The 72089-nt window shown below is 49.5% G+C and overlaps 1 protein-coding gene across 1 annotated transcript; it reads right to left on the reverse strand.

The window, feature by feature from the left end:
* Nucleotides 1-2169: 2169 nt before the first annotated feature.
* LOC119402134 (neuropeptide Y receptor type 2) lies at nucleotides 2170-13961 on the reverse strand. Its single transcript, XM_037669258.2, has 3 exons — nucleotides 13903-13961; nucleotides 2968-3893; nucleotides 2170-2283 (listed from the first exon to the last, which is right to left on the reverse strand). Exons 1-3 carry the CDS (start codon nucleotides 13915-13917, stop codon nucleotides 2190-2192), a joined length of 1035 nt encoding a protein of 344 aa, XP_037525186.2. The 5' UTR covers nucleotides 13918-13961; the 3' UTR covers nucleotides 2170-2189.
* Between the last annotated feature and the right edge of the window lie 58128 nt (nucleotides 13962-72089).

A 72089-nucleotide genomic window follows, 5' to 3' on the forward strand; every position in this document is an offset into this window, starting at 1 on the left:
GGGAAGGAACCACATTAGCATATGCAATATAGCGTGGTAGAAGAGTAGAATAAGCACCAAGCGTCGCACAACGCGAATTCTGTAACCAGGCATCACACAATGCGAATTGCGCTACGAGAACGTTGTTGAATGCTTCCAACCCATTACAAAGGGCTCTGCCATAATTCTTCATCGTCATCAGGCACAGCATCAACAAAGTGCGCATAATGCCTTACATGCGTTTAGCAGGTACCAGCGCTCTCTGTAGAATGACGAAAAATGGCACAGTGCCTACTGCCCTACTTCTAAAAAATTACAATGATTTATAGCGTACTGGGTTCCTCGCAAGTGCACTTGTATTGGTTGCCAAGGAAGCCCATAAGCGCATCATCCATTTCCTCGGGGTCTCAGTAAAGTTCTTCGCCTCCCCCCGTCTCTCTCCCACGTCAACGTATGTTATACAGCATCACGGGAGAGGGAAATAGCGACCGGGCGTCACCCAATGCAAATTACATAACTGGTGGGTCGTTTAATGATTCCAACCCGTTACAAAGGGCTGACCCATAATTCTTCATCGTCATCAGTCGTCGCGTCAACAAAGTGCACATAATGCCTTACAGACGTGTAGCTGGTGCCTCGCTTCTCCGCAGAATGACGAATAATGGCTTAGTAGGTGCTTCTCAACTTCACAAAAATTGTGATTTATGGCGTAGTGGGTACCTTTCTAGTGTACTTGTATTGTAGCCCCAAGAGAGCTTAACGGGCTCTAGAAACGCCGCTCTTCCAGCTTTCGCTGTGACTGTGCTGCGGTTTCAGCGCAGGCCTGGCGTTTTTTTTAGGTTCTCACCGGATTACGACGTTTATCGATGTGAAGGCAAGCGGTATGCGTGCCTTTTTTGCTGTTCACTTCTGTGATATGTGCTAATCTTTACGGTGGACCTGCACGCTTCATAAAGCAACACGAAGAGTAGCCATGCAGCACGGAATTGGCATTTGACCTTGTATATCACATGTCTCAACCATAACCTGGCTAACGCTTTCTCTTACACTTTTTGAGTAGCCCTTCCAGTCGTAGAACATCTCAGAAGCTCCACATACGATATAATTGAGAAGTCGTCGGTGCTGTTGATGCTAAGCATCGCGTAGTCGCCGAGACTCTTAGTAACGTCATGAGTATAGACTGCCAGTAATGCCTTTTTGGACAAGCTCTTAAGCTCTTCTAGACTTTTCAGTGCCGCTTCCAGAATGCCACCTAACCGCCCCGCGCGTTGGCGGCCTCGTATTATCTTACCTTTCACTTTGGCAAACATTTTCTTACAATTGGATGGTGGTTCGCTAGGGATATTCGGTATTGGACGTGCGGCAAAGTTATTTTGCGTGGCAGTGTGTGGATATTGGAACGCGGCATGCGCCTGCCCTGCGAACGAACGAATTGTTTTCACTGCGACTGGTGGAGGTTACAGACCAGAACTTATCCGAACCCGGCCATCTCCCACCTCGTTCTCCTAGGCATATGCAAGTCGTATAAATGCAAGAACTGTGGTTCTAGAGCCACTCTGGAACATATGCTATGGGAATGTCGAGGGATAACGAACAGTACTGGGGATGCAGCCTCTAGCGACCGCCTCCGAGCGCTCTATGGGACGGTGTTGCCCCGCTCTGCCCTTGAAGATCAACCTTGGGCTGTCCAGCGGGCCAGGGAAGTCACCAGGACTCAAGAACTCCTGGCCGTCACCCTAAGCGGAGCCTTTTGCCCATCCCACAAACTCACCTGACCTTTCAATAAAGTTCTTTGACTGATTGACGGGCAGTCTGTGCAGGGCAATCAAGTTGCAGAGTCTGGGAAGAGGCTGATATCCTCTTTTATTGGAATTCGTTAGCTCTTTCCTGGATTTGTATTGGGCGCACAAAGAGAAAGAAGGCGAGACAGAGAGATTAGAAGGACACGCGAGAACAATGCCATGATGCTATCTGTGGAGTAACGTGTTCCAGTCCATGCCTGCACTGCACTAGCTTCCCAAGATGGTCCACTAACAAGTCTCAATCGCAAAACCAATCGCAAAGCGCTCGTCTGTATCATCTTTCCATGTGTCCTGTCCTGCTGCGCAGTTTGCTAGAAGGTGATACTTTTGACGTCACTTTGAACTCTCGAACACACTCTCTCTCTTTTTTTTCCCACGGGACAGCAGGTGACTATGGACAATGTTTATTCACACGAATGTGGCAGCGATGCCTCTCGATCCTTCCATCTCCGGGTGGAGCTCCTGAGAAGATGGGCAACGGTGGTGCTCGCTCACCTTGCACCTGGGTGAGAGATATAGATATATATAGATAGACAGATAAACGCAGGCAAACAAACAAACAAACAAACAAACAAACAAACAAACAAACAAACAAACAAACAAACAAACAAACAAACAAACAGACAGACAGACAGACAGACAGACAGTTTTGCAATGATCGGCTAAGTGTGAGTACTAACTTATGTCCAATGACTGCAAAAACTGCCAATACCATCCTGTATGGTCTGACACTGAGATTTTGTTTAATGTGCCACCCCCTGGCTACGCCACTGTGCTAATCCCCAATAAAATAGCGGCTAAGGAGTTCATTTCGGGGGGGGGGGGAGGGGGAGGGGCGCATGTCTTACAATCACGTTGTGACACAATACCACAATCACATCGCAGTGTTTTCACGTACTACCTCGGAACAATAAATACAATAAATACCTTGTACCATAGGGCACAGTAACTGGGAAAGTTCGCTATGAAGGTCCCTATATATTACAACAAAACAGTTGAAGTGTGAAGGCAGTGAGGGGCAAACTTGGCACTGGAGAGAACAAGACGTACTTGGTGCGTGATGTGCAACTCATTGTAATTTCGACGACATAGCGAAGGCAGCACATTAATTATCGTAAACGAGCTGCAGAGAACATTAGCTGAACCGACTTTGTCGACCTTAGCGGTCGAGGCCGTCGTCGCTCACCGGGGGTCGTCGCTGCGTAGCGTCTCGAGTACTGTGTTCTGCTGCTGGTCGGGGTGGAGCATCCTCACGAACTGCCGCCGGAAGTTGTCGTTGAACCAGGCGTACAGCAGCGGGTCGTAGCACGTCGAGCTCATGGCGGCCGCGTGAGCGGCCAAGAAAAGGACGTCACCCATGGGCCAGCCCAGTGACGCGGAGTGGAAGTCGGCCAGCAGGTTGCACGCGTTAAGCGGCAGCCAGGCCAGCGCGAACGCCAGCACCATCGCGAGCAACATCAGCTGCGTGCGGTGCGCGCTGCGGCGGCGGCGTCCGCGCAGGCGCCGCCCGACGCGCACGTAGCAGCCTCCCACCACGCCCAGCGGCAGCACGAACTGGGCGGCGGTGGTGAGCGCGCCGAAGAGCTGGCGTCCTCGCGCCGAGGGCCACACTTCCTCGCAGTAGGCGGCGCGCCCGTGGCGCACCAGGCGGACGAAAGCGGCGTAAGGCAGCGTGAGCAGAGCGCTGGCTACCCACAGGGCGACGCACAGGATGCCGCAGGACCCCGGCCGCAGCAGCCGTGGTCGCAGAGGGTGGACGACGGCGCGGAACCGGTGCACCGCGATGGCCGTCAGCGTAAGCGAGGAGACGTAGACGCTGACGCCCTGCGCGTACGGTACCAGGTGGCACAGCGCGGTGCCGAAGGGCCATTGGCCCAGGAAGAGGTAGAGCGGCGTGAAGGGCACCGCCAGCGCGCACAGCAAGATGTCCGAGAGAGCCAGGTTGGCCACCAGCAGGTTGGTGACGGTGCGCATGGTGTGTCGGCGCAGTACCGCGACGCACACCAGGACGTTACCCGAGACGCCCAGCGCGAACACGACCGCGTACAGGAGGCCGAAGAGAGCGGCTGCTGCGCCACTGCGACCACCGCCATAGCTCGCCGTGTCGTTGATCTGTAAGACAAATAAGTGTGACACGGGGACTTTCGACGAGTCTAAGAATGTCTTCCGGCGCATCCTACGGGCTCGTCATGCTCAAAAAATTACACCATCTCCCGCTAAAGGGGACCATGAGGCGATGAGAAGCCGGAGCACTTGCACGATCGCGTTCCGTTGGCGATCGTTGGGCATGCTATCGACCTCGGGCATGCTACCAACCTCGCGTCGTGAAACGCGAAGAGGAATACTACGCGCGTCGTGTCTTCCCTCTAGCCTGGCCGTTAATTATTACAGGGCGAGCGGGGAACGCGGTCGACAGGCGCGCGAGAGGGAGGCAGCGGAGGAGAGGAGAGAGAGGGGGAGGGATTGCGCATGCGATGGCGCTCATCGCGGCGCTGCGCAGGAGAGAATTTCGAACGCGGTCGACAGGCGTGCGAGAGGGAGGCAGCGTAGGAGAGGAGAGAGAGGGGGAGGGGATGCACATGCGCTGGCGCTCATCGCGGCGCTGCGCAGGAGAGAATTTCGAACGCGGTCGACAGGCGCGCGAGAGGGAGGCAGCGTAGGAGAGGAGAGAGAGGGGGAGGGGACGCGCATGCGCTGGCGCTCATCGCGGCGTTGCGCAGGAGAGAATTTCGGCATGTCGAGCCCGCATTTCAGAGGAGTCAACCGAAGCAAGCGCTGGACTGAACGCGCGCAGCGCTCTACCACCTGAAGGAGAGGAGACTAGAGGAGGAGAGTAGCGTATGCGCCGTGAGAGCAGAAGCGAGAACGCAGGAGAAGCGCAGGCAGGTGCTGGTAGAGAAGTGGAGAGAGTAACGCGCAGCTGTTGGAGAGAGGGAAAGAGGTGAGTTGCGCATGCGTAGAGTGAGTGCGAACTACCAGGCTGCGGGACATACCCCCCGAGCAAGAGATGCTTCGCATCTAAAAGTGTTGAATCAGGCAAACAGGACAACGGCTAAAGGAAGCGACAACGACACACAGAGCGCTCTGCGTGTCGTCCTCTCTTCCATTAGTCTTTGTCCTGTTTGCGCAATTCAACACCTTTCGAGCATGAACAAACATACCCAATTGTCAGCCATTCTCATCACGCATCGCGAGTGACTTTGGTGCATTACAATTGAGGCACCTTTACTTGTAGCGCAACAATATGGCGCAAACAGTTTGCTGTTTTAATGGATACCTCTTGGCGGCATAGGCGTGCGCAAGGGGGGGGGGGTGGCAAGGGGTCGGCCGCCCCCCCCCCCTATTCACCATAGAGTGTGGGGGGGGGGGCGCAATGTCAGCTCCACACAATGATATAATTGGGAGGGGGGCGCTACGACTCCGGCGGGGGGCCCAATGTCAGCGCCATACATTGGTATAATTGGGAAGGGGGGGGGGCGCTGCGACGAACCTTCGCCCCTCTGAAGGGGAACCCTGCGCACGCCTATGCTTGGCGGTTGGCGTCCGTGGCGGTTAAGATCACGGCAACGACTTTCGCTAACGCTGACGTCCATAAGTATGTAACGCATGCGCAGTATAAGGAAACTTGTTGATGAGGCTTCAATTTATTTCAGTCAATGCATTAACGCCTATTTTTTACTTGTTTTGTCGCAAGCAAATGATGCCCAACAGAAAATGGTTAGGCCTAGTATTGCGTACTCTGAATTGCTAACAGAATGATGTAATCTTTCCACATGATTCTGGGATTGCACATTTAATCGCACATGTCATCACATACAATTACATACTTTAATTTACTCATGTTTGTACTGTGTACAAGCATTATAGCCCCCTTCATTTGCTTCACATGTGTATGCTCATCATCCTCGCTGGACTTGTCGACTTCGATATTTTCTTTAAGAGTTGTACTGCTATTTTTGCCTGACCACCTCCGCCAGTAAATGAATGAATAAATGAACATAGGAAAAACTCAAGGAAGAAACCGAGCTCACATGAAAGTGTCAAACTGAAAAAGACAGCCTTACAACGTTTGTGAAGTGTAATCAATTCAAGAACTGCAAAAACGACCATCTTAGGCCAAAAAGAAAGAATGAATAGAAGCTTCGAACTCTTTTCTTATAGTTGATATCCGGCTCCGGCAATCACCGCTAATTCCAACTTGCGAGCTCTGATTCATCTTCCGGTGCATGTGCCAGAGCAAAACTTGTTTATCGAGTCTTTTTTTTTTCATTGACTCCATGTCTTTGTTCCACGAGTCATTTTAAAGCTCTCGCTGCCATACATCTTCAATATCCCACTGCCAAGGTGCATCATCGACGCCGCACTAGCCATCGATTGATGGCTAGTGCGGTAGTGATTGATGTGACGCCCGCGTTCCCACGCGTTTCGATGATTCAGACCGTTCCTTTCCCTAGCGCTGCATCACAACGAAACGGCCTTTCCCACTAAATTGGTGTTATGTCACTTGTAAGTTGTCACTGTCCCTCAAGTTTCGTGAATTATGAAACTTAAAGAAAATTTCGATTGACTGACATCAATAGTCAATAAATTTTAAGCCATCCCTTATGTAGTAACCCTTATACAGGTGATCTTTGAGGCGATAGAAATATGTGATGACCCTTGTCGTTCCCCTAATAAAACTTGGCTAGTGGGAATCTCTCCCGAGTCTTAGGGCTATAACGACCCTTACTTCTGTAACATGGGCTGGTGGCCTAGCGCTCGACCTAACCTAGCCTAACCGGCAACCATAACGTGCCCCAGACTTCATGTGCCCCCGCGGCTGTAGCGAAGTATTGCACCTGCTACGTCTTTGTGTCCAGGGAGGAAGATCACAAAGAAGGTGCTTAGAGGCACCAGGAAACGCTGTAGAGTTCACACAGACAGGACGATAGCTATATGGACGGCAAATTGTACGGAATACATGCAGGTTCTTCACACACACACACACACACACACACACACACACACACACACACACACACACACACACACACACACACACACACACACACACACACACACACACACACACACACACACACACACACGCACGCACGCACGCACGCACGCACGCACACACACACACACACACACACACACACACGCACGCACGCACACACACACACACACACACACACACACACACACACACACACACACTGTATTCTCTTATTCAATCACATTGTGCCGCACCGTAAACCACGCGATAGAAAAAGTGTCAAAAGCGAGTGCGCAGATGTCCGGGCATGCGAAAGACTCATCTGTGAGCCGCTGCTCAGACAGTCTGGCTTTGTGATGGCCCGCGTGATGACTCCAGAAAGTGGAGCCAAGAGATATATGACTACAGGTCACTGCTGGACCTTTACAGAGAGACGCTGGATATGGCTATTTCTGGCGGGTCACGTCCGCGGACACAAGACGCGTGGAACAACAATTTTCGGCGAACCGATTAACTCGACTAATCCACCATTTTTGTGTCGAAAAAATAATGGACATGGCGTAAAAGCAGACATAAAGGTGTATGATTTCGCCGACATGGCAGAATGACGTGAACAATTTTGCCTCAAAGACAAAACCACTTGCATATGAAACGAACGTCGTGCCATTTTTGTGCTCTCGAAACAACGGGGTTTCTTATGTACTACAGGATTTCATTTTGAGACCGCCGTTGATGAGATAACGTGCGCCATGCGCAAGAGAAACACCGGGATCTCTCAGACTCTCTCTCTCTCTCTCTCGCTATTCGTTCAATATAGTCAATGATGATAACATGTAACATTACTGCACAGCAATATTCTGTGACCAGACCAGGCCCGTAGCCAGAAATTTTTTTCGGGGGGGGGGGGCACTTGTTGAAAACCGTGACTATTTGAGAAAAACACCTATTTTCATTATTTATTTTTGGTAAAAACACCTACTTCACCAAAATTTAGGGGGGGGGGGTGGCCCTAGGGCTCCCCCCCCCTGGCTACGGGCCTGGACCAGACCCACCATAGTCACAGTTTCGCTGGCTTCCACCTTCGCGGTAATGGAAGGGCTCTCAGTTTTTTTGCTCGCCACTGTAGGGTTCAATCCATGTTGATAGCCTTTGCTTTAAATTACCTACTGTATGTAAGGCGGCCTTGTCGAAAAATAAGATAAAGCAACGAAACGTGGCGGCTGGCGGTACTCACCAAAAAGCAGAAGTGGTCGCGTTTACCGGCAGCGAGTAGTAGGCGGCCAGAAAGGCGGCCAGCATGACCATCGCGAAATAGAGGATGATGCAGAGAAACAAGTCGCAGTAGCCTGGCTCCAGACAGCCGTTGGGCATGCTCGAGCCGGCCATATTGCCGGTCGGCTACGGCTGACCCGCTACTTTGACGGGATAGAGCATCGTGTCTTCCAGCGAACTTGTTTGTTCGTGACGGTGGTGTTGTTGATGTTGATGACGATGCCCCTGGGATGATTGGCACCTACCCACTCAGGGGGATCGGTGTTGTCTATCGATTACGTGGGCTGATACCCACCACGAGAAATTGGCCATGAAATATGCGTATTAGTCGAAGTTATAGCCAGAACGATAATTCCAGGTTAAAATGAGAGCCATATTAACAGGGAGAATAAATTATTGATAGGGAACACATTTTAAGAGGGCATGTTGTTGGACTCCATAACAAATGCATTGCCCGTGTTTCGGGTGGATTAATCCAAGTTACAATCCCATGTAAAATTTAAAAACTACAATAGGATAAATCACATTGAGATGTTCATACGACCTCAATAAAACGGAAATAATTTATAACGATTACTCGGTGGTCGATACACTCAATCAAAGAGATTCATTTGGGATCCCTAGCATTGAGACACGGGAACAGAAAAGAAGCAGTGGTAGCTGACATCCTTATATTAAGAGAAGAAAAGTTAACATAGGCGGGTCACGTGATGCGTAGGGCAGTTAACCGACGATCACTGAGAACGAAAAAATGGATACTGATGGGTGGGAAACGTAGTCGAGGTAGGCAGAGAGGTGGGTGGGGTGATGAAGTTAAGAAGTTCGTAGCAACACAAAAAGGAATTAGCTAGCGCAAGACAATGAATTGGAAATCACGGGGAGAGGCCTTCGTCCGGCAGTGGACATATAAGTGATCATAACGACGATGAAGAAATGGACTGGCCACAATATGGTTGGAACATTTCAAGTTATAATCAGATATGAGTTTTCAGTAATATATACTACAAAGTAGGAGTCACTGAGGTGCGAAATGAGGTTTTAATGTAAGAGCAGTAATAAGAGGAGGAATCGATATTCAATTAGTATGAGGAGATGTAAATTAGCAGAGCATATTTCCTAGAGATTTGGATAAAAACCAGCGGGAAACACGAACCAGCGAGAAAGAACACGACGGGACAGTCTGGCTGACGGTACTAGCCCCAGTCCGTCGCCTTGATTTCATCGAGATTCAGAAGATTCTCGACAGCTGGGCAAACATCCATCTGGCTGAATTCCAGAGCACCACTTTGTTGCTGTCGTTGTTGTTGTGCGTCGAACACATGGGTCTCATACCCAGTCGACGTGACCAGCCATACTCGCCTCAGCTCATCCGACCCTCCAGCGCAGGTAGAGACCCGGACATGAAGCAACACGGCTATTTTGCCTAGTTGGAATTTGTTCATGTTTAAGAAGCGCGAAGAAAACGGGTACGAAGCAGAAACTGTCCTGTGCGTAGTCTGCTTCGTCCCCGTTCTCTTCGCGCTTCTTAAACATGAACCGTCTTAAGGCACATTTGTTCATCCGGCAAGTTTTCAGCGATTACCGATGCTGCGCATATCACTAGTGTAGCCAGTCTGTCAAATGCACTGCTCACTTGCGGCTTGTTCACACCTGCGACTACCACCGGTCGCGCACTCATTAGCGACTGGCGACCAAAACGCGACACTCCGCCACAGACGTTCACACATGCGTGCGACTTATACACGTCACCACACAGAATTCACGTCCGCTCGCATTGCTATTTCCACGCGGAATAAGCTGAAGTCCCGTTCCTGCGCATCTGATTGGTTCGCAGGTTTGCGACTGCAGTCGCGCGACTGAAAAATCGAGCAGCGAGCGACTGAGCCAGAGCTGTCGCTTTGCGACCAATGCGGCCACTTGCCACCATTTGCGACTAACTTGGTCGCGCGACCGGTGCTAGTCGCAGGTGGGAACGAGCCCTTGCGGAGACAACGCTTTGCGAGTCCGCGGCACCCGCGCCATTGTAAAGAGATTGCTGCTGCGCTCGGAAGCTATTCCGCTTGAAGCTCTCCTGCATCTTGTATTCGCGTCTCGCGTTGCTGCACAGCGACAGCGTCTTCGTGCGTCACGGGGATGTACGCTGGCTTCGCTCTGCCGCCTCCGTTGCCGTTAACGACGCGCGGATCGTCAGCATCTGGCATTCGAGAATCTTCGGCACGACCTCCCTCGGCATTCGGGTTTTCAGGTCGGATGGTCGCAAGAATTTCAACCCTGCGACTGAACTGTAACCACTAGTGCAGTCTTGAAGGCCATAGGCGTGCACGGAGAGGAGAGGGGACAGAGGCGCGGGGCGCCCCTCCTAATCATCTAAAGGGGGGCGCCAATTTCGCCCTATGCCTTCACTCAGTCGGACGTTTCACGTCATTTTTTTATGCAGAGGGCTATGGCTACCATGTTTTTTTGACGATAATGGCCACCATGGACCGCTGATGTCGCATTCAAAGATCTGTTTACTTCCCGCCTTTATCCCTGAAAGCCGGGGACTAAATGCAGGCCTTTGCGAGAAGCATGTCAATGTTTCATCTTCATTTTTGCATACATTGCGGAGCTCGTTTTCTTTCGGACTCGACCAAGGAAGGAGGAGGGGGGGGGTTCCGGCGAAATCAGAGCCAGTTGAGCAGAGCCTTCTTTGCTACGCTAAAGTGCCAGCAGGACCTGACGAACTCTTCGCGTCGCCAATTTCTTCACACCCCAGTGCTGAAGAGTACCTCTTCAGTTTTTGAATGCACTGTTATTCGACACGTTGTAGCTGCGCTTTCGATAAGCTGAGACTTTTAGCGGCAAATATACACGGACGCATTAGTCTGAGCTGCCGAAGGCGCCTGCGCTGCGGCGTCTTGTAGAACCGGTTGAGACTGCGCATTTTGTTTTGCAGGCTTTCTAATATAATTATTTCAACCAACTGTTGTGAATAGCGCTTTGTTGTCTGTTTATTCGTCCCTGTTGTTCCACGCTAGCTTCTTTATATCATGGTTAAATTTGCAGCGCGCACAGTTCACAGGAACACAAAGAAGAGAGACAAACGAGCGCTAAGTCACCGCTGTTTATTTTTTGAAAACGACTGAACATGTAAGCTTCATGAATCCGCACAGAGCATGAGCAAAGCGAGTCATGTGGCATGCATGCAGATCACAAATGATCAAGAAAAATTGAAAAAGGCCAATGCTTTATCGGTGAATGCCAAGGGTAAAGAATTGCGTATTCATGAAGCTTATATGTTCAATCGTTTTCAAAAATGAACACTTGTGAGTTAGCGCTATTTTGTCTCTCTTGTTTGTGACCTTGTCAACTGTGCACACTACGAATTTAACCATGAATACCTACCAACTCGCCCACCTATCAGTTTTTGCTGCAATTCTTTATACCACAGCGAGGCGGTGTGGCAGGTGCATCGACACTTCGAAAGACGATGAGAATTATGAAGTGTTGAATAATGAAGAGCCAGATTAAGGAAACTGATGTTGAAAGAACGCATTTCGATGTAGTGCGAAATATCCACAGAACTAACACGCGAAAAAAGATAAACAAAAGGACGGTCATGCTGACGCTAGCAAGGTCACCATGACCATATTTGGGAGGGCGGTATGCGTAAGTCCTAACCACGGCAGGTAATGTTACTTGAGAACTATTACAAAATACGCTGATGAAAAAAGAGCAGCAGCAATAAACGAACATCGTTGTCCACTGCATGAATTATGACAAGCAGTTAAACAAGCAGATGAAGAAACCGCCCGGCAGTTAAGGGTTTTACTTTTCCTTCGTGACGTCATCTACACACACCGGCGTAGCAGTCAAATCAAAGTTCAGAAAGAGATATGCGGCCTTTTTGTTTTCATTAATGAATGTATATTTTTTTCTTGTCGTTATTATTATTTGTCCTAAAGTGTCGATACTTCTCTATGTGGCCTCTACATTTCCTTGCCAATATTTTCACCTGCAGTACCGTGCGTGTTCTGCTGGATTTCATTGTTTCCTGTGTTTTGACATGCTGTAAAGATTGTTCAGCACAAACTTAATATTTCTTTCGCAGACTTGTTTCGAATTCTTTTCACAGATTGTTCAGTATTTTCTTTTGTACGATCCACCCCTGCCTATAGCTTGTAAAGCAAGCTGGCAGTAAGAAATAAATGGATAGAAAAATAATACCAAACTGCACTAACATGCGAATGAAAACGGAGTTTCAAAGGAATCGGCAACTTCGCCAGTCACAGTAGTTCCGCCATTGTTTTGCGTCTCAGTCGTACTTCGACGTACGTTGCCTCGGGCTCTAAAAGAATGTCTGTCAAAGGCCCTAGCGCCCATAATTACACATTGACACTCAAGTGAATGACACCAGTATACAATACAACCTGATACCGTATAAACGGGAAAATACCAAGAAAACAATCTTAACAACACTTGTGCCTCTGAGCGCAGATCTGAAACACGTGACAACGTGCCAAATGACAGACACAGGTGCTATATCTTCAAGTTCGCATTCACTGCCAGAGGCGTCGTTCTGTGTTTTAGTCACCCGCGCTGCGCTGGAAAATGTCGTGTGCTGTGCGAATTGACATTAAAAGAATGCTGCCGCTATGAAGATGGTCGTGCGAACAGCGCGAAGTCGACTTAGAGGGGAAACAAAAAAAGTCAAACCGCACCAGCATGCATTGCAATGCGTGTCGCGGTGGTCTGTGGTTACGGTTTTTGACACTTACCCGAAGGTCGCGGGATCGAATCCCGGCCGCTGCGGTCGCATTTCGATGGAGGCAAAATGCTAGAGGCCCGTGTGCTTAGATTTAGGTGCACGTTCAACAACCCCAGGGGGGTCGAAAATTTCAGGAGCACCCCATTGATCATATCTGGTGTTGGGACGTAAACCCCGTCCCTCCTTCCCCAAGCAAAAAAAAAAAAGCATGCACTGCGATGAGCTCTCTTAAAATTTCTCCAATTGTACGCTGCATTCTTTGACGGATCGGTAATCGATAGCTTATATGCTTATGCGCAATTAAGAACGCTCCAAAACGCGCCCATTATCCGTCGTCGCGCGTGAAATTTCGTCGTAATCACATGCTGACAACGGGCTTGAGTTTTAGTTTTTTGAGTTTAATTAAAATAAGGTAGAAGGTGTGGTGAGGAGGACGGCATAAAAGCTGCGTCAACGGCAGCTCCACTAGCCCTGTAGCCTCCACACAACATGGCAGCAAACATGACAGCTAGGAAGTACGTATACACTATGAAACGAGAATAATGACAGAACAAATATTTACATTGGAAAGCATCTGCATGATAAGACGAGCAACACGTAGTAAACGACATTTCTGTACAAATACGTTGAGAACATATACGGTATGTTAGTGAACAATTTCAAATCGGCCTTTCCTCGTTACAACCCGCAACTGCTCTTCGGTCAGTTCGTATTTGGTTGGTTAATCAAGCCAAGGGGTCGTTATTCGCAGTTTTTAATCGAAGTGCAGTAATTTCGAGATCAAGGGCGACGACAGCTGACGAAAACAACAATGCTGACCGCCCAAGGAACCGAACGCACAACCTCCGAATGACTTCGCTATCCTGACCCCTGACCTTCTTATTTTTCTAGCTCCTTCGTCGATGACGTAGCCCTCGATTAATATTCCTTCAGACCGTTCACCACTCCATTTGTCACGAAAGCGCGCACACATCAAGCGCAGACTGTCGATCGAATGTATTAGCCCTAAGGAAAAACGTTCATGCCCCGTAACACGAATTACAGCCATCCAAAAGGAGCAGGGGGCTCCCCGCAGTCATTTTCCTCGCGCAGTTAGTAATTGCAAGCGAAAAGTGAGTGCTTACGCTCTGTGCGTCCATGCAGGAGCGGTGCCGGGGGAGTCTAACGAGCGTCGCAGCGGTCATGGCACGCGCCGCCGAGCGCAGCCTCCTCGGGCGGCGCCGCTTGGCTGCGGCGCGCGCTCCACGACGACGTTCGACCGCGTTCCGATGCCGTACTTGCGACGTACCTTCGGCAGAATCGCTCGTGCTCGCAGCGTTGCACTTCCCGAGGTGGCCGCAGCAAGAAGTAGATGTAGTTTAGAAGCTTAGTGAAGCTTGAGGTACGTACATGATAAGTTAATTAATTAATTAATTATTTAATTAATTAATTAATTAATATGTCGGGTTTAACGTCCCAAAACCACGATATGATTATGAGGGACGCCGTAGTGGAGGGCTCCGGAAATTTCGACCACCTGGGGTTCTTTAACGTGCACCTACATCTAAGTATGGGCCCAAACATTTTCGCCTCTATCCAAAATGCAGCCGCCGCGGCCGGGATTCGATCCCGCGACCTTCGGGTCAGCAGTCGAGCGCCATAACCACTAGACCACAATGGCGGGGCTACGTATATGATCAGGCGCAGGCTCAAATTCTTTGCTAAAGAACGTTGGACATTAAGGGTTTGCGACACGCATTGTGATCGACTTTCTATAACCATGCCAAATTTACATAATTTGACGCCAAGGCCCTGAAGACCAAATTTAAAGCAAGTGGAAGTTTTGGAATAAGTTATAGCGTATTTTACGGCTACTCATTGTAATTACAGCGTAAATAATTATATAATTATTCTACAGTCAGTCGTGCTATATTTCTTCACAAACCGAACTCAGCGACTCACTCAAGTTACACGCGATAGTATTCTGGTGGCGACGAGCATTCCTAAAACGGTAAACAAGGTATTTTGAAATACCTGCCGAAACGCCCGACGTCCAACGTCTCGTTAGACAGGGTAGTGCCTACACCAAAGCGATCGTGTGTAGCAAACTATTTCAGGCAGAAGTTATATAAAGGAACTTCAGGCGACAAGAATGCGTAATTTACCACGAGCTCAGTGTTCGTGGTCTCTTCCTTGCCAAGAGTTCTCAGAAATGCAAAAGTAAGTCGCGCCTCCGATTTGGGGACACCGTGTGCCGCAAAGGGTTGAGATGGTGATGTCAATAATTGCATGGATGCGTAATTACGGTAAATATTTATGCAATAGATTTATTTTGCGTCTCTGCGAGCGTTTTAATGGCACACAACCAGCTGGGAAGAACAACTTCGCGAGTTTGTGACGTACCCTTAGCCTTTAGCGCAGAGACTTCTGGAAACGGGAGAAGAAGAAGGGGGACATCCACAGGCGCTAACTTTCAGCGATGATTAATTTGAAGCCTGATCATACGCATTATTACAACGGAAAAAACAAACAAACAAGCAAACAAACAAACAAACAAACAAACAAACAAACAAACAAACAAACAAACAAACAAACAAACAAACAAACCCTTCGGCATGCGCAGGCACAGCTGCATCGAGGAAAACTAGTTATTTGTTTCTTAAAGACAGTGACGGAATACTAATGCAATCTCCGTCAAGCTCATTAACACTTGCTGATTGAATGATCAGCAAGGCCGGAAGTTAACACTTGCTAAGTTAATTTCTGAAGTGCCGTGAGTTGTTAAAGGAGGAGTTGGTCAGGACATTCCATCTCTCTCTGGAATCGAATCGCGCACGCACTACATGATACACCAATTGCTGTATTTATTTATTTATTCCACCAGTTTGTAAGGGCGTTTATTGACGGCTGGATTGACGGCGACGATGCACAACAGTCACGACGGAGCGCAGACTCTCACGAGCACGAGCACAAAGGGCGTGCTCTACGAGAAGAGGCGAAGAGAGCGACCCACTAGAAGGCGCTGGAGAGGACGGCCCATTACAAAGTTCCAATGCTTCTCTATAATTTATTTATTTATTTATTTATTTGTTTATTTATTTATTTATTTATTTATCTATTTATTAGAAAGAGATCATAGCAGGGGGGCATATACAGAATTAAATTGGCAACGACAAATAATTTTAAAGAAAGCGCAAGGAAGAGCTAGTAGCACCGTGGTTAATCTAAATATGAACAGGCTGACAGAGTGAGAGGAAACCATACGTTATAGTGGAAAGACTTGACATAAATAAGAAAGAAAAAAAAAGGAAATACGGAACCAAGGTGTAAACACTGGAGCTGTAGTGCGAGAAGACGAATACGCACTGTGGCACTTCAATTATGGTAAAAGAAAAATGAAGAACAATAGAACAAAAAATGAATTAAAAGCAAGCAGGCAGGCAGGCGTAGTTCCATACGTAAATGGGGCAAACCTAAACGAGAACGATCTTACTAGGTTAAAATTTCACTTTCAATTGCAGATAAGAACTCTGTTAACGATGTAGTTTCAATGATGTGTAGAGGAAGGTGATTCCATTATCGTATAGTCGATGGGAAAAATGAATGTTTGAAACAAACCGTATGGAAGGTGTATTCAGTGAGCATTTGTGTGTGGTTATGTCTGGTTGGGCGTATTTGTAAGATGGTCGTGCAAGTTAGTGTGACGTGGTCCTGGCGCAACGTTAAACACACACACACACACACACACACACACACACACACACACACACACACACACACACACACACACACACACACACACACACACACACACACACACACACACACACACACACACACACACACACACACGCACGCACGCGCACACGCACGCTAATCTGCGCGCAGTGCATCGACGCACTGCCTGTAATGGAGAACAGCGGGGCATTCCCTGTGTGTGTACGTGAGTGTTTAGAGTTACGCGCGAGGTCGTTCCCGGACAGCAGGGTGCTTTCGCGACGCTGACGGCTCTGAGAACTTAAGGGGCGACCCCAAACACGAAGCGACGCCGCGCGCGAAGCCACGAACCTCTCCTACGGGGGCACAGAGAAAGGACCCGGATTCCGCACTTCAGCCTGCCTTGACTTGAAGTATGGTAGATATACTCGGGGACAGTTGGGCTTGGCAGTGCTGTGGACGCTACAGAACCGAAATGCACGCCTGCTAGCCCGTCAAGAAATAGTGCCTAAGTTTATTGATAATTTTCTCATGTGCCTTGCTGAAAAAATTCGGCAGATCCCACGTACCGTGGCAGTCGATGTTATGCGAAGCATGCGGCGGGCAAGAGACTCTGGCGTAATTTTTTTTTACCGAGCGAAACGTTACAAAATGGCATTAAAGATTTGTATAAATTTTATACGCACACATATACGTTGAAAAGGCGCATATGTGTGATATAACCAGTTGCTTACAGCTGGGTAACGCTGCCAACGGCAACGTGGGTATTAGCAGCACCAGAAGCGGTAAGTTGATATGTAGTGCTTATACTTGTCCCTTAGGATGGAGAACGCACGCATGTTTCACGAACCCCTGTGCATGTGTGCAAGAAGTTCTTGGCAGTTCTTGAAGAAGGTCATCATCACCGTGGTCAGTGAGCACCAGCAGCTGGTCATGACTTGTTATTGGATTCGGTCGTGATCGCGGTGACGGGGGGTCCATGTGTAGTGAAGTATGAGGCATAGTACAGCTGTAGGAAATCGTTGATGCCTCGGTCATTTCGTCGACAAAGTGTCTGAAGTGACCTCAAGTCACCGTTCGCGTTGGTGAGGTACAGGCCGTCGAGGCTGGTAGGCCTTGATAGTTCTAGGTAGACCAACATCAGTGGATGGCGCTTGTCGTATTCGTAGACTACCTGGGCTTATGTGGCCTACGTAGCCTAGTCTACAAAGCGGCTGTCAGTCAATCTGGCATCATCCTCGGTCAGCTTGAGGCCGTCGCCCAGCCTCGTAAGAAATGAAGATGACACTGCGTCGTTCTGGCGGACTAAGTGCACTTCATGGTGCGATGATGTGATTATCTTGCGTAACTTTCGTTGATGTATTCCTCTGGGGTCGAGCAATGCTTCAATATAGCTTGCTGAATCATAAGAATACAAATGTAATATCTGTCAGACTGCTATAAAAGCGGAGCCAACACTGGAACCACAGACGTTAATCTGATATGACGCCTGTATCGTAGGAGCACACATTGTAGGAGTATCATGTGGTGTTTATTGCTTTCTTGCAAAATTAGATAGCCAGCACCACAACCACAATTGACTTCGCACCAATATTACGCCTGCGGTGGCTGTTTTTCCAAACCAGTTTATAGACCTGCGTGGCTCTGTGGTAGAATACCTGATTGCCACGCAGAATGCTTGGGTTCGATTCCTGCTGGGATCCTAATTTTCATTCCTTACATTCGTCGGGTCAACGCTGTCAATCTCGGTTTTTCTTAACACTCTCGCATTTAAGTTATCAATGTCTATTATCGCCGTTCCTGGGTAGATATAAACTGTCAATCACCTGTGGCGCATACCCATACACCGCGGCCCGTGGGAAACGGGTATGTGCCACACGCGTCTGGAGGAAATCGTTTGACGACGTACGTGACAGGATTTTCACGTTATTCATGCTATGACCCGACAGTCATATTCGTCAAATCCGCTTACCCTCCCATGCCAATTTTGGTCTACACCAAGTTAAGGGCGCGATCGTGAGAGCACCCAGACGTAGGCGGCTAGATAGATAGATAGATAGATAGATACGTAGATAGAAACGCTCAAAGTGCCAAAGGTTCGCTAAGAAATGCGTCGCATTTAAAAATGCTGCTTTATTTTCTTCGGCTTACTGGGAGCGCGGTACACACAACAGACGAAGGAAGAACCACAGAACACGAGCGCTCTTCCTTCGTCTGTTGTGTGTACCACGCTCCCAGTAAGCCGAAGAAGTATAGTTACCAACTAGCCCGCCTTTCGATACTTTTGCTGCTTTATTTATTACGAAACTCAAATAGCCACGGGAATTCGTAGGTAACATACCACTATTGTTCACTTTATAACAATGCTTTCCTTTTCTTTCCATTTCTTAGACAGCACCACGATTTCTGCACGCTTGTTTTCCAAAGTAAACAAGGCGTCCGTGACGTGTCTAGGTCTGTGTGCGGCCGCAATCTCGCCATTTGGTTCTCCATTAAAAATATGCTCGAAATATGACACTGAAATGTACACTGAACAATCGAAATGTCTCTCTCTCTCCCACTCGCATTTTTTCATGTGTATGTTTTTCTAAACGCGTTAACGGTGCGAGCGAGCAAAACCGACATCAGTCGCGATGTGCCGTGCTACGTGCGGAGCAACACGAAGGTGCGTAAGTCCCGCCTCCGTAGCCTTCGCTCCACTGCCAAAATGAGCTGTCCCCGAGTATAACTGAGCGAGTCGGTGCATTTGCATCTTTACACACAGCGCAGTGGGAATAACGAGACAAGGGAGAAACGACGAAACAACAAGCGTTTGCTCCAGGGTAAAGGCTTATTCACACAAACCACACACATATGAAAAGAACATTGCACATGCGTACTCCAGCACACCTAGGCCTACATTCACCATGCATCGAACCACAAGAAACATGGCAAAAGATACAGGTGATTACCGCTTACACACGTCAAGGAATAGTTTTTCCTTTCTGTGCAAAGCAAGCGACACTATGTTGATGCACCTATACCGCCAATCTCCGAGATCTGACAGGCTGCAGAAATCAGGCGGGCTTTTTTCATTTCTACTTATGCAGATAACTCTTGTGTGTCGTCGTGTTGTTGTCTTTGTCTTGTTATTTCATTGGCGCTGTCTGTAAAGATGTAGCCTTGATCTGCCCAAGAATTCGCGCCGATTTTTCTTTTGCGGTGTCGACTGCGCTTGTGACTTGTTTATCCCATTAACTTACCCATTATATCATTACAAAAAGACAATAAAGAAAGCGAGCTAAAGAAACAAACAGGCATACAAACGGGCATACAAACAAACAAACAAACAAACAATCAAACAATCAAACAAACAACAAACAAACAAACAAACAAACAAACAAACAAACAAACAAACAAATGAACAAACGAACAAATAAACAAACAGGCATACAAACAAGCAAACAAAAAGAACAAACAAATGAACAAACAAAAAACAGACAGACAGGCATACAAACAAATGAACAAACAAACATGCATACGAACAAACAAAGAAACAAAAGAACAAAAACAAAGAAATGAACAAACGAACAACCAAACAAATAGACAAACAAAGAAACGAACAAACAAACAAATGAACAAACAAAGGAACAAACTAACAAAAACTAATGAATAAACAAACAGGCATACAAACAAACATACATACAAACGAAGAGGCACACCAAGAAACAAAGCAATAAACAAGCGAACAAACAATAAACAAACAAACAAACTAACGAAAAACAAATCAATAAATGAACAGGCATACAACCAACAAGGTGACAAAGAAACAAACAAACAAAGAGGCACACAAACAAACAAACAAACAAACAACAAACAAACAAACAAACTAACTAACTAACTAACTAACAGACAAACAAACAAATGAACAAGAAAGGAAGTAGGCAAGAAAACCAACAAACAAACATGAAAGCAAGAAAACGAGCATGCAAGCAAGCCAGCAAGCAAACAAGCAGACAAACAAATACTGACGGGACCCCTCATGCATTCGCCTATGGCAACTAGAAGGCGAAAGCTATCTTCTTTCTTTTCTTTTCAGTCAATGCGTGATCGACCCACGTCTGACCAAGCGAGTGATGACGTCACAAATTTAGGCAATCCGCGACATCGCGATGACGGCATATCTTGACGTCATCACGTGGCGATATATATGGTACTTTTTGTGTTGGTGCCGCCGGCGCCTACAGTCAGCTTTCGCGTTTGATAGGCATCGAAGCCTTTCGCCTTAAAACAAAACACCGGTGTAGCTTACTTCTTAACGCGCGCGTGCAAGCAGCAGTTCAACCCGATATCGGCAGCAACCATCGTGGCCACTTAGCGCGACGTTACCGCTAAACGAACGGCAGTACACAAGATTCACCGCACCGCTGGGATGCGCCAAGGGCGCCAACGGAACATGCGTGGAGCCGTTTACCGCCGCTCTAGAGAATCACAAATGCTCTCGCCCACTTGGTTTCACGCATCGCATGAAAAGGCACTTCCTTTCTCAACTATGCTTGTGGGCTCCGAGACTCGAATCCACGTAACGCATCGTGACCTCAGAGATCGGGTTGCAGACGACGACCGGTGTAGACCGTCGACTATGCACAACGCATCGGTTGATTCAGGACGGCGCCGTTATTCTAGTGCACCATAGCGCCGTCGACATGCGGTGCCGGGTCTTTGTATGAGATGTAAATGATAACACAAAGAGCAGCGCTGCAAAATAAATGGTCACGGCATAGGATGAAACACAGCTGTATTTACGCTATTAGGGTGACGAGTTCGAATGCAGTCCGTGGCGGCCGCTTTCTCCTTTTGTTTCTCTGTTAGCGCTCATGCAAGCTGTCTTATGGCTTCTTCTCTACCTCTGCCAAAAGAAAATATTCAACAGCGCGTTGCTATTTAAAGGTCGAGGTAGCTTTATTTTTATTAAGGCGGAAGCCTTTCATGTCTCATCAAACGTGAACAGTGACCGTCGACGTCCACACGACGTGATGCGAAAAATCATGTGCCGACGTCATCATGACGTCACAAGTGGCCAAAGTTAGTGGTCATCATGACGTCACAGGACGCGACGTCGCGTGATGTCATCTTATAAGATCGTCGCTTGGTCAAAGGTGTGCGGATCCTGAAGGCACTGCATGGACCACGTGAGGTGCAGAAAAGCTTCCAGTCTCCGATCACGGAGGCAGAGCAAAGCCGCGTTGGGTACGGAAGAGAAGAAATAGTAGAAAAGAAAAGGCAGGGAGGTTAACCAGTTTAGGTAAACCGGTTTGCTACCCTACACATTGGAACAGGGTGGGGGAAATTTAAAGATGGAGAGGAAAGAGGGAGAAAGACAGTAGATAACACCGCACACACACAGTCAGTCACAGTCTGTCACTCTTGCGTGGTACGCGACATTACGGTCACACCCGCTTGTCCAAGTCCGTTTCTCTTAAAAAAAACCTCAGCAGTGCTTTCGTCGCCTTCAGCTGCGATGTCTTCTGTCGACGACATGCAAGAATAGCTTCAACAGACATTTGTCTATTGTCAAGGGGTAGGTGGGTGGGAGGGGGGGATCAATACAATCAACAGAGAAGAAAAAAGGTTGCAGTGGCTTAGCTCGGCTATGCCAGGATAACGTAGCGTTAGCAAAGGTTCAGCTGATTATTCTTAGCTTTCCTGATTGTCTAGAATTAGCTTGATTATCATGCTTACTGCTGCTCCAATGACACACACATGGTGGTATACGTATTATGTGGCACATGTATATTTATTTTGCCAGGCAACTACTTCGAAATCCGATGAGTTAAGATTCTCCGCTATTCTGCGCCGTTGAGCAGCATTTGCGCTCTCCTTCTACATGACTATACCACACTGGCAAACGCCAGTCAGAGGCGCTATCAAGCGGCTTCAGCGCAGTGTGAGACGGCGACTGCACAGCGAAGGCGAATAGCTGCGCGCGCGCCGGCGCCAATACATCTGCCACGGCTACGACGTCACTCCTATTGGCCTCGAGGCCCACCACTGGAAACGCCGGCGCCACCGTCGGCGTGACGTGCTTGGCAGGATCACGTGGTCTCAGCGGCCGCGTCGGCTGCTTGTGGCGCACTGCCGCGTGCTTTGAAAACGAGTTTCAAGTCCCACATGCGCTGCGGTCTGTTCAAATTCGGAAGTTTCCTCTCATTTTCTACTCAAATGAAACCATTGTAATAGAGTGGCTGCCTCCGAAGGCGACGAACATGGGGCTCTACCGCTCGGTGCCGCAGTGCCGCGTTTACGCAACGGAGCCCAGTGTCAGCCTGCACCGGTAACCGCGGGACAAGAAAGAGCGTGAAGCATGGGTTGTAAAGCTAAGAACCGGCAAGTAGCCATCCGCTACGAGTCTTGTGTGCAACAAGCACTTCCGCGACGAAGACTTTTGTTACTGCGTCGGGCCTGCGATGTTCGGTGAGTATTAGACAGCGCGCACTGAGACGATGGCTCGCGCGCGCGTCCTGCCTGCAAATGATACTTATCTGCCACAGGATGGTAAAGCGCTACCTTTTACCACGTGCGATGGCATCTCAGAGCACTCCAATGCGACCTCTTGATCGTCGGCCCCGTGCTCAGCGTCCACAAAATCGGCTGCAGATGCGCAAGTCATTGTTTGGATACGTTGAATTAAAAAACGCACAGGGTCCCTTATGCATTCGTTAAAGATGACTAGACGGCGAAAGCCATCTTCTTCTTGTCAGCCGATGTACTGATTCTCCCGCGCCCCCCTCCAAAAGCGTTCTGCACCTAACGCGGTTTTGCACGGCCTCCGTGACCGATCACGGAGGCAATGCAAAGCGACCATGACGTATGAATACGTCATCATGTGACGTCACATTATGTGACGTCATAATGACGCTACATATTTTGGCGATCTGTGACGTCATGATGACGTCATATGGTGACACCATCACGTGACGATTATTTTTTGTATCACTCGTGTTGACGCCGCCAGCACGGGACGCCGACGGGCAACCTTCCCATTTGATGAGGCATGCATTGCTTCATAAGCTACATAAATTTTGCATTGCCTCCGTGATCGGCCCACCGATGATCGGCCCACCGGCCAACCCCATGTATTTATTTTAGGGGTGTGCGAATATCAAATTTTTCGAATACGAATCGAATACGAATATCCACCTTCGAATATCGAATCGAATATCGAATATCAAAGGAAAAATGCCTCCACAGTAACATTATTCTATTTAACATGTAGCTATTTAAAAAAAAACATTAACAGTCTGACTGGCAACATAACATACACTGCCATCTCCAGAACACAATGTCCAGGCTAGCACAATGCACATCACAACACAAGCAAATATCACGGCACGATGAAAGTAATGACTAGATGTTATCATGAAGAAATATGAGTTGCTCCACATCATCAGGCAGCAGGCGCTTCCTTCTAACAGAGACAACCCCCCCCCCCCCCCTCTGCCACTGAAAAGGCGCTCGCTTGGAACAGAAGTGGCTGGTATAGGGAGGTACATGGGGCAAAGCTTTGCCAGACTGGGGTATCTGAAGGTGCCTACAGTCCGCCACCAGTCACATGGGTCACTGTCTTTCTCCAGAAGTGGTCCCGCATAGTGAACGAGTGGTAGTGCGGCACGTTACGGCCGCATAATATTGAAAATGTACGGTTACATGATCGCCAACAGCGCTGCACGTCGGAGATACACCAGCAATAAATCATACGTATTGGGGCGCTCGTCGCAGGCAGATATCGTGCCTCCGCGTACTTACGATGTTTATCGCTCCTCTCGGCAACGTTTTTAGCTATACAAACGCATCAGAAATGTGGAAGACGAGTTATTTTATGCATGATAATCGAATCGCATATTCGAATTTTTCGAATATTCAAAGTTATCGAATATTCGAAACTTTTCGAATACACGATTTTTCGAATCGAATACGAATATTTCGAATGTAATATTCGACGAATATTCGAAACTTTCGAATATTCGCACACCCCTAATTTATTTACGTGGGAAACCTCATTTATTTACGTGGGAAAGATGCCACCCTGCTGGCGTTAGACACGACACTGCTGCCAAAATTGCTGGGGTACACGCCAAATAATTACTATCCTGTTTTGCGGCTGCTGGTTGCTGCAATACCTTCTATTTTTATTCACCGCTATTTCAAGTTCATGTGGGTCCTAGTTCACAGCCGACGTTTGCAGAATAAGTCCGGCAAACGTTACTGTATTTTCTTTCTTTTCCTAGGCGTCGCATGCTACTACATACTCGCGGTCTCGTAGACTGGTTCTCCTTCCACCAGCAATCTCGAAGCGGTGAAGCTTTGGTCTATGAATTTTTTGATGACAGAGAGCGGCAAGTTCACTGGAATGCAAACGGAACGATAATTAAGGAGCATTAAGAAAAGGCGTCGCATTTGCTCACGTTTTGTGTGAGCACCAAACGAAACGAATGCGCTGAATAAAGAAACAGAAGCAGCGGCATTTGCCCGCTGAGAAGACCGATCAATACGCAGTGCGAGACACCTTGTCAAATGACATTGAAACGTACCCGAATTTAGACCGAAAAAGAAAAAAAAAAAACACTGAATCGTCGGGACGGCAGATCACAAAGTTGCCATGCGCACCGAAGCCGCAGTTGTACGGAATTGTTTTGAACTGCTCTGATAGCGTCCGCGCAATAGCAGTTGTTTGTTTACTCACAAATTCTCATATTTTGCGGCCTAAAGTTCACAGCGCGGTGCCAAAGCGCGCTCGTAGCAAAAGCGAAACCATCAGTACGAACATACATGCAGACGCTCATACATGCAGAGGCACCGTCAGTCATCGCGAACCCGTGCGATCGCTGGCGTGAAGCTTCTTTCTGTTATGCTCCGTTTGGTTATACAGGCAGTCTACTCTAACGAGATATTTCACATAGTTTGCACTCAGCGAGTGACTATCTTTCACGCAAGAAGCCGGTTCAGGGGTCTTCAACGCGGTGACCGCGTGAAGCGGGTGCTCGGTTTTCTGCAAAGAGACAGCGACTGTAGACTATCTTGTGCTTTCAGTTCGTCAAAAATGATTATTTTGACAGTAAAGAACATAGTTCATTTCGAAAGTACTTACAGAAATGCCATGGAGGGCTTCCGCGAGGTGTTTTTGTAGAGCGCCGACAACAAAACCTATGGGGAGCGCGCCGGCGGTATCCTGCCTAGCACGCAATCGAGGCGCGTCCGATAGAGGGCGACTCCGTAACTCCGCTCGGCGTCCCTAGCGGCAAGAAGCGCAGATTTGGCGGGATGCTCTGACGCGCTGGCAATGGGGTGAAGTCGAGGAACTATGCCTTTTACGATGACTACACTTTTCGTGTTTCTCGCGCTTGGCTGGTGACCAGAGCGACGGTACGTCCGCGTTATCAACGCGATCAGTCAGCCGCAGGTGGTGGACGATAAGAATAATATAGCATACAACATCGCTCCGCGATTGCACCCCTGCTCGCTCCACGCTCCCGCTGTGAGGGCGCGAGGTATTTTCGCGGGCAGTTCGTTTTGTGCCGGTTCCGCTGTTCGTAGGAATGCCGAACTCCAGGAATAATTGCTGCGTTGTTGGGTGCAATAACCCCTACAGGAATTCTCTGGGCACGCGTTTTGACCGGCTTCCATTTAGAGAATATGAACGGAATCGGCGTGAACGGTGGATCGCACTCGTTCGACGACAAAAGTGAGTTTTGTAAATAGATGTTTTTTTTTTTCTGGGGTTGCATTTGCCCGTGATTGTTGATCTGCCGAGCAACACCTCTTCCACGACGCCGTGAACGTGCCCCACTTCGAGGAGGTCCCTGCCCTTCTTCAGATTAGCTCCTCGGAGGAAACTATATCACGTAGCTCTCTGAATCCAAACGTGATAATAATTGGCACGCTTTGTAGTGCCATGGCAGCAAAACACGAGCCACGACGACGAACTCCGCTGCACTGAGAAAGTCGGCGCAGTGAATGCAGCGCCATGGCCGTTCGATGGAAAGCATTTTTTCATTCAGTGGCCGTGACAGTGCAATTGCTGGTATCGCCAGTTTCAAGCTGCCGCTGAGTTCGCTGCCGCGTTATCCCGAGGGTGATAAGCTGTGATTGTTTAGTGAGCGAGGCGGCCCGCGTTATACGTGCGCAGTTTCGCTCAACGGGCTCGTCACCTCCGTTGTCTTCCGCCAGCTCATGCATTTAATATTGCCGCCTTCGCCTGAGGATACACGAGGTCTGGCGAAAAGAAGCACCCGCGCTAACGCTACGTTCTCGGACAGCTGCTAACAATTTGACGTCTTTTGGAAGCAAACGGGAAAGGAAACGCCTCAAGCGAAGCACCAAAGCACGGCGCAGTGGCTTGCCACGGCCTGCGTTGTCTGCTCCCTTATCCCGCCAGATCTGCTGCCGTGGCCGCTTTGGCGCTGGAGGCAGCGCGCGACTGTGGCGGCTCCTAACGTATGCACGGTGCCCATATGGAAAGCGCAGACCGGCGGCGGAGTGCGCGGGAGGTGCCGGCTCCGGTGCGTGACATCACTGATCCTCGCGCATGCGCAGCACGACTCTTGAGGAGGCACGCGAAACTGGCTCGGCTAGGCCAGTGTAGTAGAGCACCAAGTCGGGCTGGTTGGTTTAAAACCAATTCATAATGACGACTAAAACTGCGCTAAAAACACAAAGACGAGTGCGCGAGTCCTGGTTTCCTCGTCTTTGTCTTTTTAGAGCAGTTTTAGTAGTCAATAGGCCAGTGTAGCTAACGCTACAAAGGATGGCTGTCCAGTTTTTATGCACGCATCCTTCTTAATTTTCCTTCGATGCTACAGAAAGCGCGCGCCTTCTGCAGACAAAAAAAAAAAAAACAAAAAAAAAACAGCGCTGGACAGTAGCGCATCTTTGTGCATTCTACGTGTCGAGATCAAGATCTGATAACCACGCTTCGCCGAGTCATGCCCGGTGCATCTTTCGCCGCCGGCTTGACCTTTATTCTCCCATGTTTTGCCGCTCGCCCGGGCCGCTGCTTCGTCGATGGTCACGGGTTCGCGCAGGCGCGATGCAGGCCAACCATGCTACGAAGCTGCGCGAACGCGACGCCGTTGCGCAGTTCCGAGCTTGCGAGCCACGGAGGGAGCTGGAAAGCATCACGCCGAACGAAAAGAACTGCTAAGCCTCGAGGTTGCGATGTATCGCTGGGAGACTTACTACGCAGCAGACCCTCTTCGTTCGTTTCAAACGGGAAATGGTCCGTGAGTACGGCTCTACGCTTTTCAAGCCGTCTGCTCGCCTTGCGCGAATTGTCCGGCACTGTAGAGATTACGTCGAATTAAGATTTAGCAGCTACGTGTATACCAACATGCCCTACACCGGCGCTGTTTTTTTTTTCTTGCGCCTTTCGGTTGGTTTCGGCGGCCGCTTGAGTCGTAGTCAAGCGCTCATTTAATGTGCCGTTCTTCATGTTTTCGAGATACATTGTGTGTTTGCCATACGCGAAGAATTCCTGGGTCAGTAGGCAGTTTTAGAATAGCGTACGTAAGTTAGCGTTTGCGGCCCGCTATTTCAGTCACTTAACGGGAGCCCGCAAGCGGTTAGCGTACGAAGCATGCGCAGTTGCGCGAAAAGCCAACGCAAAGCCTTGCGTACGATATTCTAAAACTGCCTAATTGCGCCGTACGCGTTTAAAGACGGAAAAAGCAAAAAAAAAAAGCAGTTGCGAGCCAAAATACGTTACCGGGAATAGTGTTGCTTTTATTTCTTGATAATTACGATACCCGGTTGGTTTGGTCGTGCTGCTTTTCATGAAGTACCCCAGTGACGGATATAACTTACGACGCGCTCGACTACGCGCTTGCGCGGTTATGAGCAGAACTAAATGAAGCCCGCAGCTTGCTCATAACGCGCTTTCCGGGCTGTCCTATGTCACAGGCGTTCATTCTCGCCTACCGCCGGCCGGGAATAGGCAGTGGTCCCGCTTTTAGTTGCATGGGCGCTCGCGTTTGTTTTTTCCGATTTTTTGCGCTCCTCTTTTTGACGCGTTTGCGAGTTGGTTCCCCTGCCTTTTGCACCTCACCCGGTGTTATACTCGCGGACAACTTTTCTTGGCAATGAAGCGAAGGCTACAGAGCCACAATGCACGTATCCTACCGCTAATGAATGTAGTCCCATAATTGCGTCCGTATTTTCTGCGTGAGATATATAAAATACTCCTTCATGTTCAACATACATGTAGCTTTTTGAGACGGAACGCAGCGCACACAAGCGAGATATTAGATGCGAAGCAGCTCTTTGACTCACGTGTGTAACGCCGTACGTTACGTGCGTCCGTACGAATGCGCCGCAACGCGTTCCCCTCGCCGTAGGTGTTGGAGCGTTGCCTAGCGTTGCCAAGTAGGTCACGCCACAGCTTTGCGTGACGTCACGCTCCCCTCGCAGGTGCGCGCTGACGTCACTCTCTCCCTCGCCCGCAGCATGCTCGCCGTAGCGCCCGCAGCTGCCGGCTGCTCCGCCCGCTCGCAACACCTCTGAACGTGTCACTTCTCTCTCGCTTCACCCGTGGTAGTCAAGGCGAAACGCGTTCCTGCTCCGGTCCAGCGCTCGTGCCTCGACTCTGAAGAAACGACTACGAAGTCTTGCCAAACGCTTTAATGAAACTTACACGAAACCCAACCCGCCTACCGTGTCTTTGCGTTTCAAACAAGCGTTTACTCGAGTAAACGCTACACCGAGTTTCGCTTCAAACCGTTCTTCCAGCACCCGCGTTGACTCCCGTTTCAACCGGGTCAACGCCGTGCGCACCGCTGCTGCTTCGCATCCAATCAGGGTTCCCTTCGGGGAGATGGTCCAAGTTTTTTTGTATTTCTTTTACTTTATACGTTGTCACTTTGCGTTTTTGCGTGCTTGAAAAAGTGGCGCCTTTTACCCGTACCTTAGACGCTAAGCAGCGTTTGCGTCGAAATGCAACGCTAGCCATCACTTTCCACGGCGTTATGAGGCGCGCGCCAAACCGGACTACTTCGCGTAGCAGTACATGTGCAGACGCTCCGCCCTCGTAGCTTTCCCGTCATTGCCAAGAAAAGTTGTCCGCGAGTGTAGGTACCTCCGGGATCGGCCCTCCTTACTTGTATCATTCACGTTCACGTTGTCGGACACCGTATTTTTTAACAGCGAAGCTATTAAAGCTGGCAGTAAGACGTCCGTTAACTACCGTTAACAAAAAACCCCTGCTCGCCGTGCCTGTGCTAAAAATAGCCAAGCTACGTCGAGGAGCAGCCGTCGCCATAGCAACCGCCACAGTTCCTTACACCGTGACTCAGAGACAGCGATTTCAACATATTCAGAGTGGCAGGCTTTGCGCGTATTCCGGATCCGCCCGTCTCCGTTTCTTGGCTGCTACTTCTTCGGCCAAGCGCGCTGGATCCAATCGCCGCCGGCGTTGGGATTCCCGCGCTGCAGCCCGACGAGCTGAGGGCAGTGGCGTAGCCAGGGGGGGGGGGGGGGAGGGGGTGCGCACACCGGGCCCGTGCAACCCCCCCTCCGAAATTTTTTTTGCTCTGCGTTACAGAACACGAAATGCCACTCGAGCACACTTACCTGCCTGGACCCTACGTCAGATCAAGGCCTTGCTCCCCCCCCCCCCCTCCGAAAAAAATTTCTGCGTACGCCATTGGCTGAGGGTCAACCAGCTTCGCAATGCGAAGCTTTGCGCAACTTAGTGCAAACCTCCCGCATTTTTTTTACTCATGATTCATATATGCCACATAAGGCTTTTACCTTAAACTTTTCGAATTGGAACACAACGGCGCGTTGGAGCTGCGAAGGCAGTGTTTCAGCTGAGCGACACATTGAAGAGGAGCCGTAGTGGTGGCGTTTTCACTCAGGTAAGTCTTCGTTTTATTTTTTTCTTATTTGCCAGTGAAAAGAAAATGGGGTGGAGTAAGGCATGAACAGGGTTCGCGTTAAATATTTGCCTGTCTTTCTACCTATTCTCACTTTTTTGATCGCTCGCCGTGGTAGCTTTGCAAGTAAGATGTCGCGCTCCCGAGATCGAGGTTGCCGGTTCGACTGCCGTCCATGGCGGCCCCATTTCGTTGAGGGCAAATTGTAAGAACAGCCGTGTACTTGGATTTAGGTGCATGTTGAAGAACCCCGCGGGGTAAATCTTAATCTGGCGACCCCCGCTAAGGCGCTCCCTCTTACCGCATCGCGGCCTCTGCATGTAAATAACCAGAATTGAAATTTTAATGGTCGTGCGACGCGTCACGACAGTCGTGTAGTTTATTGAAATACTTCAGCCGAACAGACTGTTGGGCTAGTTGGTTATCCATGAACACTGAAAGAATAAGCGCTAAAAATTGACGAGCACCAAAAGGACGAGCACGAAAAGGTCCTTCGTCTGTTCTCTTTTTTGTGCTCGTCAATTTTTAGCGCTTATTCTTTCAGTGTTATTGAGATACGCCTAAAGCTACCAGTGTGTGACTTCAAAACGCGACTCAATCATCGACGCGGAGACAAGGCTGTGGACTGCAGAGTTTTGCTCACGTTAGTGCGAATGATGTCGTGAGGAATTGTTGCTGCTTGCACTCATAGGAACACTCACTACATTGCCTTGGAGGCGTCGCCACAGTACACGGGCGCTATAGTATGTGTCTTACAGCATACATTTACGTTTCTTTTGGTTTCCCTCGCGATACATTTATTCACTAATTTGAATGCTGTTTTAAAGTGCCTTTTGTTCCATTGTGCCCATTTTCTTTGCTTTGCAGGCGTTCGACGCCCAGCTTTGGATGGTACACGTTTATCCACATCGTTTGGGGCCCTCATCGTTGTTAAGTAGCGATTGGTTAGTGTAGGTACCATAATGGCGTCCTAAAGCATAGGGAGGTTTCGGGGGCTAGGCAGACGGGTAGGGAGCGGATCAGGCCAGAAGACCAAAACCCCGCAGACATGTGGGTCAAAGAGCTTGGGCACAGCGCAAGGGCAACAACCAAGTGGAATCGTAATGCTCGAAGGCTACGGCCACGCAAAAGGGCGCCCCCTCCAAGACTAAAAAAAAAAACACAGGTCTACCGCAGGGGTCCTCAAGACGTGCCCACTTGCGTGATGCGTGCTCACTGCCATGTAAAACTGAAATTGAGGAAGACGACGCAGTTACTATAGGCTCTCCCCTATATTATGTCGACTCAGCTGGGAATACGTTTATTTGGCCCGAGGACTCGGCAGCGAACAGGCGTAGTGCACTCACGATAATGATGATGCACGGTGGAGATGAGAATGCACAGCCAAACGTATGATAATGGCGATTATGATATACAGATGAAGAAGATGGGTACAGCAAACGCCCTCAATAAGTTGAGAAATATACGGGGGACAAAGAGCTGACCACTGGGGACGCTCAGAGGTGTGCCCAACTAACGCGTTTTCGAAGTGACGCTTTTGGTGCCACCATCAATGTATATCCAAAGTTGTCACGTGGCAATGATGAAAGCGCTGGGTTGGATGTACCCTCAGCTTGACTCTACTTGACGCTATTGAGTGCCACAGCCCTATCACATCAAATCCGTTAACAGGGGTACTGGAAGTCTTCCTATTTGGTGGACAACAATAAACGGTAATGTCATAAAATCCATTGCTTATCCACCAGACGACACCGCTTCTCGACGTTTCTATGTCCTTACTCGGAAAGACTTCTGGAGTAAGCGGTGTCTGTGTGGGTGTCAGCCGCATATCTGCAGAAGCAGCTTGAACTGCCTCACATAGTCTTGGCGGGCAAGCGGTGCTGAATAAAGTAGAGGGGGAGGGGGAGAATTCATCGGGTAGTCTCAGGTTCGTACTGCAAAGCATGTCAGCTGCCATGCGCTCCATGGTTTCCTTTATTGCAGAGGAGATGGCGTGGGTCACGAAGAGAAGTTCTTCAAACGAGCTCGCAATGACATCACTGGCTCAAAAAGGAGCCCTTAGCATACGATGCAGACGCTCCTGCATACAGTTGGAGGATGTTTCATATAGGCCGTCTTGGTGGTGTACACCATGGTTCGCCAGCTCGCGTAGTAGTTGACATGCGAAGTGACGTACACTGCCGGTGTTGGTGATGCTTCGATAACCAAGCTGAATCCAGTCGCTGAAAACGTGGAAGGAAGGGAGAAAGAAGGCAGTTCGCCAGCTCTTAGACCGGCTGGCTACCCTGCGTGGATGTCACGTAACGCTAGCCTTGTCCTTTAGCTGGAACGCTTCGGGTGAGCTGGTGTAATGTTGCAAGCAACTGAGAATGCATCGAGCACTGCGGCCGGGGGAGAGGACGGATGAAGTTAATGTGAATAAGGTCAAAACTCGCGTCCGGAAACAACGGATGTTGTACCAGACATAATGGGCCGGGCAGTCTTCTCGCGCTGGCCCACCGGGAGACATAATATTAATGCTGGTGAACATTGAGTGCAGTTTACAAGAGGCTTGGTTGCACAAGCACAAGGGTGGCTGTCCTCACGCAACTTTTCCCTGAAGAGGTGACGGCATATATTGGCACGAATAAGCGTGAGTGGTTAGGCGAAAGATTGACGATGGTGCCTGATGAGAAGAATAACGACATCAGAGTGAGCTAGGTACTCGCGCCGTGCACACTGCTGCGGCGCCGCACGTTCTCATCATGGAGTACAATATGCTTGTGCATATGACGACTGTGCTGGAAAGGGTGTATATGGCAGTAATAGGTGTACCTTCCATATTACTCGTCAACCTTGTCATTGTCATCATCAGCCTGCTTTCGCCCACTGCAGGGCAAAGGCCTTTCCGATGTTCTGCCAATCAACCCGGTCCTGTGCTTGCTGAGGCCACGTTAACCCCGCAGCGGTAGCGTAGCCAGAAACTTTTTACGTGGGGGGGAGGGTTTGAAACCACCAAACTTCCCCCAGGCTACGCCAGTGCCCCGCACACTTCTTAATCTCATCTTCCTACCTAACTTCCTGCCTCTCCCTCGCGCGCTTGCCTTCTCTTGGAATCCAGTCTGCTACTCTGAATTACCAGCGGTCATCTTGCCTTCGTGCTACATGCCGTCATCATGCCCATTTCTTCTTGATTTCGACTAAGATGTCCTCAACACCAGTTTGTTCTCTGACCCACACTGCTTTCATCTTGTGCCTTAAGCTTACACCTTTCATTTCCATTTCCATGACTCGCTGCGTCGTCCTGAATTTAAGTTGAACCCTCTTCGTAAACTTTCAGGTTTTCTCTCCTTAGGTAAGTACCGGTAAGATGCAGCTGTTATGTAATACCTTCCTCTTGGTGATAGTGGTAAACTACGATTCATGACTTGAGACCATGTCAACCGAGTATTTGAGAATATTTCGTGACGAATCTTCTCCAGTGTTGTGGTTCCCACAAAAAATGAATGGCCTACGGTCTGTTACGACGTGAAAAAGTTGTGCTTTGTTGGACGTGCCTGAGGCGTACCACGTCTAGATGCAAAGCCAGAATCTAGTGACCGAATGTGCTGTGAAGCACCTTTCCCGGCGGAACAGGCTCTATGAAGACAAGAGGAGTGGGCCCCCTAGATCCGCGATAGTACTGCTTGATAGGCGCCCACCTCAGGGGAGGAAGCGTAAAGGACGAGACGCGTTGGTGCTTGGGGTAGATGGTGCACGGTGAGTGCTGCATCAGCCAGAGCTTCCTTAGGAGCAGTGCCACGCGTAGTCGGCAGCAGGCGTCTGCTACAGCGAAGGAGAAATACAGCGCACGTTTCAGAAGCCTAGTAAGGGAAAGATGAAGTGTCCAATGTTGAACAAGACACTGAGAGATAAATAAACTTTATTGTGCGACTAGGCTTGAGCCGAAAGGTGGGTGGCTTCCTTAGTCGAGGAAGCCATGTCTCGCTGCTGCCGCCAGAGCCCTGTCCACCAACCATGTTGAGTAAGGAAAAAAAAGACAACGATGGAAGTTGAAAGGCCGCAAAGCTCCCGGAGCTGTCGTGCAGACTTCAGCATGAGAACTCTCCCAAGAGATTGCACTTCCTTTGACGTACGGACTCGGTTATTTTCCAGTGGCTGAGGAACTTGATGGCATCAAAACCGAAAACGTATCTGGCTATGTTGACAAGCCGTGCAAATACCGTGAGACAGCAGCACGCAAGTATCATAGCACGCCGTTCAGGAAACAAAACTGCAACCGGCCGGTCATGTATAATGCCATACACGAAATGGAATCTGCGAGAAACATGCTGAAAAAGATCTGAAACATTTGTGCTGCGTTTTTCAGCCGTAAGGGCATGAGCATGTGCCTGAAGAGACCAAATGGTGTGACAGTCACGGCCTTTAGGATATCAGTACGCTCTTACAGGGCCTGACGGAAAGCATTGTAAAAATCACTTTTGCTCTTAGTACCAGCGAGGGAGAACAAACGCTCGGGTTTGTTTAGGCCGATGGATAACTACGGTTGACAGTATGGGCCATGGAGTGCGGTAGTCAACGCACGGACGTTAGTCCCCAGGATCGCTCTTGGTAGCCGCGCTCAGAAACGATGCTGAGACATAATTGTGAACAGTAGCGCAAAAAATTCACACAGACGACGACAGAGCAAGACGGGAGCAATTCGTCCATTGTCTCACGTCTGAGACAATGGACGAATTATTTTCAAGTGAAGCGTGTGGTGAATTTTCCTACAAGCGAAGGCGAAGTTGGTCACCAGCAAGGGGGCTGCGGTCGGCAGAAAACTAAGTGCCGTGGTAGTCACGATGTTATGCGCAGAGGCGTGTGCAGAGTTCACTTGCCCAAAAATAAACATTGATGAAGAGTTCTCCATTAGGGGGACGGGGGGTGAGTTTCACCGCAGCGCTCACGCCCTACACCCCCCCCCCCTCCTCCGGTCGTGTCCCACAGAAAGCAAGCTTCGCAATTGTTGCAACAATGAAAATGGAGTGGTGACGAGTGGCTCACAGGAAGGATGGAAGCAACAGGCGGAAAGAGGGGGAGGTTAGCCGTTTCTTCCGGCTGGCTACCCTCCGCTGACGAAAGGGGGAATGAAAGAGAATAGAAAAGAGACGCTACTACAGGAAGAGAAACAAAAGGAAATAGATTACGAAGATGTTTAAAGTCACGTCTGCCTGCAATTGGTTCCCGGCTTATACAAGAGGGGTTTTCGGCCGCCATTGTCGAAACTTGCATGGCCATAACCCTTTATACAATGGAGGAACAGGTGGGACTGAGCAAAGCTTAGGCCTGCCCCTCCCCCTCTCTAGCACGCATGTGGTTATGCGTCACGTTGCGGACAACTGAGACGAGATTAGGGCTCTAGGTTGTCAATGAAATGAAATTTGGCCGCATGATCGCTCGGACCTCGACGGTAACTGAGGCAATAATCTTCGTGAAGTATTACGAGGAAAACCATCCAGCAATGACAGTGTCGGCAATAAGAGCACGCGAAGAGCGCTGTCGCCTCGCTTGTGAGGTTGTTTGGTAGGCTCCTTAGTGTGGTAGCGAACCTCGCCCTTCGGGATCTGCCCTGAATCGGGCGGTACATTGGTTTAGGTAGTGTCCAAGTTCCACCTGCTTCTCCTTTTCGCTGCATTAAGTTTAGCTCGTTACTCTGTGGCGTCGTCTGCTGAAGTCCTTGCACGGCAAAAGCTGAACCTGCCGAGTACCTGCTTTGAGGAAACTTAATCAGGCAAGTTCCTATGGCAGACAAAATCGGCAATAGCAAATTTACGGAATTCAAATGTAGAAACAGTGCGCTGCGTGACAGTTTTTGATGATGCTAGATTTGTGGCTTATGTATTGCAGGTCGATCCTCAACGTGACAAGGATGAAAGCGAGATAAGCGAAGCACGACTGAGCAGTGGCCATAATCGAATGACCAATAATTCGGTAATTTTTGCAATAAAGTGCATATGTAGAATAAAAAATGTGCTTTGAGTAAGGCACAAAAGGGTTTGTTTTCTTTTCTTTTCCGTCGCAGCTGCTTTTTAGGATTTTTTCATTCTTACACTTCGCCCGAATGGATATTCGAACACGTCTCCACTGAATCATATCACACAAGAAAAATACTACTAGCTTTTTTTTTCTGTTTACAAGGAACTTCAACAGAACACCAATAAGTAGTGGGGAAAAAAAAAACTTTCTGCGCATCAGAAACACGAAACTGTCATCATAAGCGTTAACTCCGGTGAGAGAAAACATACACATCTGATATAACCATAGCAAATACGACAAAAGATACCGCTTAAAGGTAACACACACATTTACGCCTTTTTGAGGCATTTGTGGTTCCTGCAATTTCCGCACTCGTCTCTATTCGCGTCCCCCAGTAGCAAATGTCACGAGGATGCGACACTATAAACACCGCGTATGGTCTGAATCACGCATGCCTTTTAGACTCAAGCAGCCAGTTGGACTGCGCCTCGCCTTGCTTGCAACGTTCCATTCATCGATGTGCGATAGTGCATGCATCCCTCATGCAACATGACCATGCGTGGTGTCACTGAGGCGTTGTTCTTTGCGTATTTTTCGGTAAACATGGGAGACCAATTCGCCAAACTAGAGAAGCTTTTCACACTGTACACACCGTTGTTCGTTACGGGTACTCGCGTTTCCCTTTCGAGTTTGTGTACATGGTCGCGTTGGAGCTGCGAAGACCGTGTTACAGCCCCGCGATACTTTGAAGAGGAGCTGCAAACATGGCGTTTTCATCGAGGTAAGAGCGTTTCTTTATCGCGTGTCAGGAAGTACTTGGGGTAGAGTAACTAATGAATAGTGTTAGCATTGTTTAGATGTCTGCATTTCTGCCGATTGTATTGCCCATCTTCACCCGCTTTAGAACCTTAGCAGTTACGTCGTCGCGCTGCTAATCACGAGGCCAGAGGCCCGATTCCATGGAGGCACTGAGGCACCAGGCAACTGAGGCACCGAAGGGGGCCAGTACAGGAACGCTCGCCTACTCCGATCAAGGTGCATGTTAAAGAACAGCAGGTGGTGAATGTTAGTTATACCGGATTCACCAGTACGGCATGCCTTATGATATTGTCACGAACAATTCAGGTAGTCTCGGGAAAACTACTTATTGAGGGCTAACTTGTCAAAAACAAGCGTTCTCCCTCTTGCTCGAGCGGCTCTCCACTTCTTCCTCTCTTTTCTGGCCACAGTCTTATGCGATCCGATCGCGTGCAGCGTAAAAAATGTCAGCGTTTTGAGCAGGCCAAGAGTCTTCGCAACAGCCTCCAGTTCGTACGCCTACCTAATACTGCAGCGACATCGACCTCCGAAGAACCCCCACTCCCCACCCCTTGTTCACGTAAGCTACGACGTCAGAAAATGTCGCCCGCCTCGTCCGCCGTGAACTGGTAGCAATGTTTCCTGCAGACGTTCCACAGGCTAACACGCCCACTGCATCGCTGATACAAGCAGTCGTACGCCAGGAGATTGCGAATCTCGGCATAGCATCTCTTTGCTCTATGCGCACTGGCGAGAGTACTCCCGCCGTCGTAAACCAGATGCCAGTGTACCTCTGATGCTACTGAAACCCTGCTGACTGGAGGACGACTGATGATCGGCCGATCAGCTTTCACTGCTGTCGCGTAGGACACATTGCGCGTCACTGTCGCAATCGGTGGTCATCGAGTTCCTCCGGGAACGCCGGGACATGGAGTCGATTTGAAGGCAACTCCCGAAGCTTTTCTCCTCGTTCCGATCTTCAGGCTACCGATGCCAACGTTCCAAGCAGAAGGTTCAGCCGATCACCGTCACCCCAAGGCCGTCGATCTCTATCGCCGCTTGTTCGTGGATCAACTTCCCCTACACGGTCTGGTCCGTCGACCTCGGGAAACTGGCCCGTGCAACTCCTGGAGGCGACGCTGCATCAACGACCCGGTCTTCAAATCCTTCGTCGACGATTTGTGCGCGCCGAAACATTTTAGAAATCTTGGTAGACGACGTTACCCTTACAGCACTAATACACACTGGTGCACAAATTTGAGTCACGAGTACTGCTCTCGAAAAAAAAAAAAAACTGCGTAGAGTGCTCACGCCTCCTGTTCGGTGTGCAGTAATAGTTGCCAATGGGAGCACACCTACAGTTCTTGGTATGTGCACCTCTCGTGTGTGTATAGCTGACCGTGAGACCGTCGTATTGTTCGCCGTACTTGCGCAGTGCCCACATGACGTGATCCTCGGTCTCGACTTTATTTCGACGCACTCCACTCTTGTCAGCTGCTCGACGGGCCTTCAGCTGGAACTCGCTCTAGACGCCTACGTTGACCCTGACGTTCCAAGTCGCTTATGTGCCACCGAGTGTGTGCATCTTTCACCGCAAGCTGCGACGTACGTCCAGCTAATCCCTGATCCGCCTGTGCGCGATGTGAATTATATTGTTTTACCGATTACCGACGTCGTCTTGAAGCATTCTGTTGCCGTCCCGCACACTGTGGTCACGGTACGTCGCAACCTGACTCGTTTACCTCTTTTGAACTTCGGTCTAATTACCAATGATCTGCCTGCAGGTATTACGCTCGGTGTCGTGTCGTCACTACAAGAATGCCATATCTCTGAATTAATCTCTGAATTATCAATTGACGTCCCAGCCACCATGCCAACTCGCTCACTGCACTCGACCTTCCACGCACTGACATTGAGAAAATGATGGCTCCCGATCTTCCGCTCACTGAAGCACAAGATCTACGTGGTATCTTGAGATCCTATGCCGATATATTCGATCTTGACAACCGCCCTTTAGGCCAGACCACGGCCGGGCTAGACCGCACGCGCGCTTCTTTCCTTACGGCCTTCTCACCCGTCGCGAAAGCAATGGGAGAGTTTCTCAGTATGTTTCGCCGCCCGTCGGCGGTAGGGGCGCTGCGACCCTGACCGTGCATCTCCTGCGCCGCGCACACGGCACGAGAGTGTTGCTCGATGTGAAACCGCGGAATGGGGGTTCTCGACGGAGAAAGGGGAGGGGGATTATTCAAGAAGTCGGGGGTAGATGGAGGATCGTCTCCTTTAAAGAAAAACTAATGTTATCGGACGGCTCGCCGCATAATGTAGGTATGCATGCGCTCGTGGATAATACGTACAAGCTTAAACTCAGTAAAACTGCGGAAGAATCGGCTAACGAGGCATAATGCAGGAGGGTAGCGAATTGGGCGAGTTGGAAAATGCTCACGATGGTTAGCGCAAACGCAACACGGACGAAAACAAGAAAAAAACGACGACACAAGCGCTATCTAACAACTGAATGTTTATTGGAAAAATAAAAAAATATATACGTCTAAGAAAGAGAACTGCGTGAGCTGCCCTTCTATCGCTTTGATTTATGAGGAAATGTCTTTCCTGGAAAGGGCGTAGTTTTGTTATCATACACGTTTTTATCTACACGTATTATCATACACGTTTAGTTGTTAGTAACAACTGAATGTTTATTGGAAAAGTCACAAATATATATGTATAAGAAAGAGAAAAAAAGAACAAACCCGCACATGCGCTAAAGATAACTGACAGATAAAAACGTGTATGATAACAAAAATACGCCCTTTCTAGGAAAGACACTTCCTCATAAATCAAAGCGATAGAAGGGCAGCTCACGCAGTTCTCTTTCTTAGACGTATATATTTTTGATTTTTCCTATAAACATTCGGTTGTTAGATAGCGCTTGTGTCGTCGTTTTTTCTTCTTTTCGTCCGTGTTGCGTTTGCGCTAACCATCATGAGGCATAATGCAGGAGGCATGAAGCACTGGCATCGATCAGAGAGAGAGATAAACAACGCCGCACCTGTTCTGCAAGCAGAGAGCACCAAATACCTTTGGCCCTTGGTCTCGTTGGACAATGAGGCCGCAATTAAGAGAGGTCACCTTTCCTTTGCTAGCTATTTTCTATTTCCTAATTTTTTCAAATACATTTGGAGTGGTGAAAAAAAGCTGCGGTCTGCAGCTTGACAGCTCTTTGAAACACGTACGTGAGTTGTATCATGGTTGAATATAACTGCGTATAGGGAGAAAGAAAGTAAAAAAACAAGAGGACTCTTGCTGCTGAACAACCCCTTCGGACGACACGCCCCGAGAGTGGTACCTGATGTTAACACCACCTGGAAACATTAATTCCGGGGACCCCGAGCTCTTTTGCGTTCCTTTTGTTAGCGTCAGGATGGCTGGGCCGTAAAATAAGACACAATAGAAAACGCAAGGCACGACACAGTTAAAAGGGAAAAAGAAGTTTACATTTAATTATCAACAACTTGGTTACAACGCAAAACTCATAACACAAAGTCGCACACGCATATTCGCTCAAATCGCACTGCTAACAACGCACAACCGCTCAAATCGCTCGCACTTTTCAGACTCTCCTCGTCGCTTATTATTACAGACCTCGGATTTCACTCTTGCGCTGCGCTGCTGACGACCAACAACAGGCAGCATCAGCTGTACAAGCTACTGCGAGCACAAGACAGGAACGAACTACACAACCCGAGGCCTGAGTTTCTATAGCTCTTTTGGTCAAGATAGTGGTCTTTTTCGATAAGGCCTCTGAACACCTGCCACGCATGAATGTACTAGAAGTTTTGGAAACAGCAGTCCAGCCCTACTTGCAACGCGCTCCCATCTTAAGCTGCCCTGAAGGCGTTGACGACAGCCACTCCCGACGATCCGCGCAGACCTCATAGCCGAAAAATTCCTAAGAATTCTCCTCGTCAATCACTTAAACCAACTGACTGACGCAAACGACAAGCCTTCCACCTACGCACACAAGCTGACTAGGAAGCATTTTAGGTTGTGAACGAGACATTTGTGAAGTCTGGCAAAGCTTTCACTTGAAAGCGTTCAACTATTTGCGAGTGCTTACGAGCAATAAATATTTATTTCCAGACCTCAGAATGTCTACACGTTTGATGGCGGAGAGCTGTACTCCCGGCTATTGCATTTATGCGTTTTTCGATAAGCTTAAGCTCGATGCACATTGCGCATATAAGAAGTCAGAATAAACCATTTGCGCGTCTTCAACGATTAGGCAACTTGTTTTTCAACGCGCGGTGAGTGAAGAGGCGCGCCCGAACTCATGTGCCGGCGTTGCGCGCGCTGCACGGAGCGGCGGAGGAGGGTCAGGGTCGCAGCGCCCCCCTCAAAGCAGCGGTGAGAGGCATGTACTACACCCGATGCGAAGGCCGTAAGAAGCGAGCGCACGCGTGCGGTCTAGCCCGGTCGTGGCCAGACATCGGTTGTGACCCACCAAATCAACACCGGCGATGCGAACCCAATGCACCGGCGCCCTTACCATGTGCCCGCTGCCGTACGAGCTGTGATCCAGAAAGAAGTCGAAAAGGTGCTCGCCAAAGGTGTCGTCGAACAATCGGCTAGTCCGTGGGCATCTCCTGTCGTGCTTGTCAAGAAGGACAATACATGGAGATTTCGCGTTGACTACTGATACCTCAACAATGTCACTAAGGACATTTACCCCTTGCCACGCATTGATGAAGCACTTGAGGGCCTTCATGGCGCCAAGTTTTTCTCATCCATTCACCTTCGATCTGGTTATTGGCATATCGCCGTTGATCCACAAGACCGACGAAAAACCACATTTATAACACCAGATGACCTGTACCAATTTGAAGTCATGCCTTTTGGGAGTTGCAATGCACCCGCCACCTTTGAGTGCATGATGGATTCCCTTCTACGCGGCTTCAAGTGGTCAAACATGCTTGTGCTACCTGAATGATCTTAGTTTTTTCAGCAAGCCATCTTGAATAGCTATCCACTATTCTCGAGGTATTCCGCAATGCTGGTCTATTGTTGAACTCCTCCAAATGCCGTTTGGGGTGTCGTGAAATAACTGTACTTCGTCACCTTGTTAACAGAGCTGGCGTCTAGCCTGATCCCGACAAAATTCGCGCAGTGACACAATTTCTCGTACCCTGTTCGTCTAAAGATATCCGCAGCTTCCTCTGGTTGTGTTCATATTTCCACCGCTTCATCCGGAATTTGCTGATATTGCGCGTCCTCTCACAGAGTTACTAAAGGCGTCACCCTTATTTGGAGTTCGCATGAAGCTGCTGAGGTTTCGGCGCTCATTGCTGCCCTCACAACTACTCCAGTATTAGGCCACTTCCATCCGACCGCCCCGACGGAGGTTCGCACCGATGCAGGTGGCCATGGGATTGGTGCTGTTCTCGTTCATCAACACGGACGTGACTGCGTCATCGCCTACGCCAGCCGACTGTGGTCCTCGGCGAACAACTATTCAATCACCGAAAGACAGTGCCTTGCTCTAGTTTGGGCTGTTTCGGTCATACCTGTACGGCCGCACCTTTATTGTTGTAACTGACCATCATTGTCTTTGCTGGCTCTCTTCGCTCAAAGATCCCAAGGGCCGCGTCGGTTGTTGGTCTCTTCTCCTCCAAGAATACATCTTCTCGGTTGTTTACAAATCAGGCCACCTCCATCAGGACGCCAATTGTCTGTCACGGTATCCAGTAGACCCACCCGACGCCGCAGAGAGAGCCGCTGAGGCTAGAGTATTGTATATCTCAGACTTCCTCGATAGAGGTTGTGAGCAACGCCGTGACTCGGTGTTATGTCCCCTAATTGACACTCTTGAGTTCCGCAACTCCAAGCACTTCTCTGAACTTGTACTGCCTTCACGACGGTGTCCTATACCGCCACAATATGCGGCCCCACGGTCCTGAACGCCTTCTCGTCGCGCCTTCCCACTTGCGGGCAGATGTTCTCCACCAGCTTCACGATGAACCTACCGCTGGTCACCGTGGAGTCACACGCACTTACGATCACGTCCGGCGCCGTTTTTTTCTGGCCAGGCCTGTATCGCTTCGTACAAAAGTACGTCGGCAGCTACAACCTAATCGAACTTCGAAAACGACCTACAATGCTTCCAGCCGGCCACCTTCAGCCTATTGACGTCCCCACCGCACCATTCTACCGCGTTGGGCTCGACCTTCTCGGATCACATCTCGCTTATGCATCCGGAAACAAGTGGGTTGCCGTAGCGACTGACTACGCAACACGTTACGCCATCACCCGAGCTCTTCCCGAAAGCGGCGCTACCGATGTCGCCGACTTTTATTGCGATAGCAATTATATGGACAGTCTCGGCTGGAAAATGTCCGTCCCCGTCGCCGTCATTCACCGTATATGTATAAGTATGTATATATATAGAAAGGCCACAAAGAAAAATAATTAAGAAATTCTTTCCGACGCGCGGAATCGAACGGGCGACCTCTCGCTTCGCAGCCCGCCGCGTTAGACGTTAGGCCACGACAGCACCGTCTCTCAGCCTGCTAACGGCGAGCTATTTATATACACCATGTAATTCAGCATGCTTTCTTAGTGGCCACATAGATGGCGCGACGTGCGCGCGTGTTGCGCGCTTTAAAGATCGTCGCCCCGCCCCTGCGAACGCCGTTGCTGTTCGCTCTACAGGGCGTCGTCGCTTTCGTGCGCTTATCTCGAGGAAAGAAGGGGCGGCCGGTGAGGTGCTTCGCTTCGCTCGCTGCAGCGGCCGCGTTTGCGAAAGGAGCGCGCTGTTCAAACAGAAATAAGTAACAACTGTGACAGTTAGTTCGCGCTCATCTTGTGTGTACCTTTTCGTTTGTTTCGTGCGTCCTGCTTTATGTTTGAGCGCAGTGCGCTTCAAGTGTCGAGCTGTGACGCATTAGTTCGCGCTCGTCCTGTGTGCGTTCTTTTCGTGCGTCCTTTGGGCTCGAGCGATGCGCTGGAAATTTCGAGCTGCTTTCCGTTCTTCGCGTTACATTACAATTTATTGCTATCGCAGTCATTGCTTCGCCGTTGCGGCGAAACTGTGCCTTTTTTACTGCATTACATCTTGCATCACGGCGCTCCTCGACAGCTTCTCACCGACGAAGGCCGATACTTGTCCCGGGTCATCGTAGACATTATTCGTTCCTGTTCCACGAACCACAAGTTCACAACGGCATACTACCCGCAAAAGAATGGACTTACGGAGCTTCTGAACCACACTCTCACTGACATGATGTCGATGTACGTTTCTAAAGACCACCCTGACTGGGACGCAACGTTACCCTACGTCACATTTGCTTACAACTCCAAGCATGACTCCACAGGCTATTCCCCGTTTTATCTTCTGTATGGACGTGAGCCATCCCTGCGTCTTGACACGCGTCCTCCCACTGGTTCAAACTCTCCTGTCACATACGTTCGCGATGCCATTGCACGAGCCGACACAGCACGACAGATTGCCCGAGAACGACTCGCAGTATCTCCGGCCTCTCACAAAGACCTGTACGATCGCCGACACTGGGATGTCTCTTATGCACCCGGTTCACATGTCCTAATGTGGGCCCCATGTCGTCGCACTGGTCTCTCCGAAAAGTTATTTCACCATGACTGACCATACAAAGTCCTGCGCAAGGTCACTGACATTACATACGAAATACAGCGAGTTGTCGATTCAGTGCAGTCAACGCCATCGCCATCCACTGTTGTATACGCCGTAAGACTGAAACTGTATGTGCCGTCCACCTCGCTACTTCCGTGACAAGCTCCGGGTCGGCGCTTTGGCACCGCGGGCTAGTGTCACAACGCAGTAGAGGGACCCTCTCTGGAAGAGAGGCAAATACGAAATGCTAAAGGGACAGGCTTCGGTCCGCCGTTGTCTCAGCCATTGTTTCTGCTTGTACATATCTATAAATATACGTTTTCTTGTAACAATATTATTGCTATTTTGGCCGTGATGTCCCAAAATTCAATTTTCGCCCTGCGCATCATGGCAAATGCTTACGAAGCTCACACCCAAAGCTCCCAGTGGATTTGGCTTGAAAACGACTTATAATGATTGGTGCGCAATATAATTTAACTGCAAAACAGTGCTCACGTTGGTTCGCGGTGTCTCGAGAGGAATTGTTGGTGCTTCCATTCGTAAAAACATTCACGGCATTGTCTTAGCGGCGCTATCACAACGCATGGGTCGCTATAACATATCTTATACGATACAATGTCGTTTTTACCCTTTCTTGAGCGATCTTTTTAAGCACTCGGGAAACCTTCGTTGAAATATTTAGTGTGTCGTTGAGCATCTTTTATTGCCCTCCAGGTTCGGCGCCAAGCTGTGCATTGCAGAAATTGATCCGCAATTCCGAGCCTGTTTCCTTGATACATGTTTGTGCAGGCATTCATCAACGTGGAGCCTCGTCACCGCTGGTTCTGAGTGTGGATACCCCGCGCTTGGTCAGTGCTGCAGACGTATTGCAGTCAGGGTTACACTACAATCATGTCACACTACCAATCACGTTTATATCATGTCCCACGCTATCATGTACCACGCCGGTACCACGCTATCGAAGAATAGCACAGTAAAGGGAGTAACAACACGTGGTCGTAAGTTAGCTTATCGGTGAATGTGTACCATTCTCACGGAATACAAGGTTAGCTGCGGCTGATTCCATCGAAATTCCCGACGGAATTGGCGAATTGGTGCCCCCATAACTGGGTCTTTAATTGTACGCAGCGTCGGAGACACGTAAGAATCGCATACGGTGATCTGCGATTCCAAAGTTATTGCCCTCATTCGAGCTTGTTTAGGCATTTCCTGTTCACCATTCGCCGCTGATCCTCAGCGTCATGCTGAAATTGGTGAATTTAGATACCGAAATGAATTCCTACATCATCAGGACGTTTCCGAAGCTAGTCAGACACGTAGGGCTGAGGAGAACATGATGCAAAAATAACGGCGGGGCATGTCGCTCGAAGAGCCTGAGCATGGCGCAAGCGCACGACCAGGTGGAACTGTTATACAGGAACAAGATTGGAAACAGTATTAACTAAAAACGGAGAAACGTAGGTGTAATAATGGGGATCACGAAGAGGTGCCTTCTTGTCCTCGTGCGAATGGACCTGGTGGCGTAATCACTGCAAAGGCGATGCTGTCATGTGGCGGTTATGAGCACACTGAATTCGATGTAAACGTAGGCTTGGCGTTATGGAGTACAACGGCTTCATCACGGCCATAAACGGGGATTGTCACTGTCTCCCTGTTTCAGTGGAGAATAAACGGGTCGTAATAATCTAGTGTGACAGATGATATATTGCCATTTCAAAGGAAGAATACATCCGTCGATATTGCTAGGTGTCTGCTGACAAGGACGTCTGAACTAGGCGGTATCCTTGAAGTCAGCCGTAGTGGTGCAGAGGCAGTTTGAACGGTTCTATGCAGCCCAGCTGGTCAAGCGGGGTAGAATACAGTGGGGGAAAGTCAATCGCGTGGTCTCCGGTTTGTGCCGTAATGCATGCCGGCTGCCGAGCGTTCGACGTCCTTCTTTATTGTACAAGGGACGGCGAACAGCAAGGGGGAATTTCGTCAAACAAGCTCAGATCAGCGGCTTTAAAAGCAGCCTTGAGTTGGCGATTGAGCCGCTCCACACCAGTGGCGGACACCAAGAATGTTTTGTCACCTCGCGGAATGGTTTAAGGATAGACGTCCACTGACGGCGCTGATGACGCTTGGACGGCGAAGGCGATAAAGCCAGCCTCTCATAAAGTTGACGCCACCATAACTGCAGCGATGTCGTGTCGCGGGAACGTTTCGGACTAGCGCGTGTAGATGTTCACACAACTGAGAATGTACCGAGCAGTGCGGGATGGAAAAAAGAGGGCCAGTAAAATTGATGTGCACGTGGCAGAAAATGACGCCTCGAAGCTGAAAGGGTTGCATCAGTGACTTCATGTACAAGCCAGTCTTCTCGCGCCGGCGCTGGATGGATTCACGCGTGCCTACCAGGAGACGTACAATTTATTCTCGGTAACACCCAGCCTGAGTTTATATCAGGCTGTGCGCCACGAACACCGCGGTGAATGGCGCAGTGCAAATTTCCGATAAATGAAAAGATGAACTGTACTCGTAGGTGAAGTTCATCTGTCGAGTCTCTCAAGAAGTGTTAGTGGTGTGGTTCCGACAAGAAGTAATCGAGAGGCTCACGGTCAGTTAGGACGTAAAAAATTGCGCTCTATAGGACGTATCTGAAGTGCCGCACGGTCAGATGCACATTCAGAATCTCATGACCGAATACGCCGTAGCGCGTTGCTCAAAGATGCAGCTTCGTTGAGAGAAACAGGAACGGGCATCTAGAGCCGCGATGTAACTGTTGGACAGGCATCCGCCGCAGAGGAGGAAGCGTAAATGACAGGACACGCATACACTAGTGGTAGAGGCTTACATGAGCGCTCCTCAGCCAGAGATTTCTTGGCATGTGTGAATGCGAAGTCGGCAGCAGGTGTAAACGCAGTGGGCTCAGAATACAGAGATAAGGTGGACACTTCGGGAGCTAAGTAAAGAGCAGGATGAGCTGCCGAAAGGTGTGTTAGAAAGCACGATGCAAGTTCAAGAAGTCCCGAAGTTCTCGCAGCTTTCGTGTAGGTGTTCAGCGTGGCAACTCTCCCACAGGCTGCACTTTCGGGCACGGATGAACTCTGGCGCCAACCAATGACCGAGGATCTCTAGATGTCACGAAAACCAGAAACGCATCTGTTTATGCTGAGGACGGGTATTGAAAGTATCATGCGCAACTGGAAACACCTTGAAGCTCCAGCCTTGAAGAAAGACAAGTAGACTTGTCGAAACGTCGGCTCGAGCACCCACTCCCTGTTTACAGATTTTATCATGGGAAGCACCTTGTATAAAAGCTGAAATTATTTCTGCAGGTCACCTAAAGTTGCATACATAAAATCGAATCGATGATAAACAGTTGCATACACGAAGTGCTTGAACGTTTGTGCCTTGGTTATCAGCCCGTACTCGCAGAGACCGAATAGTGAGACAGTCCTTGAAAAATCAGTAGCCTCTTATGGGCTGTGGTGGTAGGCATTAGCAAAATTTAATTTTATATAGATAGTTGTGCCAGCAAGGAAGACGGAAAGCTTCGTGTATGTGAGGATTACGACTGGGGTGGTATGGAAATTGAAAGCGCGGTGGTTACCGCAACGATGTTACAAAAAGACTCGAGCATAGAGTTTGGGAACCACAAGGACAGCTCATGCACGATGCTAGGTTAGGCTGAATTATTTCTGAGGGAAGCACGGGGTCTAATTCTCTACGAGCGATGGCAAGTCGAGTCACCATGAAGTCATCGTAGTCGACAAAGAACTAGAGGACCCATTATGGTGACCACGCTATTCGTCATGTTGCGGCAAATCGGGAGTAGGGGATTAGGCCAGCTCATGTTGTAAGTGAAATGAAATGAGATTTGCCCGCATGAACCTATAGAACTAGATGAAAACTTGGGTGAAAGTTATCGCGAAGTATTCGGGTGGAAAACAAGCCAGCGATGGCAGTGTGGTCACAATCGGCACCTAGAGTTCAAGATTAGTGCTGGCTCCTCGTTAGACAGGTTGGTTTTTCGGTGTCCGGGAGCAACCCGCCCTTGGGAATCGTCATGAAGCGGGTGGTACATTTGTTTGGGTGGTGCCCCAGTTGCAGTGGCTCCGTTTCGCTGCACAAAGTTTAGCTCATTAGAATTTGACCACATGTTTGGACCTCCTGGGACTGTGCAAGAAGAACCTGGCGCGTAGCCGCTTTGAGGAAACTGATTCAGGCAAGTTCCTATGGCGGGCACAATTCAGCAAAAGCAAACTTGCTCAGTCAAAATGCTATAAAAACGGTGAATTGTTGTTGAGTCTTTGCCTATCCAAGTTTTCTTTGCATTACGTATTGTAGGTGGACACATGGTGGCGACGAAGATGACATTCTGTAAGGACCGAAAGGGCACGAGCGTACAGCTACTACCATACTATGGACAATGGTTCTGCGGGTTTTAACAGTAAAGTTCAGATGTATCCCATTAGAAAAATGTGCCTTGAGTAAGGTATCAAGAGTGTGCTGTTTTTTTTGTTCTCCCACTTGTAGGAGTCCATTTTGCATTTTTTCCCGCGTTTTTCGCATCGACCCGGATTGATACCGGAACATGTGTTGCTGTTCAGCTCGAAGGCTTCATCCTCAACATCCAACAAAAAAAAACACTCGCGTTATATGCATTGATAATTTTCACTGAACATACTGAAGTCCTGAAAAAACAAATTTTCGGATTGATAATCGAATCGTTTATGCACTACTTTTACCTACAGCTGCAGTCTGCTGCTTTGCTTCTTACATCCCTCGGTATCACACATTGTAAGGACCGAGTGGTGGTTCGTCACGTTTGCGAGTGCGTGGCTCAACGGAACAGGCGACAAGAGAATACGCACGAATGAGTTTGGATCAACATTTATAGGGACAAGGTATGCTAGGGACGATCACGGAGAACAAGCACAGAGATAAACACACATAAATTAATATGAACGTCCTAACCGCGGAATGTCCGATCGAGGGTACAGAAAAAACATCTCACGACTTGTAGATGTTGGAGGGTCAGTCCACATGCGGCGACGAGTGTCGTTGAACGCAAGCCCAGGCACGCAGGTGACGCGTCCCGTGTGCCTTATAGCAGGAAGACAAGGCCTCCGGAAGGCCTCCCGTTTGATCACGGCCTTGCGCCGTCCCAGGTGGCGACGGTGTTCTGGAACTCGTGACGCCTGCCCGCCGACACAGCAGGAGCCGCGCCCTGTACCGGTAGCCTCAGGCAGGTACCTCGGCTCCCCAGGTCTCACCGAGAACAGGCAGGAGGAGCTCCCCGGACAGCGCCCTGGTCCGGCACGTCCTCGCTGGAGCCACCGCCAACGCCCGAAACACCAGGCAAGCACCAGTCCTCGCTGAGCACGGCCACGACAACTTCTCGGACAGCGCCCTGGTCCGGCGTGTCCTTCGGCTTGCTTCGCTCAGCCCTCTGCGCGTTCCACACGCGCCTCTCTTCTTTTTCGTCTTCCTTTCTTCTTTCTTTTTTTTCTCGTACCGCCGCCGCACGTGCCACCTGCCCCTGGCTCGTCTTCATGTCGCCGTCGTCTTCATTGTCATAAGTCCGCACAAACATTTCAAAATTCCACCAAAAGTTCACAAACACATAAATTCCTTCCACAAATTCCCTCCATTCACTACAATTATCCCCCCACTCAAGAAAGTTGTTCGGCACAACAACTTTTCCACAGTCATCAAGTACAACAACACACAATGGCACAATTTACATAATGTTGTACCTCTTTTGCGATCGTTCTAAGCAAACATAACAGGTACATCTTTGTTCAAAAGGACACTATCAGTGATGGGTTTGTATTTCTCTTTCCTCATATCTTTTGAGGAGGTTAGCGTGAAATAAGCTAACTCGCGAACCCAGGTCTACTAGATAATCCCAATCGTTGCGTCTTTCGACGACTGTAAAGGGACCTTTCCATGTGAGGAGCAGCTTATTTTTGTCCGATGGAAGGAGCAGCAGCACTTTATCGCCTGCATACAGCTCTCGAGGTCTTTTCTTCCTATCATCATACTTCTTTTGTGAAGCTTTAGCCCTCTCGAGCTCTTCATGAGCTATCTTGCAGGTGTTCTGTAACCTCTCTTGGAGCTCGAGGACATATCTGTACGTGGTCTTGATCTCAGAATCGATGTTGTCACTTGTCCACAATTCCTTGAGGATGGACATTGGGCCACGCACGAATCTTCCGTACAGGAGGTCAAATGGTGAAAAGCCAAGGTTTGCTTGTGGGACCTCACAATAAGCAAAGAGTAGTGGAGCCAAATACATGTCCCATTGTTTAGGGCACTCTTGACACATTCGCCTAATCATCTGCTTGAGTGTCCTATTGGCGGTTTCAACAAGCCTGTTAACCATGCTGTGATACGGCATCGTGCGCAGTTGTCTAAATGACAGCAGTCGTCTCAGATCTTGTATCAGGCCAGATGTGAAAGATTTGCCGCGGTCACTCACTATTTCCCGTGGGGCCCCAACGCGAGCGAACATTTCTAGTAGCGCTTCCGCTACTCGCTCAGTTTCAATACTCGGCAAGGCTACCGCATCTGGGTAGCGCGTGGCAAGGTCTATCATCGTTAAAACGTATCTATTTCCTTTTTCAGAGGTTGGGGTAAAAGGACCGATAAGATCAATCGCAACTCGATGGAACTGAGTTTCGATTTTGGGCATATTACCCAGATCAACACGACCCACGAGGTGCTTCGGCACTCTTCGTTTACACATGTCACACGACTTTACAAAGCGTGTGACATCCGCTTGCACTCCTGGCCAATAAAACTCCTCAAGGACACGGTCTACTGTCCTCTTTTGCCCCTGATGTCCAGCGAGAAATCCCTCGTGTGCCATCTTCATTACGGTGGCGCGTAGCTTCTTCGGAACCACCAGTTGTTCGAAGTGTCGCTGTTCGGCAGTCTGGTAATGCCGGAAAAGGATGCCATGGACCAGCACGAACTTGGTAGTAGCTCGTTTCTTGGACGTTGTTGTTAGGCCCAATGCTTGGAAACAAGCCTCCAGTGTCTGATCCGTGCTCTGCAATAGCCGAAGTTCTTCCGGGCTGACGTTTAAGGGGTCAACTTGCGGTGCAGTTAATTTTTGCAGTTTTCCCGTCTTTCCTACAGCGGCCGTCACTTCCCCACTCTGTACTTCACGCTTTTTCTCTGTATCCTTGGCTTCCTCTTTCGATGAATTTGCTTGCTTGGAATCATGGTCCGCCATTGGGACAGCACCTTCGATGTTGCCAAGGATGACCTCGTACAAAGGGTTCTCCATGCAAACGGCGACCGCAACTCCTCTGAAGAACGGGGAATCAATAAATACTTCGGCCTCCGGCAAACTCTTTTCAGACCGGTCGAGTAGGCGTATAACGCGGTTATTACCAGTCAGCTTGGAGTCGGCAACGAGGGACCGTTTCACTACAACCGTGTTGCAGCCGGTGTCTCGCAAGATCGTCACCAAGGTTCCCTCAAGACGACCAATTACCGTCGGCATCTTTTCCAGCGCTCCACAGCACGTTGTACAGCTCTGGGCAACGTCCAGCATACCATGACTTTTGCATGCACTGGTTTGGGCAGGCTTCCGTTGTTTTTCCTGCTCATCTTGCAATTCTTCCTGTCTTACAACAGCGCATGAAGCTTCACCACGTCTCCCAGAGCCAGTAGAGCACGTGTCGGCGCTATGACCAGCCTTATTGCACTTCCAGCATGGTGATGTCTTCGGTGCTCTAGATCTGGTCCAGCAGTCGGAAGCTTTGTGTCCCGGCTTATTGCAAAGAAAGCAGAGAAGTTTTCCCTTGCTTGCTGTTGTCGCAGCTCCTTTATACTGGCCAGGCGGCTTTCCCTTCTCTTCTCTGGTTTCCTTGCCTTTAGCAAGGTTATGGATGCCTTGAGCTTCCAAATACTGATCGGCCGTCGTGGCCAGTGTGTCTAGGTCATCACATCCTCTTTCCTTCAGAAAGATCGCCAGTTTTTCTTCGCAGCGTCGTAAAAACTGCTCAGACACGATTTTGTCTCGCAGCGCTTCATAGGTCTTTGCTGTCTTGGCTAACTCTTGCCAGTGGTCAAAGTATCCTAGAAGACGGCCGGCAAACTGTCGTGCTGTCTCAGCGTTTTCAGGCTTCGCATCCCGGAACTTTACACGGTACCCTTCTTCCGTGTAGCGGAACCGCTGCAGCAAGGTCTGCTTGAGCTTGGCGTAATCGGTAGCGTCTTCCGCGGACATCCGACCTACTGCCGTTAATGCTTCGCCCGTCAAACAAAGACTCAAAGACAAGGCCCACTTGTCTTGTGGCCAACCTTGACTAGACGCTACTCTCTCAAACCTCTGTATGTAAGCATCTAGTTCATCCCTCTCCTCGTTATAGGGAGGGATCATCTTATGGGGGCTGCGAAAACCCTGACCACCACCTGTCTCGCTACCTACGGTGGTTCTCGGACTCAACCGCTCTGCCTCTAACACACGCCTTCGCTCTTCGAGGAGCGCCCGTTCCGCCTCCATACGCGCCAACTCTCGCGCGTGTTCCTCCTGCGCCGCTACCCTCGCTTCTTCGCGCTCCTTAGCTCGCTGATCCCTCATATCCTTCTGTTCTGCACTAACCCATGCCTGCAAGGCCTCTCCACTGAGTCCCATCTCCTTCCCTAACTCAACGAGCGTTCTCTTTTCGTCCATTGCCGCCCACCACACACAAGCAACGTGAGGCTCTAAGGTGTACGGAAGAGCTTGGTCCTGTCTCGCGGACGCCAGAAAATTGTAAGGACCGAGTGGTGGTTCGTCACGTTTGCGAGTGCGTGGCTCAACGGAACAGGCGACAAGAGAATACGCACGAATGAGTTTGGATCAACATTTATAGGGACAAGGTATGCTAGGGACGATCACGGAGAACAAGCACAGAGATAAACACACATAAATTAATATGAACGTCCTAACCGCGGAATGTCCGATCGAGGGTACAGAAAAAACATCTCACGACTTGTAGATGTTGGAGGGTCAGTCCACATGCGGCGACGAGTGTCGTTGAACGCAAGCCCAGGCACGCAGGTGACGCGTCCCGTGTGCCTTATAGCAGGAAGACAAGGCCTCCGGAAGGCCTCCCGTTTGATCACGGCCTTGCGCCGTCCCAGGTGGCGACGGTGTTCTGGAACTCGTGACGCCTGCCCGCCGACACAGCAGGAGCCGCGCCCTGTACCGGTAGCCTCAGGCAGGTACCTCGGCTCCCCAGGTCTCACCGAGAACAGGCAGGAGGAGCTCCCCGGACAGCGCCCTGGTCCGGCACGTCCTCGCTGGAGCCACCGCCAACGCCCGAAACACCAGGCAAGCACCAGTCCTCGCTGAGCACGGCCACGACAACTTCTCGGACAGCGCCCTGGTCCGGCGTGTCCTTCGGCTTGCTTCGCTCAGCCCTCTGCGCGTTCCACACGCGCCTCTCTTCTTTTTCGTCTTCCTTTCTTCTTTCTTTTTTTTCTCGTACCGCCGCCGCACGTGCCACCTGCCCCTGGCTCGTCTTCATGTCGCCGTCGTCTTCATTGTCATAAGTCCGCACAAACATTTCAAAATTCCACCAAAAGTTCACAAACACATAAATTCCTTCCACAAATTCCCTCCATTCACTACACACATGTATCAATTTTTTAGCCGCCATAATCTAAGACTTGTCTTAACGCTCGCTTCCATACAATGAGTTATCCTCAGCAGTACTACAGGCGTTTTGCACCCAACAAGAGCAAGCTTGTTGCATGTGCCTACCCGAGCATCCTAACAACCGCAGAGCCCTGAAGCGTGAAATTTTGGTGACCATCAGCGTAAGGTATCGAGGGAGAAGGGTGGAGCAGAGCAAGGTCAAGGAAGGGTGCCTCTAAATGTGTCCGCAGTTTTCACGCTCATGTCTTGGCGCTTTTCGGTCATTCTGGCCCGTGCACCAACATAATTATTACCGGTATGTGCGTCGTCTTCAACTGGCCAAGAGAGAAAATGTTACAACATAAAAAAAAATTCAGGAAAATGCACCGCCGAACGTGATCATCGATCTTACCTCCTCGCATATTGCCGCTTGTGGTTCGTGCGATTTCTGCGTTCATCTCATTTGGCGTTTTCGAGTGGCACAGGTCGCGAGTATACCGTACTATGAGACAGTTTGAATCGTAGTGACCTAATGGTCGATCGAACGGCTGCGGATAGCACTTCCGGTAGTTTCAGTGTTCCACTTACAATTGCGCTTAGCACATGGTTCTAGCATGCAATACGGCCATGTCTGGTGTTAATCAGGCGTTGCCTTTTGCATATTTTGGGGAGACGAAGGCAACCCGTTCACCCACGCATGAAGAGAATCAGACTGTACTTACCTGTGCTTACCGAGTATTGGCATAAACCTTTCTAGTTTGTGTACGGCGCCGCGTCAGAGCAGAAGGTGTTGCAGTGAACAGACGCTTTGGAGGGGTGTCAATTTCATTCAGGTAAGTGTTTTTCGCTTGTCACTGATTACTTGTGTAGAGTAACTGATAATTAGTGTTCGAATGAATTGCATGCCTGCATTTTTGTCGATTGTCTTGGCCGTACTCATTCGTCTTGAAGTCTCAAGACCACGCTGCTAAGCACGAGTTCGGAGGCTCGATTCCAGGTAACAGCGGTCGGTAAATACACGGTAGAACACGCTTGAAGTCTCAACATCGCGTTGCTAAGGACGAGGTCGGAGGCTAGATTCCAGGTAACGGCGGCCGGTAAATGCACGCTGAAGCATGGTTGAAGTCTCAAGACCGCGCTGCTAAGCACAAGGTCGGAGGCTAGATTCCAGGTAATGGCGGCCGGTAAATGCACGGTAAAGAACCGCTGGTGATCAATGCAAATCCGAATTCCACTGGTGCGGCGTTCCTAATGATCGTATGGCAGTTTTGGCCGGGAAAATCCCAAAACTGTGTAGCTAATTTTCGTTATTCGGGGTGAGAATAATCCTGAAGTTTGCGAACCACACGCCCAAAGCTTGCAGGAGGTTTGGCTTGAAAACGAAATATCGGCTTGTGGGCCATCTAACTGCAGAAGAATTTTGACGTTGGTTCACGGCCCTCATAAAAGTTGTCTGCTCTCATTCACAGTAGCATTAGCGCTATTGCCTTAGCGGAGTCAGCACAGTGCATGGATCGATATAGTCTTATAGCATACAGTGTAGTTCTTGCCTTTTATTTGCCATCGTTTCCTCATCTCGCCGTCTAGGTGTTTGGCGCTAAGCTGTGGCGGTCAACAGCGAGGCTCTTGCCATGATACATGCGTGTGGAGGCCCTCACTAATATGCAGCCGCTTCGCCGCTGATTCTGAGTGTGGACACCGCGCGCCTGGTGAGTGCTGCAGGTGTATTGCAGCGAGAGATGCCACACTGTCAATCATGTTTGCATCATGCAGGAAACTCTGGCGACTCCCTGTAGTCAAAACCTACGCCTGTGCCATGCTACCAAGGAATTGCAGAGCAGTTACTATAAGCTTGGCCGCGAATTAGAATTTATGGGGTGAGGGCTATCGCAAGGTTAGTTGCGGCTGATACCATCGGATTTCCCTATGGAATCGGCAATGTTAGCGCCGTCACAAGTGGTTGGGTGCTAATTCCAGCGCACGTTACAGCTGCGAATTGGAGACGGTGATGTGTGATTCAAAGGTCACTGCCACAATTCGTGTTTGTGGAACAACTCCTTACGTTTCGGGTGCATGTCAGACAGGCATGCAAGCGATCAAATCCGCAGGCAAGAAACGATTTTTTTCACCAGGTACGGGTGGCTTGATGAGACTGAGCACAACGCACGGACACGACCAAATTGACATGCAACCCTGGAAGACAACGAAACCCCTATAGCGATCCCCCCGAATGTGTGCAAAAATGGAGAAGCACCGAACTCTGGTAGGGAGACCAGAAAAAAAGGGGTGGTATGCCCAATGCGCACATTTGCTGGCGGATGGTCCTAGAGCCACAATCGGTGCGGATGCACAGTTGCTATGTAGCGCGGTTGAGAACGCTGCATTCGGTGTAAACGCAGTCTTGACGTTATCGTGTGCCACAATATCATCACTGCCACTGACGCAGGTTCGCGTCTTATTTGAGTGAAGAATAAATGGGCAAGAACAACGTGGTGCGAGGGACGATGGAATCCTGTTTCGACGGATGAGAACACTTGTCAACGCTGCTTGACCATTGCTCAGACACATGTTAAGTAGGTGGTGTCGATGATGTCTGTCGTAGTAGTGCAATAGCAAATTGAACTACTGTACATGGTCTTGCGGGTTAAGCGATGCTGAGTAGAATGGGTTGAAATACGCCGACCAGTCGCAGGCTCGTGCAGCAAATCATTTTAGGTAACCTGCACAGGAGGCCCTTTTTGAATGAAGGGGATGCCGTGGGGAACGGGGTGTACTTCAACCCAGCCGGCACTCAAATCACCAGCTATGAAGGCTGCCTTGGGCTGGTGGTGCAAGCACTCCGCTAGACATTTGACGGCTGGATGTGAGCGCGTTTTGTAGATGTACAGCAAGACAGCAAGAAGGTTTTTGAGTTCGCGGAACAAGTCACCCAAGTAACCTCCACTGCCGGTCGCGATTACGATTGGACAACGGAACAGAGAAATTCAGCCACTGAGAAATGATGACGCGTACGCAACTGTAGCGATGTACTGTAGCGGAAACGCTGCGGGCCAGCAGATGTACCAGTTCACACATGAGCGCCTATGGGACACTGAAGTATGGATGCAGAGGGCCAACAATGCCCATGCGCAGATGGTCGAAGCGTGCATCCATCCGGAAGGCGAAAAGGCCCTATTCGTGACCTGTGTCGGGAAATACTTGGGTGCATGCACTGGAGGAATTTACGTGCCGATCGGTCGACATCGAATTCCTTACTTGGCAGCAGGAAGCGAGAGATTACAGGGTGCTATGTAGTACCCTGGCCCCACGTGCATCTGCGATCAGGTCGATGGCGCCCTCGCTACATAGACGAAGACGATGCATTGGCACAAATGGGCGCGAACTACCGGTAAACACATAAAGTAAAACCGTGTCTGAGGAAAGGGAAAGCAGCACCTAGCAAAATGCGAGCGACGTGGTAGAGGAGCGTATCTCGAATAGCTCGCTGTCGGCCTCTTGCGCTTCATTCATCTCGAAGACGAACGTATCCGTCGACAGGTCGTCAACACGTGAAAAGGCACCCGTGGAATTGTTAACCGGACCTGCGATATACCAGAAGTCGGCCGTTCACTCGGCGGTGGAAATCGGGCGGCGAATCCTTGTAATATGAGTGTATATTGGTTCCCATGAAAAGTAAGAGGGGCTTGAGGCCTGTTTGGGCGCGAAAAACTGAAATGTAAGATGTCGGATGGGCCACATGGCCAGATATACAATGTCAGAAGCTCATGATTGAATTCACTAGTAAATATCCGTGGGCCACAGCTTCTCTGAGAAATACCCCGATGAACACCGAAATCCGCGTTTGCTTTTGGAGGACGGTGAAAACCGCAATAGAGGAAGCCTGTACGAGCGGCAGACGACGTGCGCGAAGCGCTGCGTCAACCGTAGCTTTCTCGGTTGCAGTGAATGCCCTATCTCTAGCAGGCATCCACTTCAGTGAATTAGAAAATTGACGCAGATTTCGGAAGTCTAGTAAGAGGAAGGACGATTTGTGCAATGTTGGGAGAGAAAACTGCGGTTGCAGTTAAGAATGTCACGAGGCAGTGGCAACATTGAACGGCGACATTGAACGAACAACTCCGTTTCAGTGATCTCGTCGCCCAAAATAGACTGACCGTCGTCCGATCAGGAAATGAGCCGGTGTAAGCGGTGGCCCTCCATCTGAATCGATATGGTTGTCAGCGGACGAAAGTTTACGATTGATTCAACTTCTGTTTACGTGGTTTCTAATTCAGCATAGCTCAGGAAGGCTGGCTTCAAGCCCTTTCGTGGTGCTGTCTTTACTGTACGGATCAGCCGTTCCCAGTAACCGCCCCACCATGGCGCGCGTTCCGCTTCCATGTAATTCCATTTTCCCTGAAGCACTGAAGTATCCTTTCGTCTCGGACTGACTACCACATTCTTTTTAGTTCCTTTGATGATCTTTTAAATGTAAGGCAGTTGTCTCTATACACTGTCTTGCATAATCCTCGTCTTGCTGTGAAACGCCTGAATGCATCTAGTGGGCCGTCCTGAGGCTGAATACAAGCTCGAGGTGAATTGCGCGTACGACAGCATAGGTAAATATAACAATGCATGCTGATGTTGAGCTTGAGATAGTTGCACGGTGGTACAATGGCCCAGCAAAGTCGATTCCAACAATGGCGAACGGTTCGCATTCTGTCACTCTGTCTTTGGGTAGAGGTGCAAATGGTTCACTCATGGGCTTCGCTGTATATCTTCTGCAGACGCTGCAGCAGCCAATAGTTTTCTCTACCATTTGGCGCCCTCTAATGATCCAGTAACATTGTGTGAGTTGAGTGAGTGTGTCACGTATCCCAGAGTGTAGAAGTCGTCGGTGTTTCCTTTCTTTCACTTCCCAAGTGAATTCTTGCTCTGGCGGGAGAACTATAGGATGCTTCTCGTTGTTCGTGAACTCAATGTTGCAGCCTTCCTCCAATTCTGATAACGTTGCCTTTATGTTTGTTTGGAGCAAATTTCATAATAGTAGCATTAGATGCATAAACTTGTCGAAATGCAATTTCTTGCATCCTAGAAATTCAAAATTTCTGTGCTCTTTGCGTCTCACTCGTTAGCAGTGGTCCTGTTATCCTTGCTTCCGCATTTCTTGTGTTTCGAACGAAGCGGAAAATTGAAGCAGTGATATTCATACTCTTGGTAAGATTATTATTGCGAGAGATGTCGAACAAAACAGGCGTTTTTTTGGTTGTCACCTGCAAAATCCTTATTTCTTCTTCTACCGTTTTTTCAGAAGCTTTGAGAAGCTCAGCTGGCCAAAACCTCGCTTTCTTACTCCGCCGTTCAGGTCCATTGCACCAAAGGGCGCTTTCTTGAAGACGCTTCACCATTATGCATGGTGTTAATAGATCTGCTGGGTTTTGCTCTCATGGACAGTATTGCCACTGACTTGAACTCAGAGCTTGTATGTCCTTTACCCGGTTCGATACAAAAGCTTTCCATTTATGAGGGCCTGAGTTTATCCATCCAAGAAGAGCCGTCGAGTCAGACCAGAAGTGCTTTTCGTAATATGTCGATGCCCCTTTCTGCACAGTATTCATGAGTCTTACGGCTGTCAGACCTCCCAACAGTTGTAATCTCGGAAGCGTTAATCTCTTGAGTGGTGCCACTTTTGATTTTGCGACCACAAGTCTTGTATTTACTTTTCCATCCTTCGTCTCTGTTCGCGTGTAAACCACAGCTCCGTATGCCAATGTGCTGGCATCTAAAAAGAAAAACAAAAAAAAACATGGAATGTTGCTTCACACGACCATTCTGTACTAGAGATTGTACGCGGAACACGTATCATGTCCAGGAGACAAAGATTTTGGCACCATCATTCCCAAGTGTCACTTATTTCAACGGGCAGATGGTCGTCCCAGTTCAACTGTTTTTTCCAAATCTCCTGAAAAATTATTTTGGCTTCCACTATGAATCGACACAGAAAGCCGTATGGGTCGCATATCTGTACTGCAGCCTTTAAAACATTCTTCTGTGTTGCGTTCATTGACGCTACAAGCTGCATAATAGCGCAGGTGTCAAACCCGTACACGTCATCTTCAGGGTACCGAAGAGCTCCTAGTATTTTCTTGGACTTTGGAACTGTTAAGCGAATGTCTTCATTAGTGCCTTCTCTTTCTTCACTGAGATGTTGATTCGTCCTTCATTTACGCATATGCATTCCTGCTTCGTTGATAACATTAGCTGCAATATTGCAGACGAGCAAAGCCGCTTCCGCTATGTCTGCTCCGGCAACAAAATCGTCGACATAAAACTGGCACTTCAGACAGCTGGTCATCCCTTCATTTTCTTCCTTCGTATTCTCAAAGTGATGATGAAGAGTGGCGCTTAGAAGAAACGGACTTGACGCAGCTACAAATGCGCCACAATTCACTTTCGCCAATTCTTCTCCTTGTTTAAGGGGGCTTTCATACCAAAGTACCGAAGTACGTTGCGATCGACTTCCGCCCGATGAATTTGTAAAAACGCCTTCTCAATGTAAGCCGTAACCGGAACGCAGATTTAAGAGGAGCTCAATTGCCGATGGATTCAAATTTCGTCTCGCATGTAAAACGTCGTTCAGAGACAGTTGGCCAGGGCTGCTCGAAGAGGCGTCGAACACGATTCTTGTCATTGTGATTTCTCTTTTGTTGTTGATGACCGCCCTGTGTGGGAGGTAGTAAACAGATCCGGTTCCTTCGTGCGCTGGTTGTCGTTCTGCAAAGGCATTTTCTCCATATTCCCGTATAACTTTGTCATATCGTGCCAACAGCTCTTTGTGTTTGAGAAGTCCTCGTGTCAGTTTAACTAATCGATTCCTTGCTTCCTTTATATTGATGTCTAGTTCATCAGCATTCTCCTTCCAAGGAAAACGAACTTCGTAGCTTCCGTCCACTTTCTTTGCCTTTTTCTTAAATTCTTGGAGAACTGCATCTGACGTGGTAGTATCCTTTCCAGGTGGTATTCTCGTGTGCTCAACGTCCCCAGAAACCTTCGAGTTGCTCTGAAAGGTCTGCATCAAGGTCGCAGGTTCGCAGAACGACGTTCATCACTGCGGTGGTATAAGTCTGCCTGACGCTCTTGAAACTTTCGACGGGGTCCTCCAATATCCAACCACACAGCGTTTCTATGGCAGTCAATCCATTACCAAGTCGTCTGATTCTTCCAGTAGCCACCTCACAATAGTAGTCAGATCAAATCTGTAGGTCTGTGTTGCGTTGCCGTTGATGTGACGAGCATCATCGGCAAGTTGAAAACTTATGTCTATTCCATGAAGCCCTTCGTCGGGGATTGAAAACGACGTGCCGTTCCAAAGAATAGAAACTTCCAGGGCCTCTACTGGAATATGCTTGCCGTTACATCGGCTATTCAAAACAAGTTCCACCCGTTGTAGTACCTTGTGGGATGAGGAATCTTCGCGAGATGAAGACAGTCATTCTCTCTTCTCCAAGAAAATGACACTGAAGTTTACGCGCCGTATCTTCGGTGACGAATGTGCGTTGGCTTGCTCCGTCCATAAGGCAACGTAGAAGACACCGGTGGCGTGAACTCTGTGCCCATACCTTGGCAGTTTGCTGCAGAATAGCGTTATCAGTGTTCGAAAGCGCGCTTGTCACTTGTACATAATTTACCGCGTTCTTCTCTGAACCACTCTTAGATTGTTTGAGGTGGGGCTCGCAAAGAAATGTGAAGTGTCTTGCTTGACGTAAGTCACATCTATAAAACTTGGGTTTCTGCACTTTTTCGAGGTGATATTTCTTGCAGCATCGAAAGAAACGTCTGCTGCGTTTAAGCTTTCCTTCCTTCTCTTACACGCACATCTCCTTGTCGCATTTGTTAAAGGAATGCTGGTTGACTCGCAAGAAAGGCAGCTTCTTTATGCTGTTCAAATATTGTCGTTAACGCAGCCGCTGAAGCGACACGGCGTCGAGGGAATTCCTCTCGGTGTGCCCTTACTTCTTTGTGAGGAGGAGGAGGAGGAATAAACAGCAGGTTTAAGTGGCCGGGCCTAGGCCTCCCATGAGGGGACGTCAAGGGCTTGCCTCAACGCCGCCTCACGGGCGTGCTGGGTCGCCCAGGTCGCCCTCTGCGGAGCTCCGCTCTTGACGTACTTCTTTGTGACGTTTTCAGCTTTTTCTCTGAGAAATTTCGATAGCTGCTTCTCTGCTACTCGCTTGCTTTTTCAAGAGCACAATTAGCCTTATAAAATCGTTGCTTTCGTCTACATTGCTGGTCTTGTTTGGACAATAGCGAAGCACGGTCTCATGTGGCATACACGTTTTATGGCAACTTTTAAAAAATGAACTGTACGCTTCTTTTACACCAAGGGCCACGAGACCACGGATATTCTTGAATATTTCATCATAAAGAAGTCGCAAAAAATCACGTCACCAGCTGAAACTACAGGCTTTAACTCAAGCACTCGACTCATGTGATCGTTCACGGCCACTTCCTTGCGTCCAAAGCGTTGTTTTATCAAGTCTACAGCAATTTCATATTTGTTATCCGTCATCGATAGACCAGCTATGCTGTCTTCTGCCTTTCCAACAAGGTAGATCTTCAAATATTTGAACTTGTCTACTTTGGACAGATGTCATTTTTGTGTATAGAACAAACATCGTACTGATTCCAAATAGAGCGCCAGTTCTGAACACTTTCGTCAGATTTGCTGATCTCCTTTTTTGAAAACTGCGGTTGCATTTAAGAGTGTCACGAGGCATTGGCAACATTGAACGGAAACATTGAACGAACAACGCTCGCTGGGCATCTGCCTTCGATTCTTGCAGTTAATTATGTTAGAACGGGGCGAGGAAACTCTATTAGAGCATCGAAAAGACTCCTGGCTAGGTGGGAGGCTCGATTCCAGGTAACGGCAGCCGATAAATGCACGGTAAACCACCGTTGAAGTCTCAAGACCACGCTGCTGAGCACGAGGTCGGAGGCTCGATTCCAGGTAACGGCGGCCGGTAAATGCACGGTAAAGCACCGTTGAAGTCTCAAGACCACGCTGCTAAGCACGAGGTCGGAGGCTCGATTGCAGGTAACGGCGGCCGGTAAATGCACGATTGAAGTCTCAAGACCACGCTGCTGAGCACGAGGTCGGAGGCTCGATTGCAGGGCAGCCGGTAAATGCACGATTGAAGTCTCAAGACCACGCTGCTGAGCACGAGGTCGGAGGCTCGATTCCAGGTAACGGCGGCCGGTGAAGGCACGGTAAAGCGCGGTCGAAGTGTAAAGACCGTGCTGCTACGCACGAGGTGCTAAGCACGAGGTTCAGAAAACAGCGTTGCTCAAGGCGTGGAAATATGACGCAGAGATGGGAAGGATGCTGCTCAGGAGATGAATTTTCAACTAGCATGTCATGTATATTGGCATACCGGAAGTTGAATCAGCGAAGAATAAGCTGAATCACTCATGCCGCGTTCCTTTACCCAAAGTAGATGTTCGTATATTCTAAGATGTTTAATTACAGAAAAATGGTGACCTTCCGAATATCGAGAGGCTCCTATGAAGTTTGTTGGATGTCCTTACAAGATCAAAATTGCTGTAGATGGCCTTGCTACGAATAGAGGCCGAAAGGTCGTGTATGTGGTGTATAACGACAGGTTTTAGAATGGACAGTGGTCGGAGACCCTTCTACACCATGGCGCTGTTTACTGGAACAGCAAAAGTCACAAGGAAGAGTCACGCGCCAGGAGCCCCGAGAAATCTCTTTTCTTCGTTGCTCTTAACCTCCGACATCTTCCCGCGGACAATGTTGTTACCTTGAAGCCTCCAAGTGGTAGAGGTGTTACACAGCGCTTCGTATTTTCTTTCTGTCCGTCTTTTTTAGGAGACACAGACGAACGTCATCGTTACGGCCTGGAAATGTCTCTTCAAATACGGCCAGATCCCACAAGAGCCTTGGAGCTTTGTTGTTCATTATCAGTACCACGTCTCCTGCTTTTGCTTCACCACAAGAAGTGCCATTGACGTGGTGAGCTGATGGTAGCTGTAAAATATATTCCTTGCGCCATCTCTTCCAGAACACATCGATGATGCACGCTTTTCTTCGTCTCCATCGTCATTGTAGTTCGTCTTTGGTTGAACTAGGCTCTGTTACAGGGATCTCGTCGCCAGGAACAGACTGACCTTCGTCCGATCAGGAAATGAGCCGGTGTAAGCGGTGGCGCCTCCAACTGACTCGATATACATGTCAGCGGACGCGAGTTGACGATTGCTTCAACTTCTGTTAACATAGTTTCTAATTCAACATAGCTCAGGAAGGCTGCCTTCGCACAACGACGTTCATCACTGCGGTGGTATAAGTCTGCCTGACGGTGTTGGAACTTTCGACGGGAGCCTACAATGTCCATCCAAACAGCGTTTCTTTGGCAGGCAATCTATTACAAAGTCGTCTGGTTCTTCCAGTAGCCACCTGCCAATAGTAGTCAGATCCCATAAGTAGGTCTGTGTTGTTGCCGTTGATGTGACGAGCATCGTCTGCAATTTGAATACTCATGTCTATTCCATGAAGCACTTCGCGGGGGAGTGAAAACGACGTGCCGTTGCAAATAGTAGAAACTTCCAGGGCCTCTACTGGAATCTGCTTGCCGTCATATCGGCTCTTCCAAACAAGTTCAACCCGTCGTAGTGCCTTGGGGGATGAGGAATCTTCGCCAAATGAAGACAAAGTCATTCTTTCTTCTCCCAAAAAACGACATTGAAGTTTTCGCGCCGTGTCTTCGGTGACGAATGTGCGTTGGCTTGCTCCGTCCATGAGGCCACGTAGAAGACACCGGTGGCATGAACTCTGTGCCCATACCTTGGCCGTTTGCAGCAGAATAGCGTTATCAGTGTTTGAAAGCGCGCTTGTCACTTGTACATAGTGTTGCGAATATATTTATAACTTATTTACAGTGTAGGATGGTCCAGCAGTCAAGATGGCGGTTGTTACTTCCAGCACACCGACACGTCGTCTGCCTCTTCTTCGCACACCTCACCATAGTCATAGCTGCAACCCCGCTACATCGACCTCCGGCGGCGAAAGCGCCGACTCGGCGCCTGTTAGCAGGTGATGGGCGAAAGGTACGGCTTCAGGCGAGCGACGTGGACGACGTTTGAAGACGTAGAGGGCGCCGTAGGGTCCAGAGGGGCGATGTCATAGGTAACCTCAGTCACCTGGCGTAGCACACGGTAGGGGCCGGAGTATTTGGGCAGAAGTTTTTCGGTCAGGCCAACATGCCGAGACGGAGACCACAGGAGAACGAGGTCACCCGGACTGAAGTGAACGTTCCGGTGGCAACTGTCGTATCTATGTTTCTGGCTGAGTTGAGAGTCCGAAAGGCGTCGATGGGCGATCTGACGGGCCTTTTCGGCTGTGCTGATAGCGTGGCGAGCATATTCGGTGGAGATGTGGTCAGGGATGGGTACGAGCGTGTCGAACGGCAAGGTCTGTTCTCTTCCATACAAAAGGTAAAAGGGAGAATATCCAGCAGTGTCGTGGCGCGAGCTATTGTAAGCGAAAGTGACAAAGGGTAGAGCAATGTCCCAGTCGCGATGATCAGTCGAGACATACATGGCGAGCATGTCAGTGAGCGTGCGATTCAAACGTTCTGTGAGTCCGTTCGTTTGGGGATGATAGGCCGTCGTAAGCTTGTGCTTGGTTGCACAAGAGCGAAGTAGGTCCTCGATTACCTTGGATAAAAAGTAGCGGCCTCGGTCCGTGATGAGTTGACGAGGAGCGCCGTGATGTAAGATGACGTCTTGTATCAAAAAGTCGGCGACGTCTGTAGCGCAGCTGCTCGGGAGAGGTCTCGTAATGGCAAAACGGGTAGAATAATCCGTAGCGACGGCGACCCATCTGTTACCGTTGTGAGAAAGTGGGAAAGGTCCCAGAAGGTCGAGGCCGACACGAAAAAAAGGCTCAGCAGGTATGTCTATGGGTTGAAGGAGCCCGGCGGGGTGTACAGCTGGCCTTTTCCGGCGTTGGCACGACTCGCAAGAAGCGACATAACGATGTACGGAACGGTAGAGGCCGGGCCAGAAAAAGCGTCGGCGGACGCGGTCGTACGTTCTGGCAACACCAAGGTGGCCGGCCGTTGGTACATCATGTAGTTGCTGAAGTACGGTCGAGCGGAGATGAGTGGGTACTACAACTAGTAGTTCCTGTCCCACTGGGCGCATGTTCCGGCGGTATAAGATACCGTCTATGATGACGAACATGCGAAGCGAACTGTCCGTCGAGTCAGTATTCAGGCGGGTCATTAGATCTCGTAGGGACGCGTCACGCTGTTGCTCGTCACCGATGTTGCCGAAAGCAGATAGCGAGGAGATACAGATGGACGTGTCATCCGTTACGTGGTCTGGATCGTCAACGGGGTACCGAGAAAGGCAGTCGGCGTCTTGATGTAGACGGCCGGACTTGTAGACCACTGTGTACGTGAATTCCTGGAGGCGCAGAGCCCAACGAGCTAGGCGCCCTGTTGGATCTTTGAGTGCTGAAAGCCAGCATAGAGCGTGGTGGTCTGTGGTAACGGTGAAAGGTCGACCATATAAATAGGGGCGGAATTTACCAACTGCCCATACAAGCGCCAGGCACTCGCGCTCAGTAATAGAGTAATTGCGTTCGGCAGGGGAGAGGAGCCGGCTGGCATACGCAAGAACTCTATCATGACCGGATTGACGCTGGGCTAACACAGCGCCAATGCCGTAACCACTAGCGTCTGTGCGGACCTCGGTTTGAGCAGACGGGTCGAAGTGGGCGAGGATCGGCGGTGTGGTGAGCAGCGTAATGAGGCGGGAAAAAGCACTGGCTTGGTCAGGACCCCACCAAAATGGCACATCTTTCTTGAGAAGATCAGTGAGGGGGCGGGCAATATCTGCGAAGTTTCTGACGAATCGTCGGAAATATGAGCATAGGCCCACAAAACTTCGAACGTCTTTGGCACAGGTTGGTACGGGAAAATAGAGGACAGCGCGAACTTTGTCGGGATCGGGTCGGATGCCAGATGAGTCAACGAGATGCCCGAGAATAGCAACTTGGCGATGGCCAAAGTGGCATTTCGATGAATTAAGTTGTAGCCCAGCCGCACGAAACACTGCAAGAATGGACGAAAGTCGGTCGAGGTGAGACTCAAAGGTGGGGCAAATACAATGACGTCGTCCAGGTAACACAGGCAGATAGACCATTTAAAGCTGCGCAAAAGCGTGTCCATCATCCGCTCGAACGTGGCCGGCGCATTGCACAAGCCGAACGGCATGACTCTGAATTGGTAGAGACCGTCAGGCGTTACAAAGGCAGTCTTCTCACGGTCGAGGTCGTCTACGGCGATTTGCCAGTAACCAGAGCGTAGGTCTATCGAAGAAAAATAGGTCGCACCATGAAGGCAGTCCAGGGCATCATCGATACGAGGAAGCGGGTAGACATCCTTTTTGGTGATCTTGTTTAAATGCCGATAATCCACGCAGAAACGCCAGGTGTTGTCTTTCTTTTTAACTAAGACTACAGAGGAAGCCCACGGACTCGAAGAAGGCTCAATAATGCCTTTTGTGAGCATCTTGTCGACCTCCTGTTGAATAACTTGGCGCTGTGATGGTGAAACTCGGTAAGGACGCCTGTGAATTGGAGCTGCATCACCGGTATCTATGCGGTGCTTGACTTGCGAGGTTTGACCTAAGGGCCTACCGTCGAAGTCAAATATGTCAGAGTAGATCATAAGGAGATCAGTGAGGTCTTTAACTTGAGAGGGCAAAAGTTCTGAGGCAATCATCTTGGTGATGTTGTTGTGCAGTGTAGAAGAGGTGACTGCGTCGACTCTATGCGGGTTCGGAGAGACGACAACGGGCAGTTCAGGTGACACCGATGAGATCTGGCACTCGTGCGACGGTGACAGAGTAGCAAGAGCAATGCCTTGTGGTAGGACTTGAGGGCTGAATCCGAAGTTCAGAAGAGGAAGGCACGTCTTGTTCGCTGTAACAGTTACAACTGTGTACGGAGAGGAGACGCTGCGGGCCAGTAGAACACTGGGAGAAGGAGAAACCACGTAATCGCCATCCGGTACATTGGGATAGGGTTCAACAGCGACGCAAGTTAGGGCTTGTGGTGGCAGACGAATAGCCTCAGCACACGAAAGTTTGGTCTGAACCACCTCCGACACGTCGGCGGACGCAGGCAAGTCAAGTTGTACAACACCGGCCGAGCAGTCAATGACAGCAGAGTGGTCAGACAAGAAATCGAGTCCGAGGATGACATCATGTGGACAATGAGCGAGAACATGAAACAGAACGGACGTCTGGCGGTCGGAGAACCTCACACGTGCCGTGCACATTCCGAGTACAGCCGGAGTTCCTCCACTAGCGACACGTACAAATAGGGACTCGGGCGGCGTAAGGACCTTATTTAATCGTGCACGGAGATCAGAGCTCATAATAGAAATATGTGCGCCGGTATCAATGAGGGCAGTAACAGGTAGGCCATCCACTTCCACAGCAAGCAGGTTCTGGTCCGTAGTGAGGGTCAGCAGAGGGTTTTCAGGTCGGGGTTCGAATGCAGCGTCACCTCCGGGAGCTGCATTGCTCAGTTTTCCGAGTATGGGCGCCCAGTAGGGCGGGGCGACGAATGGCGACGGGGCTGAGGTGACCGGGAGCGACGATCGCTTGGGGACGGCGAACGGCTGGAGCGTCAGACCGATGTCGCAGGAGCCTCAGCGTATGGTCCACCGTCACGAGCGGGAAACTGCAGGGGCCGGTGGTTGTCGTCACGTCGATAGCCAGAAAACGAGCGAGATGGAAAGGTGCGAGAACGACAGTAGCGAGAAATATGTCCTACACCGTGGCAACGAAAGCAGATCGGCTTGTCGTCCTGCGTTCTCCACTGGGCAGGATCACGATAGCGGCGAAACATTTCCGGTGCACGAGGAGGCGTTATGGAACTGACACGAGGTTCCGTCAACGAACACACCGGCTGCAATCCGACATTCGCAAGCTCTTCCCTCACAACCTGCTGGATCAACGAGATCGTTGGTCGAGGATCATCAGATGGCCGCGTCAGGAAAGATGGTGGCGACGCCGCCTCGATTTCTCGGCGCACGATGCGAACTACGCTCTCGTTGGTAGGCGGTTGACCGCATGGCGGCTGAAGGTCCTCGCAAGATGATGTAGCGGCCGTGTTCGGAAGTCGCACGAAATGCTGGGCAATGCGGCGACTCTTCAGTTCTTCGAACCGGCGGCACTCTTTGATGATGTCGTCCACGGTGGAGCAGTCTTTAGACACTAGTAAATTGAAAGCATCATCCGCAATTCCCTTGAGCAAGTGGCTTACTTTGTCACCCTCTGACATGTTGGTGTCGACACGTCGGCAAAGGGCCAGGACGTCAAGGGTGTAGGAGATATACGATTCGGTCGAAGATTGTGCCCGACAGGAGAGTTCTTTAGAAGCGGCCCGCTGGCGTCCGACGGCTCTACCAAATAGGTCACGAAGCTTCTGTTTACAGGCATCCCAACTGGTTATGTCAGCTTCATGAGCCTGAAACCACGTACCTGCTGTTCCGCAGAGATAGAAGTCAACGTTGGCAAGCATCATTGTAGGGTCCCACCGGTAGACCGCTGCAAACCGCTCATACTTCGCGATCCAGTCATCGACGTCAACGTGGTCGGTGCCGCAGAAGTTACCGGGATCGCGGGGTTGAGTCAATACGACCGGCTGTACCGGAGGCGCGGTCGAAGCGGCAGCAGCAGAGTTGCTTTCTGTTGACATATTGCGGCTGTCCAGGATACGTCCGCTGCGGAGTTCCGTCTTGCGTAGTACCCAGCACCACCACCAAAATGTTGCGAATATATTTATAACTTATTTACAGTGTAGGATGGTCCAGCAGTCAAGATGGCGGTTGTTACTTCCAGCACACCGACACGTCGTCTGCCTCTTCTTCGCACACCTCACCATAGTCATAGCTGCAACCCCGCTACAATAGTTTACCGCGTTCTTCTCTGAATCACTCTTAGATTGTTTGAGGTGGGACTTGCAAAGAAATGTGAAGTGTCTTGCTTGACGTAAGTCACATCTATAAACCTTGGGTTTCTGCACTCCTTTCGAGGTGATATTTCTTGCAGCATCGAAAGAAACCTCTGCTGCGTTTAAGCTTTTCTTCAGTGTCTTGCACGGAGATCACCTTGTCGGATTTGTTAAAGGAATGCTGGTCTGACTTGTAAAAAAGGCAGCTTCTTTATGCTGTTCAAATGTTCTCGTTAACGCAGGCGCTTAAGCGACACGACGTCGAGCAAATGGCTCTTGGTTTGCCTTTAGTTCTTTGTGACGTTCTGAGCTATTTCTCTGAGAAATTTCGAAAGCTGCTTCTCTGCTACTCACTTGCTTTTTCAAGCGCACGATTAGCCTTGCAAAATCGTTGCTTTTGTCTACATTTCTCGACTTGTGTTGGCAGTAGCGAAGCACGGTCTCATGTGGTAGACACTTTTTTGTGGCAACTTTCAAAAGGCCCTGTACGCTTCTTCTTTTACACCGAGGGCCTCGAGGCCACGGACATTCTTGAATATCTCATCATAAAGAAGTCGCAAAGAAATCACATCATCCGCGCAAGCTACCGGCTTTAACTGAAGCTGTCGACTCATGTGATAATTCACGGCCACTTCCTTGCGTCCAAAACGTTCTTTTAGCAAGTCTACAGCAATTTCAGATTTTTTATCCGTTAGGTATAGACCAGCTATGCTGTTTTCTGCCTTTCCAACAAAGTAGCTCTTCAAACATTTCAAATTGTCAACTTTGGACAGATGCTAATTTTTGAGTATAAAACACTCGTACTGATCCCAAGAAGAGCGGGAGTTCTGAACACTTCCGTCAAATATGGTGATCTCCAGTTTTGGAAGTTTTACGTTAAGCTGATACTCGCTGTTCTGGCCACGATTGAAGCGAGTGCTTGGCCCAGGCGCTTCAATGCCACTAAAGGACATTTGCATTTCTTGCATGAGTGTTGCAACCTTTGATTTCGCCAAGCATATAGATGTTCGGTAACTGTCAACGCTTTCGTGTTCCGATTCAAATTGATCGTGCTCTACCAACTGTTCGATTGTGGCGTCTTCTTCTTCTAAAGCTGCCTCTTTCATTATGAGAACGTCCAAGTCGTCTTGTAGCTCGCCGATAGTGGTTGTTGTAGATGCCATCAGTAAGGTGAGGTCGTTCATGAGTTTCGTGACACCGGCCCGCAGTGCGCTCCGCTTCTTCTTTTTGCGACCCATTCTTGAGGAGGCTTGAGGCGGGTTCGGGAGAGTTCGCAGAGCGTATGCCTAACTGCCGCTCCGAGGGCTTCCAGTAGTGGTAGACGTCGGATGTCGACTTCCAAAGACGTAGCTGCGTCAATCTTCGCTATGACAGCTTCTTCGGAGGTCCCCTGTGGTGATGTCTTCGTCGTTGAAAGACAGGATTTCGGCACCATACTTTTAGAATTGACAATAGTCGGAGACCCGTCTACATCATGACGGTGCTGTTGTTGTTGTCCTCTGTTCATGGCTCATACCCATTGCAGGGGATTGGCCGATGACGGTGCTTATTAGAACTGTTCTAATGACGATGCTTATTAGAACAGCAAAAACTCGTAAAGAAGAGGCATGCACCACTATCCCCGA

Source organism: Rhipicephalus sanguineus, chromosome 8 (assembly GCF_013339695.2).
Source record: "Rhipicephalus sanguineus isolate Rsan-2018 chromosome 8, BIME_Rsan_1.4, whole genome shotgun sequence".
NCBI lineage: Eukaryota > Metazoa > Arthropoda > Arachnida > Ixodida > Ixodidae > Rhipicephalus > Rhipicephalus sanguineus.

Bases quoted from the DNA above. Each gene is read 5' to 3' on its own strand.
- LOC119402134 (XM_037669258.2), bottom strand. The intron at 2,284-2,967 runs GTGAGCGACGAC...TCTCTCACCCAG, and splicing joins CTACGCAGCGACGACCCCCG to GTGCAAGGTGAGCGAGCACC.